This window comes from Delphinus delphis, chromosome 8 (assembly GCF_949987515.2).
Source record: "Delphinus delphis chromosome 8, mDelDel1.2, whole genome shotgun sequence".
Taxonomy (NCBI): domain Eukaryota; kingdom Metazoa; phylum Chordata; class Mammalia; order Artiodactyla; family Delphinidae; genus Delphinus; species Delphinus delphis.
In genome coordinates this window covers 77109329-77181417 of record NC_082690.1, presented here as the reverse complement: position 1 = coordinate 77181417, position 72089 = coordinate 77109329, and positions in this window count along the sequence as shown.

The following is a 72089-nucleotide window of genomic DNA, read 5'->3' as shown; positions in this document are numbered from 1 at the left end:
TACATTTAAACTCACAACTCTTCTTTAAGTTGACAACTATATAAACAAACCAGTATTATCCTCAGCACAAATTGTTTAGATTTTTCACTAACTGGGCAACAAAGTTTCTTTGTCCTTCCTTCCAGTTCCTCTAAAATTTATTGTTTCTTTGTCTAAAACTTAGACCACTTCTAACATCCCATTTCTATGAGATGCCATGTGCATGAATTAAAATCTGTTTCTTTTTCTCCTGTTCATCTATCTTGTGTCAATTTTATTATTAGTCCAGCCCCAAGAACTCAGGAGGAGTAGAGGGGGAAAATTCTCTCTCCCCAAGTGTTTCTTAGTATAAGAGGAAGTTTGAGAGAGATGTTTTGAAAGTCTGGATTATGGCATTTCTGGGCTACATTAATGATGAATGGGAACAAAAGGATAGAATAGAAAAGGTGGTGGGATAATAGAAATTGGAACCATATAACTGTAGTAACTCTAAGAAAAATGTCAAGAAGTGAAATGGCAACATTCCATCTTATAAGTTGAGAGTTATTCTATAGAATTTTGAAGAAAAAATATTGATTGTAATTTTAAAAAACACATGGGGATTTAGTTATCAATAAACACAAAATATTGTTTCAATACCAACATCACCAATTTTTTTTTTTTTCTTTTTTTTTTTTGCAGTATGCAGGCCTCTCACTGTTGTGGGCTCTCCCGTTGTGGAGCACAGACTCCGGACACACAGGCTTAGCGGCCATGGCTCACAGGCCCAGCCGCTCCGCGGCACGCGGGATCTTCCCGGACCAGGGCACGAACCCGTGTCTCCTGCATCGGCAGGTGGACTCTCAACCACTGCACCACCAGGGAAGCCCTCACCAACTAATTTTTGAGGATTGCCTTATCAGTGTCTGGAGGGATACTACCGTATACTGTATGGGATGGAGAGAGGGACATGGGCTCTGTCTGGTCACAATGAGAAGCCATTGAACCTTCATGAGTAGAACAAAACAGCACAGATGTGGTCTCCTGACTTTTATCTCCCATCAAAGTTTAGACCTAAAGGCTTTATCTCCTTTGGAATAACTTTGGGACAGAAGGGGCTCCAAAAAAATTTCATCAGTGTGCTCTACACACTTAGGTGTAATTAAACTTAATTGTTAGAAATTTACATTTCTAACATTTGCATTTGCATTTCAAGATGTATCAGGCACATTTGCATTTCAAGATGTATCAGAATCTCTGGTCAATAATTTTTAGAGAGGCAAACAAGCGCACACACGTGCACGCGTGTGCACACACACACACACACCAAGGAATGTTCAGAGTGTGTTTTCAGAGAGGAAATTCTTTAAAAACTGTAAACTAGCAGGTTACCCTGAATGCATGATGCCCCTCTTCATTCACTTCGTTGCCTTACCCCTCCCTGTCCGATCCAGTGTTGCCACAACTAAATGGGTGAAAAGAAATACCTAATTCAGATAGGAAAATTAGGCAAAAAGAGGGAATGAGAGAGAGAGGGAGGAAGGAAGAGAGAAGAAGAGTGAGCGTGGCATGAGGATCAAATACTGGGAATAGCAGAGCTCATATCAAAAGTCAGCCCAAAGAAACATAATGGTTGGTGTGAGGCTGAGGTCCCCTCAAAAACGACTTAGTGTGGCACAATGTGATTTGCAAATTCACATATATATATATATATATACACACACACACACACACACACACTATATATATACACACATATATATATATTCTGTGTATCACTACTAGATTTTACATCTCTTTGTTGACTGGATTCTTGAAAGCCTGATGCAGCTGAATTTTCACAATCTTAATATTTTGAATCTGATGTGGTGAATCTGATATTTTGAAATTGTCATGTCTCCCTTCCTTCCATGCCCCCTGCCCCCTGTAGGTGTTGATATCTTTAAGGGAAAATCAGCCATTCTTTTACGTTGGCTCCTTTTAACCTTTTTAAAGGTGGCTTATGGCCTTAACTGTCTACTTCACTTGATCATTTTGTCCACCAAACTGAGCTTTGGGTTGTAATTTGCAGGCTGGCAAATATCTTGAGAGGAGGCTGCTTTCTCCTGAGTTTAGTGAGAATGACTGGCAGGAAGTAGGGCTCCTGTATAACTCTGCTCCTTAAAATCAGGGCAGAAAGAGCAGTTGGGAATTTTATCACCACCTTCAACAACTAATTTGAAAAAAAAAAAAAAAGCTGCTACTTATCAAGTGTACCACTACAAAGAATCAAAAGGAAAAAAATCAATAAAAGATACACTCTTAAAATAACATCCATCATCTTCATATGATGAAAACTCTGTGACTGTGAATTAGACAGTACTTTAAGATGCCTTTGTAAACAAGAATAACTACTTTTTTCCCTAAGTCAAGAAATAATAACATACCATTATCAGTAGCAAGTAACACAATAGAAATTTGCAAGTGCACAGATAAGACAGACTTTAGATTTAGTTAGATTCAACATGCATCTTACATCAGCAAGGACCCAGTTTGTTTCTTTCTGCTCTGTATTCATCAGTGTCAAATTACACTAAGCTTTGCTCTTTAGGTTCCATGATGATTACCTTTAGCTTCTGAAACAACACACTTCATTGTCCATATCCCAAGAGACTGCAAGATTCCCTTCTATATCCATTGAACAGAAATCTCTGGCTTTACCTTGTTGGGCCCCAGTACCTCAATGGCATATTGATTATTTTGAATTAAAGTTACTTAAGAAATGGAGGATGCAAGAGGGACACTTTGACCCTCCTCTCTCCCTCCCTTAAAGCAAGAAATAAATCTTCCTGTGAAAGGTGCCCTCTCTGTACCAGGAGGTACAAGGACATTCTTATCTCCAGAGACAGGGAATTCAGAGCCAAGAAGCCTATGTAAACAAATTTTGCTACTTCTTTACTAATTTATTATCCAAGCTCAAACTCTGCTTCAATTCCTTACTAATTAACCACCCAAACTTAAGTTTCTTTGTCCTGTCAATTCCTCTCAAATATATTGTTTCTTTTTCTGAAAATATGTAAAAACTGACTTCTTTGGCCACTTCTTAGCCCCTGTTTCTATGAGACCTCTGTGTTCACAAATTAAAATGTTTCTTTGCCTCCCATTAATCTGTTTTGTGCTATTTTTATGATTAGTCCAGCCACAGAACTCAAGAGATGCAGGGGGGCAATTTACCCCCCTCCCTGACAACCTGATTGGTAGACTTAAGTGGCCATTCCTGAGCCTCCATCATTGTGGCTGGTGATTGCCAGGCACTGATTTACATAAGCCTAGGTTGTTAAGATTCCCTGAAACACTAGCACGGGCAAGGCAGAAGGGACCTTACTAATTGGATAGGCTCATCAGGGCCCAATACCCGGATATACAGGCAGAATCAGTCCTATCTACTATTAGATTGCTACAAAATACAAGAGAGTAAGGTGGGTACGCTTATCACATATTAGGAATGTGCAGACATGCCCTGATTTTTATCAGGTGACTACATTGATTACTTAAATTGAAAGCAGTTTCATTTCCGCCACTATGTAGCATTATCAGCAAAAAATTTCATAAATGAACTTTTATTTTCTTATCTCTGAAGTGAAATATTGCCTTCCTTAAAGCATTTTGGTGAGTATCACAGGAGACAATATATCCAAGAAACCTTCATCAATGGAAAAAGAGATGTTTTTAGGAGCCTGCTTTTTAAAAGTATACAGGCACCATTTTGTAAGGTTTTCAATATATTGTATCTTTAAATTTTATTAAAATAGAAACATTTCCATAACAAATAATCTCACTTTTAATGACAAAATTTTAAAATCGTAACGACTGGAAACTACTGCAATGTAACAGGACATAATATTTAAATTAGATTTGAAAGGACATTTTCTTCCTAAGTGCTGTGTGAAAAAAAATTTAAGAAATAGCAATAAAATTTTCTTCTCAGTTAGAAATGGATACTTCTGGAGAAGCACAGGATGATTAAATAAATGACTGCATTAGAAACACATCTGGAAAAACTTGTAGATTATGGGTTCCATCTATTTTTTACAAGTGTCCTATTATATTTTTGGATATTGATTAAAGATTGGACAATCCAGGCTCTTTGGTGTGGCTAATGGCGGACTCCGGTAGGGCTCACGCCAAGGAGTATTTCCCAGAACATCTGCTGCCAGTGTCCTTGTTCCTTGGTGAGCCACAGGTGCCCCCCGCCTCGGCAGGAGACCCTCCAACACTAGCACATACACCAGAAATACATCTACACATGGAACAACTCCTACAGAACACCTACTGAACGCTGGCAGAAGACCTCAGACCTCCCAAAAGGCAAGAAACTCCCCACGTACCTGGGTAGGGCAAAAGAAAAAAGAATAAACAGAGACAAAAGAATAGGGACGGGACCTGCACCAGTGGGAGGGAGCTGTGAAGGAGGAATGGTTTCCACACACTAGAAGCCCCTTCACGGGCGGAGACTGCGGGTGGTAGATGGGGTAAGCTTCGGAGCTGCGGAGGAGAGCGCGGCAACAGGGGTGGGGAGGGCAAAGAGGAGAGATCCCCACACAGACGATCGGTACTGACTGGCACTCATCAGCCCGAGAGGCTTCTCTGCTCACCCGCCGGGGCCGGCGGGGCTGGGAGCTGAGGCCTGGGCTTCGGTCGGAGCACAGGGAGAGGACTGGGGTTGGCGGCGTGAACACAGCCTGCAGGGGGTTGGTGCACCACGGCTAGTTGGGAGGGAGTCCGGGAAAAAGTCTGGACCTGCCGAAGAGGCAAGAGACATTTTCTTCCCTCTGTGTTTCCTGGTGCGCGAGGAGAGGGGATTAAGAACGCTGCTTACAGGAGCTCCAGAGACAGGCGCGAGCTGTGGCTAACAGCGCGGACCCCAGAGACGGGCATGAGACGCTAAGGCTGCTGCAGCTGCCACCAAGAAGCCTGTGTGCGAGCACAGGTCACTATCCACACCCCCTTCCGGAGAGCCTGTGCAGCCCGCCACTGCCAGGGTCCCGGGATCCAGGGACAACTTCCCCGGGAGAACGCACGGTGCACCTCAGGCTGGTGCAACGTCATGGTGGCCTCTGCCGCCGCAGGCTCGCCCCACACTCCGTACCCGTCCCTACCCCTGGCCTGAGTGAGCCAGAGCCCCCGAATCAGCGGCTCCTTTAACCCCGTCCTGTCTGAGTGAAGAACAGACGCCCTCTGGCGACCTACACGCAGAGGTGGGGCCAAATCCAAAGCTGAACCCCGGGAGCTGTGCGAACAAAGAAGACAAAAGGAAATCTCTCCCAGCAGCCTCAGGAACAGCGGACTAAATCTCCACAATTAACTTGATGTACCCTGCCTCTGTGGAATACCTGAATAGACAATGAATCATCCCAAATTCAGGAGGTGGACTTTGACAGCAAGATTTATGATTTTTTCCCCTTTTCCTCTTTTTGTGAGTGTGTATGTGTATGCTTCTGTGTGAGATTTTGTCTGTATAGCTTTGCTTTCACCATTTGTCCTAGGGTTCTTTCCGTCCACTTTTGGTTTTTTCTTTAAAAAATTTTTTTTCCTTAATAATGTTTTATTTTAATAACTTTATTTTATCTTACTTTATTTTCTTTCTTTCTCTCTTTCTTTCTCTTTCTTTCTTCCTTTCTTTCTTTGTTTCTTTCTTTCTACTTTTTCTCCCTTTTATTCTGAGCCGTGTGGATGAAAGGCTCTTGGTGCTGCAGCCAGGAGTCAGTGCTGTGCCTCTGAGGTGGGAGAGCCAACTTCAGGACACTGGCCCACAAGAGACCTCCCAGCTCCACATAATATCAAACAGCGAAAATCTCCCAGAGATCTCCATCTCAACACCACCACCCAGCTTCACTCAATGACCAGCAAGCCACAGTGCTGGACAGCCTATGACAAACAACTAGCAAGACAGGAACACAACACCACCCATTAGCAGAGAGGCTGCCTAAAATCATAATAAGTCCACAGACACCCCAAAACACACCACAAGACGTGGACCTGCCCACCAGAAAGACAAGATCCAGCCTCATCCACCAGAACACAGGCACTAGTCCCCTCTACCAAGAAGCCTACACAACCCACTGAACCAACTTTAGCCATTGGGGACAGACACCAAAAACAATGGGAACTACAAACTGCAGCCTGCAAAAAGGAGACCCCAAACACAGTAAGATAAGCAAAATGAGAAGACAGAAAAACACACAGCAGATGAAGGAGCAAGATAAAAACCCACCAGACCTAACAAATGAAGAGGAAATAGGCAGTCTACTTGAAAAAGAATTCAGAATAATGATAGTAAAGATGATCCAAAATCTTGGAAACAGAATGGAGAAAATACAAAAAACGTTTAACAAGGACCTAGAAGAACTAAAGATGAAACAACCAATGATGAACAACACAATAAATGCAATTAAAAATACTCTAGATGGGATCAATAGCAGAATAACTGAGGCAGAAGAACGGATAAGTGACCTGGAGGATAAAATAGTGGAAATAACTACAGCAGAGCAGAATAAAGAAAAAAGAATGAAAAGAACTGAGGACAGTCTCAGAGACCTCTGGGACAACATTAAACGCACCAACATTCGAACTATAGGGGTTCCAGAAGAAGAAGAGAAAAAGAAAGGGACTGAGAAAATATTTGAAGAGATTATAGTTGAAAACTTCCCTAATATGGGAAAGGAAATAGTTAATCAAGTCCAGGAAGCACAGAGAGTCCCATACAGGATAAATCCAAGGAGAAATACGCCAAGACACATACTAATCAAACTGTCAAAAATTAAATACAAAGAAAACATATTAAAAGCAGCAAGGGAAAAACAACAAATAACACACAAGGGAATCTCCATAAGGTTAACAGCTGATGTTTCAGCAGAAACTCTGCAAGCCAGAAGGGACAGGTAGGACATACTTAAAGTGATGAAGGAGAAAAACCTACAACCAAGATTACTCTACCCAGCAAGGATCTCATTCAGATTTGATGGAGAAATTAAAACCTTTACAGACAAGCAAAAGCTGAGAGAATTCAGCACCACCAAACCAGCTTTACAACAAATGCTAAAGGAACTTCTCTAGGCAAGAAGCACAAGAGAGGGCTTCCCTGGTGGCGCAGTGGTTGAGAGTGCACCTGCCGATGCAGGGGACACAGGTTTGTGCCCCGGTCCGGGAAGATCCCACAGGCCGCGGAGCAGCTGGGCCTGTGAGCCATGGCCGCCAAGCCTGCGTGTCCGGAGCCTGCGCTCCACAACGAGAGAGGCCACAACAGTGAGACGCCTGCGTACCACAAAAAAAAAAAAAAAAAAAAGAAACACAAAAGAAGGAAAAGACCTACAATAACAAACCAAAAACAATTAAGAAAATGGGAATTGGAACATACATATCCATCATTACCTTAAATGTAAATGGATTAAATGCTCCCACCAAATACACAGACTGGCTGAATGGATACAAAAATAAGACCCATATAGATGCTGTCTACAAGAGACCCACTTCAGACCTAGAGACACATACAGACTGAAAGTAAGGTGATGGAAAAAGATATTCCATGCAAATGGAAACCAAAAGAAAGCTGAAGTAGCAATTCTCATATCAGACAAAATAGACTTTAAAATAAAGACTATTAGAAGAGACAAAGAAGGACACTACATAATCATCAAGCGATCAAACCAAGAAGAAGATATAACAATTGTAAATATTTATGCACCCAACATAGGAGCACCTCAATACATAAGGCAAATACTAACAGCCATAAAAGGGGAAATCGACAGTAATACATTCATAGTAGGGGACTTTAACACCCCACTTTCACCAATGGACAGATCATCCAAAATGAAAATATATAAGGAAAAACAAGCTTTAAATGATACATTAAACAAGATGGACTTAATTGATATTTATAGGTCATTCCATCCAAAAACAACAGAATACACATTTTTCTCAAGTGCTCATGGAACATTCTTCAGGATAGATCGTATCTTGGGTCACAAATCAAGCCTTGGTAAATTTAAGAAAACTGAAATTGTATCAAGTATCTTTTCCGACCACAACGCTATGAGACTAGATATCAATTACAGGAAAAGATCTGTAAAAAATACAAACACACGGAGGCTAAACAATACACTACTTAATAATGAAGTGATCACGGAAGAAATCAAAGAGGAAATAAAAAAATACCTAGAAACAAATGACAATGGAGACACGACGACCCAAAACCTATGGGATGCAGCAGCAAAAGCAGTTCTAAGAGGAAAGTTTATAGCAATACAATCCTACCTTAAGAAACAGGAAACAACTCGAATAAACAACCTAACCTTGCACCTAAAGTAATTAGAGAAAGAAGAAAAAAAAAAAAAACCCAAAGGTAGCAGAAGGAAAGAAATCATAAAGATCAGATCAGAAATAAATGAAAAAGAAATAAAGGAAACTATAGCAAAGATCAATAAAACTAAAAGCTGTTTCTTTAAGAAGATCAACGAAATTGATAAAACATTAGCCAGACTCATCAAGAAAAAAAGGGAGAAGACTCAAATCAATAGAATTAGAAATGAAAAAGGAGAAGTAACAACTGACACTGCAGAAATACAAAAGATCATGAGAGATTACTACAAGCAACTCAATGCCAATAAAATGGACAACCTGGAAGAAATGGACAAATTCTTAGAAAAGCACAACCTGCCAAGACTGAATCAGGAAGAAATAGAAAATACGAACAGACCAATCACAAGCACTGAAATTGAAACTGTGATTAAAAATCTTCCAACAAACAAAAGCCCAGGACCAGATGGCTTCACAGGTGAATTCTATCAAACATTTAGAGAAGACCTAACACCTATCCTTCTCAAACTCTTCCAAAATATAGCAGAGGGAGGAACACTCCCAAACTCATTCTACAAGGCCACCATCACCCTGATACCAAAACCAGACAAGGATGTCACAAAGAAAGAAAACTATAGGCCAATATCACTGATGAACATAGATGCAAAAATCCTCAACAAAATACTAGCAAACATAATCCAACAGCACATTCAAAGGATCATACACCATGAATAAGTGGGGTTTATTCCAGGAATGCAAGGATTCTTCAATAGATGCAAATCAATCAACGTGATACACCATATTAACAAACTGAAGGAGAAAAACCATATGATCATCTCAATAGATGCAGAGAAAGCTTTCGACAAAATTCAACATCCATTTACGATAAAAACCCTGCAGAAAGTAGGCATAGAGGGAACTTTCCTCAACAAAATAAAGGCCATATATGACAAACCCACAGCCAACATTGTCCTCAATGGTGAAAAACTGAAAGCATTTCCACTAAGATCAGGAACAAGACAAGGTTGCCCACTCTCACCACTCTTATTCAACATAGATTTGGAAGGTTTAGCCACAGCAATCAGAGAAGAAAAGGAAATAAAAGGAATCCAAATCAGAAAAGAAGAAGTAAAGCTGAAACTGTTTGCAGATGACATGATACTATACATAGAGAATCCTGAAGATGCTACCAGAAATCTACTAGAGCTAATCAATGAATCTGGTAAAGTAGCAGGATACAAAATTAATGCACAGAAATCTCTGGCATTCCTATACACTAATGATGAAAAATCTGAAAGCGAAATCAAGAAAACATTCCCATTTACCATTGCAACAAAAAGAATAAAATATCTAGGAATAAACCTACCTAAGGAGACAAAAGACCTGTATGTAGAAAATTATAAGACACTGATGAAAGAAATTAAAGATGATACAAATCAATGGAGAGATATACCATGTTCTTGGACTGGAAGAATCAACATTGTGAAAATGACTATACTACCCAAAGCAATCTACAGATTCAATGCATTCCCTATCAAATTACCACTGGCATTTTTCACAGAACTAGAACAAAAAATTTCACAATTTGTATGGAAACACAGAAGACCCCGAATACCCAAAGCAATGTTGAGAAGGAAAAACGGAGCTGGAGGAATCAGGCTCCCTGACTTCAGACTATACTACAAAGCTACAGTATTCAAGACAGTATGGTATTGGCACAAAAACAGAAAGACAGATCAATGTAATAGGATAGAAAGCCCAGAGATAAACCCACCCACATATGGTCACCTTATCTTTGATAAAGGAGGCAGGAATGTACAGTAGAGAAAGGACAGCCTCTTCAATAAGTGGTGCTGGGAAAACTGGACAGCTACATGTAAAAGTATGAGTTAGAACACTCCATAACACCATACACAAAAATAAGCTCAAAATGGATTAAAGACCTAAATGTAAAGCCCGAAACTATCAAACTCTTAGAGGAAAACATAGGCAGAACACTCTATGACATAAATCACAGCAAGATCCTTTTTGACCCACCTCCTAGAGAAATGGAAATAAAAACAAAAATAAACAAATGGGACCTAATGAAACTTCAAAGCTTTTGCACAGCAAAGGAAACCATAAACAAGACCAAAAGACAACCTTCAGAATGGGAGAAAATATTTACAAATGAAGCAACTGACAAAGGATTAATCTCCAAAATTTATAAGCAGCTCATGCAGCTCAATAACAAAAAAACAAACAACCCAATCCAAAAATGGCCAGAAGACCTAAATAGACATTTCTCCAAAGAAGATATACAGACTGCCAACAAACGCATGAAAGAATGCTCAACATCATTAATCATTAGAGAAATGCAAATCAAAACTACAATGAGATATCACCTCACACCAGTCAGAATGGCCATCATCAAAAAATCTAGAAACAATAAATGCTGGAGAGGGTGTGGAGAAAAGGGAACCCTCTTGCACTGCTGGTGGGAATGTGAATTGGTACAGCCACTATGGAGAACAGTATGGAGGTTCCTTAAAAAACTACAAATAGAACTACCATATGACCCAGCAATCCCACTACTGGGCATGTACCCTGAGAAAACCATCATTCAAAAAGAGTCATGTACCAAAATGTTCATTGCAGCTCTATTTACAATAGCCCGGAGACGGAAAGAACCTAAGTGTCTATCATCGGATGAATGGATAAAGAAGATGTGGCACATATATACAATGGAATTACTCTGCCATAAAAAAAATGAAATTGAGTTATTTGTAGTGAGGTAGATGGACCTAGAGTCTGTCATACAGAGTGAAGTCAGAAAGAGAAAGACAAATACCGTATGCTAACACATATATATGGAATCTAAGAAAAAAAAAATGTCATGAAGAACCTAGGGGTAAGATGGGAATAAAGACACAGACCTACTAGAGAATGGACTTAAGGATATGGGGAGGGGGAAGGGTAAGCTGTGACAAAGTAAGAGAGTGGCATGGACATATAAACACTGCCAAACATAAAATAGATAGCTTGTGGGAAGCAGCCACATAGCACAGGGAGATCAGCTCGGTGCTTTGTGACCACATGGATGGGTGGGATAGGGAGGGTGGGAGGGAGGGAGACACAAGAGGGAGGAGATATGGGAACATATGTATATGTATAACTGATTCACTTTGTTATAAAGCAGAAACTAACACACCATTTTAAAGCAATTATACTCCAATAAAGATGTAAAAAAAAAAAAAAAAAAAAGATTGGAAAATCCAGAACAAAAGAAAAAGTTGTCTTAGAGGATAGATGTATCACCATTGTAATTGTAAGTTTATATCTATTAGTTCCAAAAACGAGTCATATCTTTAAAAAGAAAAAGTGAGAAGGTATTAACTTCCAAATCCCTCCACACACACTACAGTCTTGTTAAACTACGTGTGTGTGTACATATATATGTATATATAAATAAAACTATGTGTGTGTATATATGTATGCAGACACATGCCTATATATAAATTTTAGCTAAATAGTTCATTTATACTTAATCTTTATAGAGTAAATAATCCTTTAATATTACTATTTATTAATGACACAGTTGCCATATTTGCCCCTTTAAAAAATACCAGCATTATTCTGGTCTTCCAATCAATAAGAATGAAATTGTAATACTTATTATTCATGATATGCCAGAACAATCTGAAACTTTATTAGGATGTTTAACCATAAAAAATCTAAACAGATTACTTTTTATGGAGCAAAATATTTATACCCTGTGTTGAATATGTAATTGGTAAATGCATGCACACTTCCATATTTCATAATTAGACTTCCATCTTAATTTCACAGCAACTGATTGCTAATGATTCTGGGAATTAACTTAGTAAGAGCAGGCAGTTCTAGGGACAGAGGGCTTGATTAATTTGAGGACGTAGAAAAGTTTTATGTTTGAGATGTTTGTGATTGATATAATAGCCTTGGATATAGCAAGAAAACATGCTTTAAAAGTCTAGAAAACAGCAACTCATTAAGCTTCCTATAATTATATGGCAAATGTACAATGGTTCATAATCTGGGAAGCTAATATTGGCCTTATCAGAATTGAAAGTACTTTAAAATGGCATAGATAGGGCTTCCCTGGTGGCGCAGTGGTTGGGAGTCCGCCTGCCGATGCAGGGGACCCGGGTTCGTGCCCCGGTCTGGGGGGATCCCACGTGCCGCGGAGCGGCTGGGCCCGTGGGCCATGGCCGCTGAGCCTGCGCGTCCGGGGCCTGTACTCCGCAGTGGGAGAGGCGACGACAATGAGAGGCCCACGTACCGCAAAAAAAAATTTAAAAAGTCTATGTAGTGTAATTGTATTTACTTTATCTATGCCATTTTTTTTTTTTTTAATGAAAAATTAGAATAAACTCTTGTCAGGTTTTTTTGCTTTTTGTTTTTTTTGCAGTACGCGGGCCTCTCACTGTTGTGGCCTCTCCCGTTGCGGAGTACAGGCCCCGGACGCGCAGGCTCAGCGGCCATGGCCCACGGGCCCAGCCGCTCCGCGGCACGTGGGATCCCCCCAGACCGGGGCACGAACCCGCGTCCCCTGCATCGGCAGGCGGACTCCCAACCACTGCGCCACCAGGGAAGCCCTACATAGACTTTTTTAGGCATGTTGGCTAAAATTTTTAATCATAAAGAATAGGTTTGAATCCCAGCAGTAATTCTTATTAGCTATATGAATTTCAGAACCTCCCTGAGCTTCTATTTCCTCCACTACAAACAGAAGATAATGAGATCTATTTTATAGCAGTGTAGTGAGAATAAAATAATGTAATGTATATCAGCCTCTCAGTGCTTACCCGGAATGTCATAAATGCACAAAGAAATGGCAGTTTCTGTTTTAATTTATTAAATAAATACACGTACTAAGGAAGACATTTGTGATACAGTCAGAAATAAGACAAAATAGTCATGTGAAATCTGTACTCCAAACTACTTTCTAATATTACAAATCATTTAAGTTATACGCATACATAAATATGTGTATATAATTATCATATATAACCTTACTTTTCTACTATTCTTTAGGACCATATTACCTATGGGAGATTTGAAAAATGATAATAAAAAGTGCTTTCCACCAAGGAGTTCACACTCTCACATTCTCATTTGGAAGCTACATTTTTACATAAAAACACAAATACAAAATAGAACTACAATATAGGTCCAGAGTTGAGAGAGATCCATTCTAACTGAACAGTCTGAATACGGTACATTTTTTTAACAACACAAAATTAGACAGTTGAAAGATTTCAGTGATTGATCCACTCTTGTACTGAAGACTGTTCTATTTATGAAGGGAATCAATATGTGGGGTCGGGGGCAGCAGTGTTTTCTTCTAAATAAGAGCTTCAGGGAAACTTATCCTTTAAGTACATTTATTTCAGGACATTTGACTGCATTTGCCGTTCAAAAGTGAAAATAAAAAGCTTTTAAACTAAAAGCTTATATACATAAAGTTTCACCATATAAAAGAGATCATACAGTATTTAGAAATCAAAACTGCCATGAGGTATCATGTCACTCTGGTCAGAATGGCCATAATCAACACTACAAATAAATGCTGGAGAGGGTGTAAAGAAAAAGGAACCCTCCTACACTGTTGGTGGGAATGTAAATTGTATAGCCTCTATGCAGAACAGTATGAAGGCTCCTTAAAACACTAAAAATACAGGTACTATATGATCTTGCAATCCCACTGTTGGACATATATCTGGGAAAAACCATGATTCAAAAAGGTACACACACCTCAATGTTCATTGCAGCACTATTTACAACAGCCAAGACATGAAAGCAACCTAAATGTCTAAACAGATGTCTAAACCTAAATGTCTAAACCTAAATGTCTATCAACAGATGAATGGATAAAGAAGATGTTGTATATGTATACAATGGAATATTACTCAGCCGTAAAAAAAGAATGAAATAATGCCATTTGCAGCAACATGGATGGACCCAGAGATTCTCACACTGAGTGAAGTAAGCCAGACAGAGAAAGACAAATATCATATGATATAGCTTATATGTGGAATCTAGAAAAAATAATGCAAATGAACTTATATACAAAACAGAAATAGAGCCACAGGCATAGAAAACAAACTTTTGGTTATCAAAGGGGAAAGAAGGGGAGGAGAAATAAATTAGGAGATTGGGATTAACATATACAGACTACTATATATAAAATAGGTAACTGAAAAGGACCTACTGTACAGCACAGGGAACTATACTTCATATTTAGTAATAAGCTATAAGGAACAAGAATCTGAAAAAAAATATACGTATGGATAACTGAAACATTTTGTTGTATACCTGAGAATAACACAACATTGTAAATCAGCTGTATTTAAAAAAAAAAAGAAAAAGAAATTGAGGTCTTTAGAAGCTGGGCTTTCCTGCATGTGAGGGCAGGTCTATTTCTAGCTAAACATTCTGGCCATCCTTGGTGGGTCCCAGACTCCCATATTTGTCTTCCTCGTTTCTTGAACCTTAAAAGCAGAAATGACTTTTTAGTTGATGTACAATGCTGTGTTACTTTCTGCTGTACAACAAAGTGAATCAGTTATACATGTAAGTACAATCCACTGTCTTCTAGACTCCATTCCCGTATTGGTCATTACACCGCACTGAATAGAGTTCCCTGTGCTATACAGTAGGTTCTTATTAGTTATCTTTTATATATAGTAGTGTGTATATGTCAACCCCAATCTCCCAATTTAACCCCCCACCTTTCCCTCCTGGTAACCATAAGTTTGTTTTCTACATCTGTGACTCAGTTTCTGTTTTGTAAATAGGTTCATTTGCACCATTTTTTTAGATTCCACATATAAGTGATATATGAAGAAATGAGTCAATTTTAACATAGTAAAATTCAGTAGTGCTTTCCTAGGTTGTTTGCTTTATTCATGCCTTTTTTAAAGAAATTTATCTTCATCATGAAATAATAAAAATTCTTTATTCTTACAGAGTTTTGTGTTGTTGTTGTTATTTTGGTGGGGAGGAGGGACACATTTATATCTCTAATCCATTTAGATATTCTGTCTTTAGATTTCAGTAATTTCTCTTTAAGTATATTCATCTTTCTCCACTGAGTGGAGACCACCTTAATCCAATCAGGAAATGAGTCCAACGTGAGTGGGCTTCTGTGTGGGATTCTACCTGTGGTTTGTCCCTCTTCTTAGAGTATAGCCTTCTGGGACTTTTAGCAGAGGGACTCATCCATCCACCAGGACGCCTCCCCTGAAGTCCTGAACTCAAGTATCTGTCTCTACAATGCACTGAAGTTCTCTTTTCTGGGGTTTTTCCAAATTTGCACTGCAGTCTTCCACCCAAAGCAGGTTGAGAATGCAGAAAATGTCTTGAAGGCATAATTGGCTGTGTATTTAAGTCCATGTAAGCCTCCAATTTTGTTACTCCCACCCAGCAAAACTGCTAAAAGTTCTGTTACTTTTCTTGCCCTTTACCAGACTTCTGCTTCCATAAAGCTTGGATTCTCAGACTCTTGCCCCAGCCCAGAATCAATAAATGCCCCTAGAAAGAAGCAACCTCATAAGGATGGTTAACATCTCAAGGTTCTCTTCTCTGGAAACTTAGCCTCTCTTGTATTCTTCACATCAACATTAAACAAACTATTTTTTAATTTATCTTGGCTTTCTAGTTGTTCTCCACCAGATATATGGTCTACCACAACCAGTTTTGTTCTACACAGAAATGGATATCCTGTGTTGAATGTTATCAGATTACTTCTCTAAGTTTACTGAAAAAAACAGCATGTATTTTCTTACTTAATCTGGAGGATTGGATTTTTTTAATTGTCAATTACCTTTACATTTCCTAGATAAATCCATGTTTGTTATTAATTTTAATGTATCTATCTTTATTATTTTTTTTCTAAATGTACTGAGTTTAGTTATTCTTACATCTTAAGTTGGAAGCTTAACTCATGAAGCTTTGCCCTTTCCTCTTTTTAGTATAAATACTCAAATCTAAAATTATATCATAAACAATTTTTAATAAATTTTCTTATGCTTTAGGAAGAAAATGAGTTCATTTGTATTGGGTCTAATTGGTGACAGTCAAAACCATAAAAACCATAAACTCACCTGGAGAAAGAAAAATGTAGAATATTCAAAGATAAGCCAAGGATCAAGTCCCAGGGGATACCAGAGTACTAGATGAAGAGAGAAAGAAAATCTTGAAAGTAGACCAGAGCATTACATTGAGAGAGAGAGAACAGTACAACAATTATCACCCTGTGTAACTGATTTTCCAAGCCTGATTTTCCTTTTGTATCCCTGGAAGCTAAAATGTGACTGAGTTTTTTTTTTTGAGGGCATATAAACCATGTTTTTATTTTAAAAACCTCAGCATTAAGGATGAATTAGACCTTCCTTGAATCCAGTACTTAGTACAATGCTTGGTATGTAATATAAACTTAATAATTATTACATAAATGAATAAATATTCTGTATAAATTAGACATACTCAAAAGTATAGATTTAGGACAATAATAACTAGAGCCAATCTCAATTATAATGTGGATTCAGCTATGACTTAAGTCAAAGTTCACAGTGTAGATTATTTTCAGTAAATGCCTGCTTATTCCCACTAGTCTCTATTGCTCTGAATCACAGCATTTTATGGAAGATGGACTCAGGGGAAATGAATGATTTTCTGATATTCTTTATCCAGGTGGGGATATGCGTGCTACAAACATTTCTCCCTCAGCTCAAAAATGGGACTCAGTACTGTCCCCTAAGCGAGGCTGCTGTCTATACTGCTTGAGTGTTACAATTTATGTACCAACACTCTAAAGCCATAAAATCAATTCAGTATTTGAGTTGCCTCGTGACTGTGAAGACAGAATATCATGGGCAATGAAGGCTTAAGGTCCTATAACTTCACAAGAAAACTCCTGAGAGGCAGATCTGTACTATAATTAAGGATGTAACACTTCACTTCTCTAAATTGGTAGTGGTTTCCAAAATCTCACTTAGTTTCATTTTCCAAGAAGTGATTCTCTGATGCACTCAGAAAGTTAGACACCTTTTTCTGCTTGCAGAAAAAGGCCAATCATCAATGGGGTTATTTATGGGAACTTGATACTCCAGTACAACTGAATTGTTAAAACAGCCTAAGCAAAGTTTATTCTGATGATTCATTTCCTTGGGTGAAAAACTATGGTAGTCTGATTGTTATTTTATTCTAGTACATCTAAGAGGAGTAATAAAAAATTTAGCTGGTATACAGGTTTATACAGGTATTTTTTAAAGAAAGAAAAAGTCTTTTCTTACATAGAAAAGGATCTTTCTTTGCACAGCTTTCCTCAAGAACGCATAAGTTTTGGAATGATAGAGACTGAATATGAATGCCATCTCCACTATATCAGTTACTAAGCAACGCTGAGCAAGTTACTAGGCCTCTCTGAGCCCAATTCCTCCACTTTAAAACAAGAGAATAGTAAAAATGACTAGCACACTTGGTTTCTTGATGGGGATATGAGATAATGAATGCAATTTGTTATGCAAATAAAAATGCATTCTACAAATTATTAATGTAATTTCCTAGTAAGCTCTTTTGCTTATAACCAAGTAGCCATGTGTCCCTGTTCTATATACAGCTTAAATCACAGTCTTCCAAACTAAGCAAGATAGCAATTGTTAGAAACCTCCACCCCTACCCCCCACTGGAGTAAGAGTTCTGTTTTAAAGCATGGTATCATTTTTGCCCCAAATGACATATCCTTCCTAAGTGAGTTGATTTGTATGTATCTAGTAATATTTGGTGTGAATTTTACTGTTGCCCACGGGGCTGATATCCAGTTTACATATGTTCCTGTGCATTTATTTTAGAAGGAGGGAATGTTAAGGCAGTATTTCCTGTATGAATATTTCAAATATCAATCCCGTTCAAAATAGAAACTTAAAGGACTGATGTTTAAACTTGTATCCTCTTTTTAATAAAGTTCACAAAAGATGTATTTTCCTACAAATATTTTTTTAAAAATTGGACTACAAGGAACTCAGCACTAAAAATTGCTTTGTAAATTTCTTGACTTTAAGAAGAGGAATATGAGCTGAACTTTCTAGACAGAAATTTCCAGAGACCAGTCTGTCTTTGACTTTTGGGTTCTTTTATTCACCTCAAATTTTACTGAACCACAATTTTGTGCCAAGCACTGGAACAAGAGTGTCCAGTGGCAGGAGGGCTTGTTTATGATTTAGGATAGCCAGAAATGTGACATGGCTCAGGTTCCTTGTCTCTACAACAGGTGATATCATTTCTTATTCACTAGGCTAATTTTTGTGAGGAACAAATGAACTACTGTGTAACGGGGTGTTTTATAAGCATTAATTTAACCAGGATAGTTTGCCAGAATCTCAAAAACATACCATACCTTAAAGAATATTGGTTTGCACATTTTCCCAGCTATATGGAGATATAATAGACACACAACTTTGTGTAAGTGTACAGTGTACAACGTGTGGACTTGACACATTTATATACTGTTACACCTCCATCTCATCACTTAATTACCTTTATTTTTTAGAACACTTAAGATCTACTCTCTTAGCAACATTCAAGCATATAATAAAGTACTATTAGCTATAATCACCATTGTTATACTTTAGATCCCCAGAATTTGTTAATTTTGACTTATTTCAGTAGGTAAAGGTGGTTCTGTTTTTGAGAACTGCATATGCAAAACATTATTGTGTAGGAGAGATTTGTCATTTCATTTGTCTAAGTTATTTTTCAAATAACAACTGAGTTCTCCATTCTCATGAGCAATTTGGAAAACACAACGAAAAATAAAATCCTCTTTTTGCCAATCCCACCATTCTTCGAAACACTGTTTAACCAGGTTAGAGGCACCTGCCTGTGACTCTAAGCATCTTTCCCAGTGAATTCGGTCTCACCTCCTGCTGAGTAAACAAGCAGATTCAATTACTGGCAGATTAGATGTCACTCCTTGCCCCTGCCCTGCCCTTCCCCTTCCTTTGGCAAAGGGAGGAAAAAAATGATCAGCTTCTGGCTGCTGTAAGGGAGGGTCATCAGACCGCGGCCAGTTTACCAGAGCGCACGGGGTCATCGCTGGGCATCCACTCCATCTCCACCTCCAGCACCAGTGACAACAAGCCCCCTGGGCTCCTCCGGAGCGGAGGCGCCCAGCAATCTCTGACAGGCTCACCTCGCGGGTGGCGTCACTTCTGGAGCTCACTGCCAGCTCCCAGAGCCTGCCCTTGCGAAGCATCCTTCCGTTTGTCCATCTCTATCTGTCCGCTGCTGGAGGCGCTCATGGCCAGCCAGGGACAAAACCCGGCACCAAGAAGTGACAGGATCCAGAGGAGGAGAGAGAGTGAGGCAAGGAGGGAAGGAGGACCCCAGCAGGCAACAAGCATGAAATTCAGCCCAGCGCACTACTTGCTGCCTTCTGCCGGCGCTGGTCCTCAGCGCTGATCCTCAGCACCAGGTGAGTCCAAGACCATGAATGACCTGAGCCAAAGGACGCTGCTGGTAGGTTGGTCCTACCGTAGGTCCCCTGTGGGGCCCAAGGACAGACACTTCAGCTGTTTGCATCTTCCACCTCAAATCTGGGCCCTTGGGGGAACGGAGCCCATTTTATCTGCCCCAGCCCGTTATGAGAAAAGTCAGTACTCTTTCCAGTAAGAGATCCAAACTTTCCCTTCCAAAGACGTGTTTCTGAATTATGGGTTGTTTTTTTTTTTCAAATTACGGTTTTCCCTGGATATATGCCCATAATTCAAAAACATACATGCACCCCAATGTTCACTGCAGCACTATTTACAATAGCCAAGACATAGAAGCAACCTATGGAATGGATAAAGAAGATGTGGTACATATATACAATGGAATATTACTCAGCCATTAAAAAGAACAAAATAATGCCATTTGCAGCAACATGGATGGACCTAGAGATTCTCAAACTGAGAGAAGTAAGTCAGACAGAGAAAGACAAACATCATATGATATCACTTATATGTTGAATCTAAAAAAAGGCTACAAATGAACTTATCTACAAAACAAAAATAGAGTTACAGACGTAGAAAATAAACTTACGGTTACCAGGGGGTAAGTGACGGAGGGATAAACTGGAAGATTCGGATTGACATATACACACTGCTACACATAAAATAGATAACTAATAAGGACCTACTGTATAGCACAGGGAACTCTACTCAACACTATAATGGCCTATATGGGAAAAGAATCTTAAAAAAGAGTGGATATATGTATATGTATAACTGATTCATTTTCCTGTACACCTGAAACTAATACAACATTGTAAATCAAGTATACCCCCAAAGAATAACTTAAAAAAGAAAAATTTTTTTATCTCTTTTTTTAAATTTTTTATCAGTTTTTTTTTTTACATCTTTATTGGAGTATAATTGCTTTACAATGGTGTGTTAGTTTCTTCTTTATAACAAATTGAATCAGTTATACATATACATATGTTCTCATATCTCCTCCCTCTTGCGTCTCCCTCCCACCCTCCCTATCCCACCCCTCTAGGTGGTCACAAAGCACCGAACTGATATCCCTGTGCTATGCGCCTGCTTCCCACTAGCTATCTATTTTACGTTTGGTAGTGTATATGTGTCCACGCCACTCTCGCTTTGTCACAGCTTACCCTTCCCCCTCCCCATTTCCTTAAGTCCATTCTCTAGTAAGTCTGTGTCTTTATTCCTGTCTTACCCCTAGGTTCTTCATGACATTTTTTTTTCTTAAATTCCATATATATGTGTTAGCATACAATCTTTGTTTTTCTCTTTCTGACTTACTTCACTCTGTATGACAGACTCTAGGTCCATCCACCTCATTACAAATAGCTCAATTTCGTTTCTTTTTATGGCTGAGTAATATTCCATTGTATATATGTGCCACATCTTCTTTATCCATTCATCCGATGATGGACACTTAGGTTGTTTCCATCGCTGGGCTATTGTAGATAGAGCTGCAATGAACATTTTGGTACATGACTCTTTTTGAATTATGGTTTTCTCAGGGTATATGCCCAGTAGTGGGATTGCTGGGTCATATGGTAGTTCTATTTGTAGTTTTTTAAGGAACCTCCATATTGTTCTCCATAGTGGCTGTACCAATTCACATTCCCACCAGCAGTGCAAGAGGGTTCCCTTTTCTTCACACCCTCTCCAGCATTTATTGTTTGCAGATTTTTTGATGATGGCCATTCTGACTGGTGTGAGGTGATACCTCATTGTAATTTTAATTTGCATTTCTCTAATGATTAATGATGTTGAGCATTCTTTCATGTGATTGTTGGCAGTCTGTATATCTTCTTTGGAGAAATGTCTATTTAGGTCTTCTGCCCATTTTTGGATTGGGTTGTTTGTCTTTTTATTATTGAGCTGCATGAGCTGCTTATAAATTTTGGAGATTAATCCTTTGCCAGTTGCTTCATTTGTAAATACTTTCTCCCATTCTGAGGGTTGTCTTTTGGTCTTGTTTATGGTTTCCTTTGCTATGCAAAAGCTTTGAAGTTTCATTAGGTCCCATTTGTTTATTTTTGTTTTTATTTCCATTTCTCTAGGAGGTGGGTCAAAAAGGATCTTGCTGTGATTTATGTCATAGAGTGTTCTGCCTATGTTTTCCTCTAAGAGTTTGATAGTTTCTGGCCTTACATTTAGGTCTTTAATCCATTTTGAGCTTATTTTTGTGTATGGTGTTAGGGAGTGATCTAATCTCACACTTTTATATGTACCTGTCCAGTTTTGCCAGCACCACTTATTGAAGAGGCTGTCCTTTCTCCACTGTACATTCCTGCCTCCTTTATCAAAGATAAGGTGACCATATGTGCGTGGGTTTATCTCTGGGCTTTCTACCCTGTTCCATTGATCTATCTTTCTGTTTTTGTGCCAGTACCATACTGTCTTGATTACTGTAGCTTTGTAGTATAGTCTGAAGTCAGGGAGCCTGATTCCTCCAGCTCCGTTTGGAAACAACCTAAGTGTCCATCATCAGATGAATGGATAAAGAAGATGTGGCACATATATACAATGGAATATTACTCAGCCATAAAAAGAAATGAAATTGAGCTATTTGTAATGAGGTGGATGGACCTAGAGTCTGTCATACAGAGTAAAGTAAGTCAGAAAGAGAAAGACAAATACCGTATGCTAACAAGAGTAAAGTAAGTCAGAAAGAGAAAGACAAATACTGTATGCTAACACATATATATGGAATTTAAGAAAAAAATTTAAAACGTCATGAAGAAACTAGGGGTAAGACAGGAATAAAGACACAGACCTACTAGAGAATGGACTTAAGGAAATGGGGAGGGGGAAGGGTAAGCTGTGACAAAGCGAGAGAGTGGCATGGACATATATACACTACCAAACGTAAAATAGATAGCTAGTGGGAAGCAGCCGCATAGCACAGGGAAATCAGTTCGGTGCTTTGTGACCACCTAGAGGGGTGGGATAGGGAGGGTGGGAGGGAGGGAGACACAAGAGGGAAGAGATATGGGAACATATGTATATGTATAACTGATTCAGTTTGTTATAAAGCAGAAACTAACACACCATTGTAAGCCAATTATACTCCAATAAAGATGAAAAAGAAAAAAGTGTCGTCCTAACCCTGTCATCTACAATTTAGATAGGCTATAGATAAGAGCATTGACTTCTAGGCTCAAATACTGTCTATGCAACTTACTAGTTTTTTGACCTTGAGCAAGTCATTTTAACCTCTATGTGCTTTACCTTCTTCATCAACAAAATGGAGAAAATACTATTATTGCTTTCTGTATAGAGTTGTTGTATGGATTATGTATGGAACGACCTTAAAACAATGAAAGCTATTTTTTTCTCCCTTAAAGTCCTCCCCCCTTTCTAACTGATGTTGTCCTCAACTTAACAAGGTACAATTCAACACCTGGTGCTTTAACTGACTTGAGATATTCAGAGAAGTTTTCATGCTAAGACAGGAGGTTGACTTGGTCCCAGCCCACAAGGGCTCTTGTTTCATGATAAAGAAAGACACAAAGACACTTATATTTTGTTAGATTAATCCATATCTCTATCTCAGTGCCTAATATAGTGCTTGGGACACGGTAAATACTCAACAAATATTTGTTCAATCAATAAATAGATAAACAATATATAATGGTTAGTTATTATGATGTTGCAGGCAACAATTGCGAGGATAGGTCTGTGTCCTTTGCATTGACCTCAAATACCTCCCGTTTTCTCAAAGCTACTCAATCTTTGGGAACATGAGCCCTGTAACCCCTTCCTAGCAGTCTGAGATACCCTTAGGAATACTAAGTCAGGGTAATAGAGGAATAAAGAATAAATGGCCAAAACATTTTATACCATGTAGTTCCTCATATGAAGTTCCTCTATTTCTATTTTGATAATTACCCTGTTCATGGATGCCTTATTGAATGTCATAACCTTTAGGAAGTAGGCACAACATAATTTATGAATGAACATTCAAGAAGAGCAATAGCAAGACTATAGGGTCAGGAGTCAAAAAGACACATATCAAAACTTTGCCTGTCACTTGCTGTGTGACATTGGGGTGTGTTATCGACCTGGGTTTTTGGACTCTTTAATCAATAGAAATTGAGAAGAGGTCAGATGAGAAATTCAGGCAAGATTCTACTGGGACTTGTGCTGCAGCAGGAGGGAATGAAAACAAGTAACAGGTTCCCTTGCTCACTCTCTGGGGAAGCAGGGGGTGGGCGAGGGGGGCAAAGCGAGCAGGTCCCTTAAATGGGGTGAGGGTAGGGGGGGACCCATGGGTTGGGCCACAGGGGTGACTTAGGTGGTCTGCCCAATCCCTTGGTGGTGGTGTGTGCAGGGATCATGCACAGGACCCTGCTTTTGTTCCCAAAGTGGCAGCTGGGTTTTTTGTCTTTTTTGCTCATAATTTGCCCCAACTGCGCATGCATGCAGGTATGTTTAGTCCCTTATAGTTTCTTTGTATCTGTTGTCCAGGTACAAGCACTGCAGCCAAGAGTCCCAGGTCCCAGGTCCCAGCCTGTCTCAGTAACTGTTTAAGGCCTATGAGCTCCAGGTTCCTAAAATCAGAATAATGTAATAGGTGATATCTAATATCCTATTCAATTTTAACAGCCTTTAACCTAGATTAAAAAGGAAAAAGTTTTCTGTTTTTTCACAGCAACCTAGTAGTTCCTCTTCTCACAACTCACTACACAGGCGCTTCCCTCTCCCTTCTCTTCTTTCCTCCAACCCTCATCTTCCCCCATTCCTTCAAGGGAAGACAAAAATAGCAGTGTCTTTTACTGCATGGCCAGGGATTGGCCCTCTGTGAAAGAAACCTGTAATAATTGTTTGTCTTTGGACGTCCTTTAATAGCTTTTGGGGTCAGTGAGGAGTTGGATCACAACTGCTATCTGGTCAAATAGCACTCTATATTTTCCTAACAACCTTAAAGGCCTTTAGGAGAATCTATTTCTATTTGTTTAAGCTATTTCAACAAAGGCCCTTTTAAACTTTTCACAACTCTGTCACAACAACAGGAAAATATGTTGTATCTAAACGTTGGGAAATAACAGGTACCAACTTAGGGAACCGTGAATGAGATTTATTGTTAGTAGTATCCAGGGTAGTTTTATTTCTCCACACACATCAGACTCACCTATCAGAAAAAGAAAAATTGAAAATGAGTCTTATCATTACAATCTGTTAAGATAAAGTTGAAAGTTACATCATTCCTTTATTTCAGATTTATTAATTCAATAAAAGTCACTGAAATAAAAAATGTTCAGACATCATGCTATGTGATAGAGCCTGCCTAGAAATGAAGCCAACATCTTGCAGAGCAAAGCTAATAATGGAGAGAGACTGAGCGTTGCTTTTTCATTTGAAGACTTGGGTAAGATTTGAAGATTTGCTTTGTCTTTCTTAAAGCCCAAAATATGCCTGGACTCTTCAGTCGTGTATATCAAACAATTAGGATTTTCGGTTAAGCCAATTTGAATTATTCGTATTATCTGCAACTAAAAAGTACTAAAATAAATCAAGGGTGTAACGTGATCAGGTGTATATTTTATGTACGGTTCACTGTCACTCTGATGCCAGAATAGAGATTAGATTGCAGTGGAGAGATTGGGGACAAGAAGATTAATAAAAAGCTATTGTACAGAAGAATTATAATGAAAGTCTAATGTAAAGCAACTACTCTGAGAATGGAGAAATTTTAATGAAAGAAGGAGAAATTTCCAGTTTTAATTCTTCTTCTATGCATAGCTTCCTACGCAGAGCATGGCACACAAATTATGCTCAATATGTGTTTAATGAGTGAATACACGTGGGGAAGTATTTAAAAGAAGTTTATGGTGGGGGAGTACAGGTGGTGGAGGCTGGTGAGGGAATGCTTATGAAGTAGTGAAGGAAACTGGCCAGATGGTATTAGTATTGCTGAAGCTTGAATATGAGAAGTAGCTGTTGGTTAGGAGGTAGGGCTGAAAACTAGCAAAGAAAGAATGCAGTTCTGCACACTCTGAAGACCTTGATTTTTGGCTTTTAATTTCTTTCATTACTCTTCTATGTCTTGCCCTTAAAGAATAATGAGGCAGAATCCCATATCCACCTATTTAAAACCTTACTCAATCTTTCAGGACTCTTAAGAAAAGTCTTGATATGGGTAAAATTTTAATTGGTAGACATAAAGCCGCCTACAAGTGCCCAGCTTGAGCACACACCCTCTTATCCTAATTCCAATAAAGGCTCTTCAATTTGTTTTAAGGAATTCCCTGATCACTCATATTCCCACATTTCTTGAATTGCATGCTTTGGTATCTTTTCTCCCCTGCCTAACTGGAGACCTAGATCTCTTTTTCTCTTGATCATCTTAAGACAATGCCTGGAACTTTATAAGATTCTCAGCTAATATTTATTGAGAAAATAAAACTTAGAAATATAAAGTTCTCCTGAATTCCTTTGTGCTGAGCAAACATGAATATCTCACTTCTATTTATATGAGTACATTCTAGCTTTAAAAATATATCTAGAGTCTCAATACTTCGTTGCCCTTGACTGCTACCCTCCACTGTCCGTGCAAGACACCATCACCTCTTTCTTGGATTGTTGGATTAGTTTCCTAATTTCCCTTCCTCTTGTACCCTTGCCATCCTACAGGCCATAGTCAGCACACAGCCCAAAATGACCCTTAGAACGTGAGTTGATTATGCCACAACTTTCTCAAAACACTGCAATATCTATTTCATTCAGTATAAATCCGCAATCTTTGTGACAGCTTACAAGGCACTATATGATTTGACCCACAATTATCTCTCTGACTTTTATCTCCTATCAGTCTCTTCCATGCTTACTCTACTCCAGACACATTCGGATCCAAAAACCTCTTCCAAACTCTAAACTTATACACCTAACTTGCTACTCAATCTCTCCCCTTTGATATTTAACATCTATTACTGATGCTGAACTCCTCATCTTCCATCAAAATGCGTACACTTTCACAGTTGTCATTCAGTTGATGGCAACATTTCTGAAAAATTATTTGGGCCAAAACTTTGAAGCCATCCCTTATTTTTCTCTATTGTCCATACCATTCATGAAATTCTATAGGAAATTCTGTTGAATTCATTAAAAATCTATTCAGAATCTTACCATTTGGTTCCTCCACTGTTACCAACCTGGCCCAAGCCTACAACAAGGAATACTGACTAGGGTTGTTCGATTTCCTTCTTACTAGTATATATTTAATACTAAAATATTTTTAAATGCCATTGAATATTGTATTTGTCTTGGAAAACAGATGTTTCTTTATGGAAGTAGTGCATGCAAATATCCAATATCTACTTCCCCAAACAATAGGATGCAAAAACTGAAAACTCAAGAGAACTGGAAGAGATACGTAAAATGGTTGCTAACATCTGTAAAGAAGGGAAACAAGTATTGGCCATGAACACTAAGCAGGCAAAAGAGAACCACTCCTGCCTTTAAGAAGGACATGTGGATTCCTAGGAATAAGCTCTATTTTGGGAGGTAGGTAGAAGGAAAGAATTATTGACTCCTACCTCTGACACAAAAATGCTTGAGATCTGGAAAAATAAACTTTGGAGACTTTAATTAATCCACTTTGGTTGACAAAGATATAAGCAATATAGCAAAATGGCTAAACCAAGGGCCTTAAAAACAGGTAAAATTGATTCTGTGTGCAATCCCATCTCTTATTAGCTGAGTGCTCTGGGGTAAATTATAAAAGGTTTCTAAGTCTCAGTTTTTGTGCTTATAAAATAAAATAAAAATGACTGTATCAGCTCCATAGAATTGTGAGCATGAAATTAAATCCAACATATCCAACATGTTATGTAAAGAGCTTGGCACGGCACAGTTCTGGCGTAGAGAGAGTGTTCAATAAATTGTAGGCATTGTTACTGCTATTAATTACCGCTCCTCGGAGAGCATGAGATGCTTCTATATCCTTCCCCCAAGCAGGATAATCCAGTCTTATGTCTGTTCCTATTACCTCCAAAGTAAAGGAAATGAGAAGATAAAAAGACAGTTCGAGTTGTTAAATAATCTCCTTCAGCAATTCTCAATTCATTAATAATGAACACATGAACAGAATTCCACGACTCCCCTGTACTTTCTCTCTCTCAAGGCCACACCAAAAGAAAGAACAAAAGAAGAAAAGAGAGAAAGGAGAGAGAACACAGCGTTCCTTGTCTTCCATGTATTTTATTTGTATTTTCCCTTCCTAAAACCTAATTATTTTTTTAGTCTAATTAACCCCTGTAGAGGGTTTTGGAGGCAGCTGACCAAAGAGAAGCATCTCTTTTTAAAGAAGCAATTTTTGTTCTCCTTTTCAGAGCACTAAAGCACCTTTCTAAATTCAGGGCTTATGACAACGACTACCTGTCACTGCAGAAACAAAATCAAGCAATGTGTCCATGCCCGGGACTAATCCTGAATAAATCTCTCACTTCTAAATAGATTTAAACTTCAAGTAGAGTACGCTTCAGACACACAGACTGCTGGACAACTTTTTATTGTCAACTAATCCAGCACCTGCTTGATCCTACGTTAAGTCCTTTTTTTGTCTAAGGTTTGTCACTCACCTGAGCAATTAAGAACCCCTTACTATTGAAATACTTGTATTGGTACATTCTTACAACAATTCTCTGAGTAACAGTTTAATGATTATTAAAATTTTAATGAAAATGAGAATGAATGTAATGATTATTAACTTTTTGCACTTTACTTCCAACTGGGTGGTCATGAAAGTTCTTACTAGAGACGGTGACATTTAACCTGAAAACTTGATGACAAGAAAGGCACTAGTAATGCAAAGTTCAGGCTTGAAAGTAGATATGAGCTGTGTTTCAAGAACCTTAAAAAAGCTAGTGTGGATAAAATATAGAGGGGAACAGGAAGAGTGATAGGAAATGGTGCCGAGGTAGGCAGGGCTAAATCACTAGGGACAATCTAAGGAGAATGAATTTTGACAAGGAGACCAGTTGGGAAGATGTTACATTTGTGAGCATGAAAGATGACTGTGCCTGGGTCTAAGGTGGTCATATTGGAGATTAAACAAAAATGATTTGGGATGCGTTTCCAGGTAGAATCATTAGGATTAATAGACTGGAACGGGAAGGGTGAGACAAAGTGAGGGATTAAGGATGACACCCAGATTTAGGACTTAACAACTACATGGACAGTGATGCAGTCTGCTGAGATACAGAAGACTGAGTGAGAAGCAGATTTAGGATACTGCATTGTGGCCATACTCACTATGCTACCTCCCAGCATTTTGTAGGATAACTGAAATATGGATACATTAGCTACATCATGAATTCATATATTTAAGCTAACTTAAAACAACATTAATTCAATGGTTTGAGTGTAAAACTATGAAATACATTTATCTCCATATCAACACAGTGAGAGGCAGGATTTCAAGCTGATTAAGGTATACACTCTCTAATGAGGTTTCCTTCTTTCCACATTTTGCTCTGCTTTCCTTAGTGACCTTGAGCTTTATCTCTTTATTCACCAGATTTATCATCCATAAAATAAGAATATTAATTGAATATGTCCCTTTGGGTAGGATTAAATATGTCAATAGCTGAAATCTCAGAACAGTGCCTGACATAAAGAAGGTGCTCAAAAATATTATTTTTAATGACAAATTTCTTACCATGCGAGCATCTCTGCACTGTCATATAAAGAGTGAAGAGGATAATGTTCTTTCTTTGGGTTTATTCTCTATTTTCTCAGGTGGCAGTACCTAAGGGCTTTACGCCCTGCTCATCTTCTGACAGTTTTCCTATGATCACCTTTTCTAGACAACATCTTCATTGAATGATAAAAAACCTAGAACTAAATGATTAATTCCCACATGCTAGTAAGGCATGTTAATACATCATTTAAATTAATTTATCTCATTAATCCTATGAAATAGGTTTTACAAGCCCCATTTCCCTCTCTCTCTCTCTCTCTCTCTCTCTCTCTCTCTCTCTCTCACACACACACACACACACACACACACACACACACACACACGCTAGAAGTTTAGAGAAGAGGATACAGAACTGACTCAAGCAGTAAGTGACTGGAGCTGGGACTAAACTCAGAATTATATGACTGCAAAACTGTGCTTTTATCATGTGGCCACCTCCAGTGAATTCTGAAATCTCACATAGCAATGGAGAAGCAGATGCTCTCCAGGGGACAGGAATATTTGCCTCTTCTCTCTATCCATCACAACAGCCACATCCCCCTTCATGAGATGTTTCCCCAAGCATACCTGTCACTTCCAAACCTATGCTAAGGCCTTTTCTCTCAGCCACCTCACTCTGTCTTCTTCCCTGTGTCAGAATTTCCCACAATGGCTCCCACATCTCATATATTGACTTCTTAGTTACCTGTTACCTTTTTCTTCTCTCCTGACAGGAGCATGTTGTTTCACCTCATTCTGGGTGTTTTTCATGCATCTCAGCTATGAGACTAATATCAGGGACCAAGCCTTAGAGTTGCTTTGCAGACGATCCTCCTGGCATCCATGAGCCCACGTTCACTGAACACCGATGGAATCTCTTAAGCACAAAGCCACAGTCACTAATGTTTATTTGTACAGAATAGTGCTTGCAAAACTGAGGTTTAGAAAAGCTATTTTCTGCAAAGGCAGACAGAGGAAATGAGTTTTCTTTTCTTGCTTGCTTGCTTTTTTTTTCTCTGCAGCTTCCTGAAAACAGATGTGATTGAGGTTCAATAGAACCTCAGTGAATAAACCTAATTACTAATTTTCTTGGAGAAAGAAGAGCAAATTGGATAGCGTTTTAATTCTTGAGCTTTGTTGTCTTTCCTTGCCCCCTCACCCCAGTACTTCTAATGAATAAGATAACTTTTTTCAAGGCTACTTATCAGAGGACAGAATGAAGTTATGGAAATATAAGCTCTATTTTTATGAGCAAAATTTTTAAATACTGGAGGACTTTAAAAAGATTCATCACAGGCTTCCGTGGTGGCGCAGGGGTTGACAGTCCACCTGCCGATGCAGGGGACGCAGGTTCGTGCCCAGGCCCGGGAGGATCCCACATGCCGCGGAGCGGCTGGGCCCGTGAGCCATGGCCGCTGAGCCTGCGCGTCCGGCGCCTGTGCTCCGCGGCAGGAGAGGCCCTCGTACAGCAGAAAAAAAAAAAAAAAAAAAAAAAAGATTCATCACACGGAGAGCAGATGTAAGAGGGCAGAGTTGAGGGAGGTGGAAAAGGAGTTTTGGGGAACAATGTGACTGTTAACAGGAGTACTGGTGTTAGAATAAGGATTCTAAAAGACAGAGGGAGAGGAGAGAAAAGTAGGATAATGGAAATTCGGAAGTGGAGTAGGGTAGAGTGACATACATGTAACTTTAAAGATCATATGCAATACTACAATATCATTTTATATCTGGAAAAATTATTGTGATTCTCATTGTGCAAATGACAGAATGAAGAACTCAGAGAAAGCTTGACTGATGGTGCATAATTTAAATAAAAATTGAGAAACACTGCTTTAGATGATCTATGTGCTTAGTTAATTAAATGAATATATAAATAAATCATTTGATTAAAAGTTGCTGTAGAGTACCTTAAAACAATAAACTTGCAAACAAAACAGATAATAGATCAGAACAAATTCCACATCTTCTGTAGTTATGAACAGTTTTCACACTTGGATTTTATTTTGGTGTTAGAATGGCACTCAGAGGGATTTAAAAGAATGTTGATAAGGTTAAAGATATTTCAGGCATAAGCAAAATGACATGGAATTAGAATGATAAAGAGAAAATCTAAAAAATATAAAAACACCACCAAATACACTAGGAGAAAAAGCAGCAGGCTCAGTAGAATCTCATTTGCTCATGTCACACACATCCTATTACTACGCATTGAAGCAGCAAGAGGTAGATTATTTTATTTCTGAAGAAAATTGTAATTCTCCTTAGGGAAGTCTCCGGAAACATCTAGTATGCATAGCCATAACACACTCTGCATGACAGAATACGGTGGCACGGTTTAATGATTTTATCACTAGGTGTTTTTATCATTTAATAAGACAACTTGTTCATAATGTATTATAATATAGCATGGATGCTGGGGGGAGGTCAAAGGGTAGAAGTATAATCTGTTGTGTTTTCTGAAGCTGACTCTGGCTGGTTTGTGTGTCTTTGTTTCTGCGTGGAGGTATAGAAGCTTGTTTTCCATTCTGCCAAAACAAATTACTTAGGAGATGGAAATATATCAATTGCCTTATCTCTCCTCAAGTAGCTCATGGTTGCCCAAAGGAATCCATGTAGTTACACAAATACAAACAAAAGGGAGAATAAGAAAGGAAAACACCATATGGGCCAGATCACTTCCAAAAATGCTGGGAAATGAATGTGGAATGCTTGTACGGAGGAAATATTTGAACTAAGCCTTAAAGAGTTCTTGACAGACTTGGGGACATAGAGAGCAGAATATCCCAAGTAGATGAAAGAAACTGCCTTAAAGTACATGGGCAAGCAAACTCAGACTGGATGAGGAACATTAAGTAAATGAGGTTACTAGAATTGAGTGTCTAATGCCTTTAATACTTGAAATCTTTGCCTTGAAATATTTCTATCCACAGATTTTTTTGTAATATCAAGTATAAACTTCTACACTGAAAAATCAATTTTTTCTGCAAAAAAATATGGTAAATTTTATTTTTAAAATAAATTTTTTTATTTTAAAAATAAAAATCTATTTTATTGCCAATTAATATTGTTTATATCAGGCTATATTTAAATAGAAAATCCTAGAGTTGTTTTTATTATTTTTAAAGATCCTACTCTTAAAATATTGGACACACACATATTTTATTATGCGACTATACAATAAGTTTTAATAAAAGAAGAGTCCTCAAACATAAAATCTATAAAAAATTCCTAAATGAATTCAGTGATTCTCCAAAGAGTTATATATATTGAAATTATTCAACATTGACCTTACTTTATAATGAATATTTATGAATAAAGTGAAGTATTGACTATGAATAAAGCAAGTGAAGTCAATAATAGAATAATTTTTATTTATTTCTCACGAAGAATTGGGTGATTTGACTCCCCTTTTCAAAGAAGCAATCTGGTGCTCAATATTTCTCATAAAGCAAGACAGAAAGGAAATCTATATAGAAAAATTTTTAAACCCACTTAGAAACAAATTACTGTGATTTTAACCAAATTATGTCTTTCATAAAAAAAATGCATTCTCTTTTTTTTTTTTTTTTTTTGCGTTACGCGGGCCTCTCACTGCTGTGGCCTCTCCCATTGCGGAGCACAGGCTCCGGACGTGCAGGCTCAGCGGCCATGGCTCACGGGCCCAGCTGCTCCGCGGCATGTGGGATCTTCCCGGGCCTGGGCACGAACCCGCGTCCGCTGCATCGGCAGGCGGACTCTCAACCACTACGCCACCAGGGAAGCCCAAAAAATACATTCTCTTGACTGATGTCTTTAATTACTTCAAAAAAAAAATTAAACTTCAAGAAACCTGTATGAAGGAGACAGTGAGCTTTGGATATAATTAATGAAGAAAATAATCATACATTACATTGAGTTCACATGCTGCCAATCCTAACTTGTAATTACGTTGCCTTAAACAAAATGAGCAAAAGTACCAAAAATAAACCACCAGAGTAGAGAGTTAATCAACTGGCTTCTCCCAAGAATAAAAAGCAACTCAGTGGATCTAGAGGTCTGAGTATTTTTTCTTGAGGTAAGTTCTTAACTAAATGCAGCAAATGTGGCTGCTTGACAAGGAGAACAGATTTCAGCACATTTTAATATTGGGCAATACTGATAGGCACAAGTAACTAACTTGCTAATCAAACTAAAGTCAACCTTACTGTATTCTAGAGCCCTTATTAAGCACTACAGAGGCAGAGATGAAAGAAAGAGTCGTTGGTCAGAGCTAAGAGGCATACGGTGTTTCCAATTGCACCTATAGTTACCAGCATACATGTAATATTTAACAAACTTTGGTTGAGTATCTACTTTGAACCAGGAACTTTGTTGGGCATTATAAATTTTAAAAAAAAGTAGAAGATAACCCCTATCCTCCAGGAGCTAGAAAATCTACAAGTTGTGGATTTATAACCTGAAGTGTTTTGGGGGCTAGCCTAGACTGGGTAGCACTCTGGCTTCTTTCCAGGGCCCAGTCAAGTCTAGAGCAGGCTCACCCATATGTAAGTAAATCACAGCTGGGGCTCCGACCTTCACGTTGTTCCTGTGAAATGCCTTGTGTAAAGTAGGGCTCTATATTGACTGTATTCAAAACTATTCAAAAAAAAAAAAAAGTAAACCTTCTAAAATGGTTCCATCCATCAAAGGGTTGCCATGAGTATCTTGCTCTAGACTGGTAAAGCCAATAAATGCTTTGGGGGCACTTTGACCCCCCTTTCTATACAACTCTTTTTTTTGCCTGATATATTTATATCATATGTTATGCCAGGCTGCTCTACTAGGATGAAATCTCCAAAAAAATATTTTTTATTCTTCAATTTCTAATAGTTCCTACCATACCATAGGTGTCTAATAATTGCTCAGTGAGTACCAGAGTAAATGCATGAATGAATGACTTAGACTTCATCTAATACATTGAATGGTAAGATCTCATTTGCCTCTTCAAGCATCCTCCAAAAGCAGTATGTTATAAATCCATTGGGGCTCCACTTTGCAGGAGGGATGGAAGGAATATGCTTTTGGTTATGTAGTTCCTGTAACTATCATGTAGAAAGCACAGATCCAGAAGGTGAATGGAGATTATGATTCTCTGGGCAAACAGGGATCTCTTCAGGTACCAGAAACCTACAGGATTCCTGGCTCCTGGAGCTAAAGGGGCCTGGATTAGGGAGCAGAGTGGGGAAGGAGAAGAAACCAGAACCAAGATAAAGGATGACGTGTAGTAATTTATAAAAGCCACAGAAAGTGAGGGTAAATGGGCTGAATGTGAATGAACACAGTTGCATTGACAGGAAAAAGGGTTTAAGCAGGGAAGTTAGCATAATTAGCAGTGTTATGGATTGAATTGCACCCCTGAAACGTATATATTGAAGTCCTAATTTCCAATACCAGAAAACATGACCTGATTTGGAAATAGGATGTTTGCAGGTATAATCAAATTAAGAAAAATCATTAAGATGGCCCTCATCCAAGTTGACTGGTGTCCTTATAAGAAGAGAGAAACACCATGTGAAGACTAACACACAGGGAAAAGGCATACAGTGACAGAGGCATACACTGGAGTGATGCAGCTGCAGGCTGAGAAACACCCAGGATGGACAGACACCCCTAGGAGCTAGGAAAATGGAAGGAAGGATTGTCCTCTACAGGTTTCAGAGAGAGCATGGCCCTGTTAATACCATGATATTGGGCTTTTAACCTCTAGAACTGAAAAAATAAATGTCTGGTTTTTATTTTTTTTAATTTATTTTTGGCTGTGTCGGGTTTTTGCTGCGGGCGAGTGGGGGCTACTCTTCATTGTGGTGTGTGGGCTTCTCATTGCGGTGGCTTCTCTTGTTGCAGAGCACCGGCTCTAGGTGCACGGGCTTCAGTAGTTGTGGCACGTGGGCTCAGTAGTTGTGGCTCGTGGGCTCTAGAGTGCAGGCTCAGTAGTTGTGGCACACAGGCTTAGTTGCTCCGTGGCATGTGGGATCTTCCTGGACCAAGGCCCGAACCCGTGTCCTCTGCATTGGCAGGTGGACTCCCAACCACTGTGTCACCAGGGAAGCCCCTGTCTGTTGTTTTAAGCCAACGAGTTTGTGGCACTTTGCACAGTGACCTTAAGAAACTAATGCAAGTAGCAGTAACAGCAGGGAAACAAGTGGAGGAAACAATGGCATGTCTCCTTAGATTGCTTATGCAAACTAAGTCAGCCATGTGAACTGCCCCAAGCTCTTGTCAGAAGGGTGTTATCAGGCCCTACACAAAATAATTGCTTGTACTTTCTAGTTAAACTTGGCTGTACTGCAACCTGTTGACATGAGGAAGAAGGGATAGCTGTTTTAAGCTCTCATATGCATTAATTAGTGGTCCATCATTTATTAGTATTTATATTTGAAAGCCTTTAAACATGCTAGGCTCTGGAGTTTTAAAGATTAGCTCAGAAAGACCATCTGCAAAGTTGTAATGCATTTTATTAATTGCTATATGAAAAGATACAAGATAGATGGTGGAGGCAGATACACACTGTGGGAAAGAGCTTTTGTTTGGAATCACACAGACCTTGGCTCCAATCTTTGTTCTGAAACTTACTAGTTCTGTGTTGCAAGAGTGAGTTATTTACTTAATTCTTTAATTCTCCATGTCCTCATTTACAAAAGAGTGATAATATTTATCTTGTAGAATTCTGGGTGGAATTAAATGAATTAAATGTGCATATATATAGAATTATATATATATATAATAATTCTCTCTCTATATATATATGTATACATATATATATATAGTTCTAGAATGCCATGAAGTGTTCAATAAACAGGAGCTCTTATCATTGATATTCATAATATAAAATATAAAATAAATGTTTAAAATATAGGGAAAGGAGCAATTACATTTGACTGAAAGTATATTTGGATAGGTTTCAAGAAGAAAGTAGCTTCCAAATCTCTATCTCTTAGCAAAAGAGCTACAGAAGAACTCCTCAGAAAAGCAAGAAGTCCAGGTATTCCAGGAAGAAAAAGCTTGATGTGCAGTTTTGTCTCCCGATGCCCATTCCCACGTGCTATAGACATAGCAGACATAGTAAGCATCCACCTAATATGTGAATGTGCTCTCTGAGCTTGTGTTGCAATTAGATTAAGTCAATGATATCAGGTGCTGATCAGTAAATCTGGCAGAGGTGATGTAAGCTACTTCCGGTTCTGCTCCTTGAAAACAGCCTATGTGAAACTCCAGCTCTCTTTTCACTTGCCAGGATGATCTGGAAGTCTACATGCTGAGATGGATGGATTACAAGTTTGATGGAGCCTGTATCCGTGTGTCTCAGAATGGAGGAGACACTTCACTAGCATGCATTAGGGCGCACATGAACCATTAAAAAACAACTTGTGTGTGTGCTAAGCCACTGAGATCTCAAGAGTGTGTTGCAGCAGTTAACATTACTTCTTCTGACGAACGAAAACAGCCTCGCTATAATCCCTCTTCCTTACCCTCAATGCTGAACATGTAACTTTCCCATTCAACAGCTGCACAGAGTTGGACAAAACTCTCTCCAAGTTAAGAGTGATTATACACCCAGCCATTATACTCTGGGATAAGATGAAACTAAATAATCATCTATGTAAATACCTACACTCTATCTTTTCATGAGTGGCAAATAATTCAGTCCTTCAATGGCCAACATCAGAGGATTTTTCCCCCTAGTAATTCATTAACTCCTAAGCGTTAATTGCAAGGTTTTCAATAACACAGATGGATCATGAATAGAAAACAGGCACACATCACAATATATTCAAAATAATTAAACTGTTATAATGGCTTTTGAGGGCACTGAAGCTATTAAAATATAATTTTTTTAAAAATTAGAATGAAATGAGAATGTGATTTCCATGGACATAATTTGAAACAGTCCAAGTATTTATTCACTATGTGCAATTACTTGTAAATACAAATTAGAGGGAGATGTGGCACAGCTAAAGAATAGTAAAATTAGATTTATGAAACTTTTCCTAATGTGCAGACAAAAAAATTAAAGTGTCTAATCACTTTGTTCATTACAATTCTTACAAATCTATACTAACCAGGGAAATGTGAATAACTCAGGATAGCCATGATTAACTCAGAAAGTAAAACCAAGTAAAAATAAAAGTTTGTGCTAATAATGCTTCACGAGAAGATTAAATGATTGAACTAGACATCATCCATCTGGGAAAATAGAAGCCATCATTCACACAGAGATAATTTAACACTGGTACCAGTTAGCAGGAGCAGGTCATGGGTGATGATAAATCTGAGAATAAACAAGCAATTGACCAACACAACTTTTATGAACTGTTGAGGGGAGTGGAATCCAATGTTGCTGACCACTATGTAGATGTGTACCTTTTAAAAAACTTTCAGCAGTTCTGAGAATTATATATACATTTTAACATCTTTCAGATGAATAAACTATGAACCAAAGAACTAAGTGATATGCCCAAGTGACAGCTGGGTTTGAACTGTCTGACTCCACATAGAAAATCCCATCTACTTTTTTGCAATAAGTAGGGTAGTGGGAGGGGCTAGAACAAATTTGGAGATTCTCCCTAACTCTTGAGTTTCCATGATAGTATCAACAATAGCCTTCATTAAATAATCAATTAGTAGCACCATCCCAGGCTGTAATATTATATCCTTAGCAACACAAAGTCTGTAGTAAAATGAATTTCTGCTACGGGTTATAGAGTGCATTCTGTAAATGGAGGAGGCAACTTGCTTAAATAACAAAGGAAAACCCCATGTCCTTTTTTATGATAAGTCTGCGCTGTCAGTCCCAGAAAGTACAAAATGTTGTGTTCTCTCAATTAAGTTTTTGACATTTTATACTCTGCTTGTCTCTTTTCTCAACTCAAAGTTGTAAATAAATATCTTCTATAAGAAGATCTGAAGACAGATTATATTAATTGTCTGAAATTAAATTTATTGTTAAGGGATTTTTAAGAAAGATTATTTGCTCAGCATTCCTGACAAGAGGTCTGTGTCGAAGAGATCAGTAGATCTGCAAACTAGGGCTTACCCATAAGACACTGAATTAATACTAGGGTTCAATAACCTCCTAAATCCACAGAAATTCTAAAAGCGTCTCTGAGTAATGGTCAACTTCCAAGGAGTAATGATAGGCTTCAGTGAAATTTTACAGAATTGGACTCTAAGTCAAAATCTCTTTTATTCCTGAAACATTTTTCTACAATAGAGGGTATAGACTGCTCTTTCTTTTGAGTTACCTGGTGGGATTTTTTCCTGCACAAAAAGAAAGCTAGTTTTATAGTTTAACATATCTCTGACTCCATGCCCCTTTTTCTTTCTTAATTTGCTACTTCTATCAGTTGACTGGAGCTCTCAGGCATCAGGTTCCATATGTACATAAGTTATTCGAGAATAGTGGGGCCAATGACCTGTAAGGAACCAGCTCCCTCATTACAGAAATGAAAAATGGGTTAACAATAGTTAACCTTCTTTGTACACAATTTTTTTTGTACAACTTTGTACAACTTTCTTTGTACACAATTGTACACAATAGTTAACTTTCTTTGTACACAATAACTGGATATTTAGGGATATGCTTCCCAACATCTACTTCTGGGTGTTCTATTAACTATACCACAATCCCCTCTTTAAGCATTTTGGTCAAAAATAAATTCTAATTAAATGTAATATTAGAAAAAATAAATTTTGTTGTCAGGTAAACTTCTCTATTGATCTATAATCATTCTTTAACCTAAGTTTCTGTTGTGTCTTTCTGTAACATCTCTACTGTTGGGTTTTCTTCTTTCATTTTTATTATCCTCTCTTTTACACTTCCTTAATCTCTTTGGCTGTGTTATAATTAGTTCTATAAATTGTTTTTAAAGGGTTTTCTTTAGTGGCTATAACACAAAACATATCCTATACTAATTCACAGTGCATCCTTCAATGTCTGCAATGGAGATGCTTATTAGTATAAGTAAACATATTTTAAACTGCTGTGTTTTGGATTTGGGGGGTACTGGCCAAAAAATTTTTTTTTTTACTTTTTAATATATTTATTGTTACATGTCTCACTAAAGAAATTAGTTTAAATTTGAAGACAGAAACATATTTACAAAAGCTATAAAATTACATACAACTGCAACTTGTATCTTTTCAAAATAAGTAACTTTATTTTAAGGAGCTTTAAGGAGTTCAAAAATAGTGTGGCTATGTTTTATTCATTTTTAAAATGGCTGCTTTGATAAATTATAGATGCCAGTTTTCCCAAATACACTGAAATATTTTCTTACAAGCATCTTTCAGCCACGACATATGCACACACACCCTCGCCAGCGAACCTGCTCAGAAATCTAGTGGAATGATACCTTTACCTCATGCCTTTGAAGTCAACTCCACTTGGGCAGAATAATAAGTTAAGACTACAATTTTGGATCCCCAAAGAACAAAACATTATATATTGGATAATTTAAAGTCTGACCTTTTAACAAAATGGGTTTTAAGGCAACCAAGCTGTAAAGGACTCAAATGACATGTCTCACTACTCTCCAACTGCTAAGTAATCCCCGAGTAAGTGGTACTCCTGGGACACACTCATATACAAGACTTTAACTTACTTTAACTTACTTACCCATCCAATGAAAGTGAGAAAAATGCTCCTTCTTGAACTTTTCAACACTCCTTATTCTAATGAACTATTAATGCAATGTTGTAGAAACTGGTTTAATTAACAGGCAAGAGCAGCAACAACTAGTAGTTCTCCAGCTTGCTTACGGTGACTGAAAAAGTTCCATAGCAAACAGATTTCTTCCCCGAGTCTGAGAGACGCTCATGAATGCAGTGCCAATACATTCGGAACAACTGCTCACAAGGACTTGCACTGAAATGTAAGGTTTATGAGCCTAGGCTGGACTAAATGAAGTAGTTACCACTGGCAGCTAAATTACAATGTTTGATCATTGCTGAGGTAGGAAATGAAAGACTAAGCTAGAGAATGAGGGTTGAGTATAAAGCCTGAAGGATAAGACAATAAATGGTAAGAAAAGCCAAGAAGGTCACAAGTCAAGAACTTGAAGAACTGAGTGGGGAGGAATAGAAGTGGGGTTTCGGCATGACTTTGGAGGCTATATATATGGGGTTTTGTGGTATGAGTGAGTCTGCATGCCTAAAGAGTTCAGGACCAAGGCAGACGATCGCTTAGAATCACTAAATTACTCAAGGGTTCTTCCCGTTAGCAAGTCCCCGTGGTCTCTGACACAGTCCTTCTTAGTGCCATCTCTCCTAGCTGCTGTCAAACCTTGTCATTGCATATGAAACTAATGACACTAGAAATGTTCCCAGAAAACCAGAGAGAAGAACAATATCCTATTAAGAGAATGTTCTACTACTGCTATTACTCTTTAGTTCTGGATGCTCCATTTATCCAGGTGAAACTCCTTCATCATTATCTAGCTGCAGGACATGCTCCATAACTTCTCTTGAGTCTCCTCATTTGAAAAATGGAAATGATACAATCTACTACCAAAAAAAAAAAAGCTCAGTGTAAGGAGTGGTGTATAAAAGATTCTAAAAACATGAATTATTTTTTCCTCTGTCCATGAGGCTAATTCATATGGAACTAAAAATTAGACAGAGGGTGAAAATAAATTGTAAAGGAAAATACAGAGAAAGGAATACTGAAGATGCTAAATGATGATGCATGATTAAAAAGAAACAGAATGGAAGAATAAAGGAATGTGACATTATAACAAAGAAAACATAGAAATACATAGGAAAACAGAATGATAAAGAAATAATTAAATGGAAAAACGAGAAGCAGACACGACAGAGTAAAGGAAATGCAAAATTAAAGGCTCTCTCTTGTATAAGGGGCCTCTGTAGGGATGATTTGATTTATTGTATACCTTAATTTGTTGGATAAAATTCATCTAAAAATGCATACTTCTAGAACACAGAAATGAGGTATCTGAAACGTGGAATTAGAAGGGAAAAGGAGCAAGAAAACGGAGCAAAAAATTGACCAAAAAGTTACTTAGAAACTAACTCCATGATGAAAGTAAATTCTAAAGTGCATGAGGTTTGCAGCTGCAGGGAATTCCAAGGTGACTCAGAAAATGCACTGTAGATTTGTTCAAGTTATAGAATCTTTGTAACAATTCTCAAATAGTTACAAGTATCCAGAGGGAAGATACACCATAGAGTTTTCAGATGTTCAATTTTAGGATCTTATCCCCAGGACAGTGCTCCATTCTATTCCATTTTTAATTGAAAATCAACAACCCAGAGCTGTATCAAAATCTTTCCATCATTGATGTTTCCACTTTCCTTCAGTAGTGCATGAAAAATGAACTTGAAATAGGTACTGCTTACTTCAGCACAGCTCAGCAACTTGCAAACTACCAAAGTATTTCAGAAAGAGCAAACTTCTAGAAACAAAATTGTAAGGTATTTAGATAGGGAATATTTATATGTGAGATGGTGAATATAGAGAAAATGATTGTTCAGGACATTCAATAAAATAATAGTAGCTCTCACTAAATAAGCTATTATTATGTGCCAAGTTTTTTTTTTTCAAAAGAACTTTATATTCATTTCTTAATTTCATACAGTAATTCCACAAGAAGCCACAACAATATGAACAAGGGAGGATTAACTCACTTTGGAGAATTAAGAATAAAGAACAGACTATTATGGTTAGGAAAAATATGCTGCAAAGCAAAATGCCATGAGAGAGGACGCTAATCTTACATGTTGTAAGCAGTTTTGAATGCTATGTGGACTTAGAGCTCTGCTGCTAAAAAATTAGATCCAATCTTTAATATTTCAATACAACAGATGTCTATTTTTTACTCATACAGTTCAAACAAGTGTGACTCAGATGAATAAGGTTGTTCTTCACGTGGTTATTCAATGATTTATGACTCCATCAATACTCAGCCTTGTCACTCCCACTCAATTCTATCAGTCAGAACTAAGGCATATGGTCCACCTAATTAAAAGGAAAGTTGGAAATGCAATCTAGCTGTGCACCAGAGTGCTAGGGAGAATGCATTTATTATGTTAAAGTGCATGTATGTGACTCAATAAGCAACATGGAACTCTTGAAGTTTGTTTTCAAACTGGAAGTGACAGGAGCAATGTAAAGTCAGAGACGACATCTGTGTTCTGTAGAGTGAACCAAGAGCTGATTGTGTTCTATGAAGATCTTTTTCTCTGTCGATCTCAGTGTAGAAAATATTGACCAAATGCCAGTTGGGTTCTCCCTCTTTTCCCTGAACCAATTAGCCTATAGTGACTATCATAAAACTGGCATCAAATAATTAAATATTTTTGTAAAACTTCCACTGTCACTGCTCCTGAGAAGCTAATTTTGAGTCCTTTTTCAACACAAGCACAACTGCTCTGGCTTTATTTTAGATTCTAAGTTTCATGTTGAAATGGAAAGCAAAGGAATTAGCTCTTCCCTGTGACATGCTAAAGGATACAAGAGCAGAAAAGAATTCAATCCTACTGATTAGTGATTGGATTTTTTAACCTGTATGACATTTTGACAATTGCTTTTTCTGTAACTTCTTTTAAAAAATGGGTTAAACTTACTATGTTTTTCAAGATATGATTTACCCATCTGTAAATATTTGTATACATCTCCAATCTGGCTCTTAAAAAGCCTTCAGTATCCTTCAAAGATATTCAAGAAATGAATGTATTTGTCCATAAGAATATAGATAAATTGTAGGGGATCATAGAATAATAAACCTAATTATATAATAAACTTCAGCTCTCCCCTCAATGCAAAATGAGAAACTTTGGTACCATTGCTGACAAGCAGATGTGTCAGAAGGCTTAATGTGAGGGAATCTAGTGATCCTTGAACTCAAAATGTCAAGGATGGTTAGGTTACAATACTATTCATGATATAAGGTATAATTCTAAAGTAGCAGCAGTAGTGAAAGAGGAACAGGTAGAATTTAAAAATGGGCACCCCCTCCTCCATTCTGTTCACTGTTTGAGCCATCATAAAGCCTGGATGGATCAAATGAAAATACATGTTTAATTGCTTCCTTTGTTTTAAATAATTGAAAATATATTTAGCAGGTATATCCTCAGACCTTGATGTACTCTATTAATGGAGGACAGCCATGGGAAACAAAAAGAATTACAGTTCCTCTAACTGGTATTTAACACTGTAGAACTGATGGTTTTTGAAGGAGGCAATACACATGGGGCACCATGATTTCCGGTAAAGTCCAGCTTCTCAGTTAATGGTGACTCCATTCTTTCAGTTAGTCAAGCAAAAAATGTTGAAATCATACTTGACTCCTCTTGTTTTCTGACACCTCAAATCTAATCCACAGGTGCACAATAAATGTGTTAACTGAATGACATGAATCTCAGTTACATAATGTATTAGCTTTGTAACACTGGAGAAAATTAATTAGAACTGCTTTCCTTATATAATGGAAGGAATAAAAATGATGATAATAGTAATAATAAGCACACAGGGCTGTTGGGATCATAAACTAAGCTAATTATACAAGATCATATCGAGCTGGCAAATAGTGGCTATTATTTTTTTAATTAGTTTTAAGTTTTGTCATTTTCTTTAAGCTTTTCTCTTGGAAAAGTTCCACCTCCAACATGATCAGTTTAAATTTTAATAAACTTCAGTTACTGAAAAACCTTACCTTGCCCATTCTTGAGTGCTACAATATATCTTAGGCCAAATCCCACCATCAAAACATTTGACCATAAGAGCATAATTCAAACCAGATTATTTTTTGCATTAATTATCCTTCCAGGGCCTTTTATTTTTCCTTCTAAAATATGTTCTTCAGCTGAACTAAGAAAAAACTACTTAATTAGCTCAAATGTATTTGTCTGCTGTCCCAACTTCAGATGCTTTATGAGTTCCTTTAGATATGACCATCTCAGTTTCTAAGAATGAGTAGAAACAGGACACAGCAAGCTGAGAAATCTCAGGAGACTCTTCATCCTACTCTGGTTGCTTTGCCCTCCCACTTAAGTGAATAAATGGGGAAGTATATTAGTTTATTTACTCAAGCTTCATATTAATTTAACCTTTAAGAGACAAAGTAACTGTGGCGGTTGATTATGATTGATGATTTGTTTAAATGCTAAAATGCTTCAGAAAATTCACAACTATCAGGTATACTAGTCTGGATAGCCTAAGATATTCTATAGTAATAAAAGAATGTCCCCCCAAAACTTAATAACTTAATAAAATAAGGCTTATTTCTTACTCAGTCTATATGCCCATTTCAAGTCATTCCCCTATCATTGTTACTCGGGGACCCAGGCTGATGAAGGGTCAGGGATTGGGATTCAACCAGAATCCCAGAAGGGTAAGATCTAGAAATATTTTACCAAAATAACAAGCAGACATAAAAAACAAACAAACAAATGAAAAACCACACACATAAAATATTAGATTGATTGGTTTTCTAAGTAATCATTTTATAATGTAGAAAGTTGTTTATATCAACCCATTTGTAAATAGAAAGCATGAAAATAATTCAGGCCAAAAAAGAAATGTTTGCCTCTGGTGTCTGGATATTTATAATAAAACTAAGATTTAGCCCCTACTAGAAAATCTCTTTTATATAGGTAAAAAGAAAGTGAGTTTGTCTTCTATGTACCTTAGCGTACCTAAGCAGGTTCTTTTTAGCTATGTTATGTGTATGGTTCAGTAAATATTTATACATTTATTTATAGAAGAGAGAAATATGAAAATATTATAAAGGTAACAATTAAAATATTATTAAATTTTATAGAAGATCAAGGTAGATTAAAAGAGAAGTCATCACGGTTTTTCTGTAAAGGGCTAAAATATTTCAGGCTTTGTGGACTATGAAGCAAAATAGAGAATAATATACGGGCAGGGACACATAAAAAGAGAGAAAATAACAATTTGTACTGATGAAATTCAAAACATGTTAATAAATGAATACAATTTTTAATGCAGATCTACTAATTAGAAGAATGGGATTCTGTCTGGGGGATGATATTTTGCTTAAAGGTGGTTTACTCAGTGTTTCCTTTAATCAAAATCAATTACAGGTTGATTTTCATCTATTAATGGCGATCTTTAATGAAACTGTATATCTCTCATATTAAAGACATCTTTTTACATATACAGATACTACAAATACTGATATCAATCCACACATATGATTTTAATTGCGCATATTCATTACTTTGAAGACATTTATAGAATTATTATAGATCCTTCTTTTGATATGTAACTTTTAGTGTACCATTACTTTGATATAATTACTTCTAACTGAAGATTTGGTTAGAAGTTATCTCAATTTCCATGTTAAACAGATTTTAAAACATGAAATTTCCTTGACATTTGCTCTGAAGAAAAAAAAAATTCCTGGAACTGTAGTTTGCGCTTAGAAAAATATATCTAATGTAAATCTGAATGAGAATGAAGACCTCTCTTTTCGTTTTAACTTTTGACAACATGGCAAGTACACAAAGCAACTTGAGGTTACTTGTGATTCAAATACCAGTTCTTGGTATTTTTCACAGAAGACACAATTTTCTTTGTAATTGTAAATTTGCAAAATTAGCACTATTTTATGTTGTAATCTTAGTTTGAAATTAAGAAACTTTATCAAGTCTGCAGCAAAAGCTAATTTCCAAAGCTACTTAGTGTTCAATAACAGTGTTAGAAGGTAATTCTTCTCATGCAGAAAAATTTCAGCCTGGCCCTTGAGCTGAAAATATCACAATAAAACTTTACCACTGTAAAGCTGTTGCACACTGTGTTGTAGTTCAACTCAGGACACTCAGACTCTATTTCGGACAAAAATTCATGTTTCACAATGAATGAGAGCATGAGAAGATGCATGAGAGCAAATGCAATTCACTAGTGATACTATTAGTTCAATAGCACATGGTTATAACATGATTCAGTGTTTTCCACAAAATGCTTGCAGAAGATTTGTACAGTGAGTAACCAGAGGCTTTTATACTTTCCAAAAACATTGTTAATCTGCTTGACTGAACATTTTTCTGCTCAGACATATTTTTACCAGGGCAATTTTAGTATGTCTTACAAGATTCCATGTGAGGTTACGCTCAGTGTTTTTTCTCAACTTCTATGAAAATATTCTCTCCCATAGGTTTTCCATGCAGACTACTCACAAAGGCTAATTCTCAAGGACTTCTTGGTGCCAACTCCTCGAATAAACAGTTAAGCAGCATCAGTAATCTGTTGACTAATTATAAAACAAAGAAAGCCACCAAAAATCCTTGCTCTTTTTTAATTGATTATGGATGTCAAACTCTTCAGTCCACTGCTCTCGTCAAAGGCCTACCTTTTAAAAATCTGTTTTCTGTGGTGACATTTCTTTAGCTGCTGCTATCCAACACGATGTTATTAACTCGCTATCAGTAAAGTTTTTTTCTTGCTCAGCTTACAAATGAGCTACACAGAAACTTACTTTGCTGGCAGGCACTTTTTAATTTTTCTATTTTTATGAAGAAATTCTACTGCAATGAAATATTTTAAATTTCCTAAATGTTTCTGACCATTGCTTTCTTGTGAATTAGGAAGATCTGATGAGTGTTTGGTAATATCAACGTATGTTGCACTCTTTTAATACATCTTTAGTATCATATAGCAAACTCAATGCTTTGTTATCAAACTCAATATCAAAATAAGCTGCAGTCAACTAAGATTTATAAGCACATCATACAAAGTCCACTTCTCTCTTCTACTCTTATTTTGTCATGGTTGGTATGCACTGATAAAATAAGATAAACTAAACTGAAATAAAGTAAAATAAAAACTGAAAAGTTACAGTAAGGCAATACTGGAAATGCTGTTATCACCACATCATTGTGATTTGCAGTGCATGGAGTGACATGCAAAGCCCCATATATTGTTTCTGTTGCAACTATTCAACTCCACCATTGAAGTGTGAAAGCAAATATAGACAATTCATAAATGAATTGTAGCATTTTCCAGTAAAATTTACTTATTGACACTGAAATTGAATTTCATATAATCATTATAAAAGATTATTCTTTTAATATTTTCAACCACTTAAACCTGTCAAAACAACACTTAACTCACAAGGCCATTATGAAACCAGGCAGATGGCCTGATTTGGCCTGCAGGCCATATTATGCCAACCTCTGGATTAAAGGAAAGACTTATATTCAAGAAATTAATAAGAGAATTTAGGATATGAAAGTGGTTGGATGGTTCTTCCACTTTACAAAAGATAGCAGAAAATGCAATTCAACATTCTGAGGAACCAGACTACTTCAAATTCCAAGAATGATAAAAGATGAGAAGTCCAAAGCAGTTCTGGTTCTTGAATCTTTTTTCTTTCACTCTGTGGAAAGATTTGATTTTTCTCATTATCCTCAAAGTTTCAGACTTTCACAGTGATATTCCTTGATTGGAATATATAATATACAATCTCATTTTTTTCTTGTCATTTTGTGGGCCCTTTAAATCTAGAAAGTTAAGTTCCTTAGCATGAAATTGTTTCTTGAATCATTTTGTTAATGATTTTTTGTTTGCTTTATTTCAGGAACACATAGTTTCTGTCTTATTTTCTGTATCTTTGTTCTCCAAAATTTTGTTTCTGTTTTTCCTTTTGCATTCTCTATGTCCTGGAACATGCCCTTGCTGTAAATTAATGGATATGAAGAAACATGTTCAAGTTGGAAGAATTCTTAGAATTCAAGAAATTCAACTTTCTTTTTCAATGTCTGTTCCTTTCACTCAAGCCCAGGTAAATGGCTTCCCAACCACTTAAAGCACACCTCCAAATCTACAATTGATGAACAATTATTAAACCAAACATAACCCCCAAAACAGTCACCATTTGATTGATTCCCTCTGGCTGATTGATTGTCAAAGTTTCAATGAAAGACAGATGTTCTAAGTTGTGCCAGATAAAATCTAAACATCCATATTTCCTTTGACTCTTTTCACATGTCATGCCCTCACTATTCTCTAAACAAGCACCTGACTGGCAACTTCCACTTATTGCTTGTTGACAAGTATCATTATCAGTCCTCCAGATGTGTGCTGGCCTTGGTGTAGGAGCACAGGACTTTGCATTAGACATATTTAAAAGGATTCAACCCAAGTGATATTAGATATTGATATAAATTCATTGCATTGTGGACTCATTTTGAAAATTGTTTTCATATATACTCCTCCCATCATCCCAGCAACTCTTGACAAAATGGTATATCACCCACTTTATAAGTGAGACAACTAACTGTTGATGATGTTAAACACTTTCCCCCCATGTGCCATAACTACTAAGATCCAAGATTTGAAACCAGTTTCTATCTGTGTACTGGAAACTATTTTTTACAATTATTTCCTTACTCTCTCCCTTCTTTATTCTTTCATTCATCTAGAAGAAATGTGAGCATAAATTCGATGATGACTAGAGTTCAGTCAAGTAAAACATAAAGTGCCTGTCCAAGGTTCTGAAACAACAATTAGGCCATTTTCTTCTACATATATCTCTATAGATATGAGAATTGGTGTCGATAGTTCAAAAATAGTTTAACAAATTACATGACATTAAGTTATGTCTGTTTCTTTAATTATAATATCCTTATTGGATAAACAGTTTAATTATAAGCAGTGTAGAAAATGCTACTTATGTTTAATTCCCCAATTTTAAGCATGAATTACTTCATATTTTCAAATATTGTCTGATAATAACATAATTTGTTCTCATTAAGTAGAATGTTGCTTTGCATCCTCAAATTTCAGAAGGGATTCAAAGTCTTTAAATGATACAAAAGGTTTCTGCATTTTACAGTCAACATAAAGTGATCAACTGTTATATATATATTTTTATGGATAATATATAATGTATATTATATATATATTTTATGAATAATGTCATAAAAGAATGAACTGCATTTGAAAGGCATTGGATAATCTTTTGCATTAAAAAGATTTTTTAATGGACTATTCCTGGTTAATACACTTCCTTTGCTGGAGTTCTGCTCTCATACTGGATATCCAAAGAGAAAAGAATAGCCATATAAATTACTTCCAAATAAAATAGATTCCAATCTTGCATAAATCTATGTAAATTTCAGTCACTTTCTATGAAACACTCATTAATCTCAAGGTAGTGCTATGGAACTGATTTATAATCTGACAAAGAAGCCCACCATGACTGCTATCCATGGCCACAAAATAAACTTGTGCTGTATGTCATTCTTGATGCTTATGTTGGCTCACAGGTGCACCAAATAAGATGTTCAGAGACTGATTATGCTTATTTATCAGTGACATTATTCTTCAGGCAATATCCTGTACCTTCCTATTTATCTATATTATCTTGACTGGTCATCTAGGTACTCTTGCAAAATCTAGTGAATGTTTATTCACTGGCAAAAGTCATAAATAACTGAATATCATGAAATCCAGTTGTTTACCTTCTTAACAGAGAAACAGCTCAGTTTTGCTCTTTATTGGCATTACCTGATTGTCACTGAATTTCTGTATATGTAACTCTCCCACTTCCCTATTTCTTGTTTTTCTTAAAATCCCCTATTCTGTTTGGAATCTATCTGCTGCTGAGAACAATAATGAGCTAGGAAAATATATTGGACTTGCAATTTCACCTCCATATCTGATCACTCTTTAAAATACCTCTGGACATACTTGAACTGTCCCTACCCTGTGAGCAGGGGCCACATGAAGCTGTAGGGAATGAGTAGGGTGATCACATATTTCATCTTCCAAACCAGGACACTTTGGAAGGTAACAGGACATTCTATTCGAAACTACAACAGAGCAGTAAATGTAAACTGCAAGCTTGGTTACATGGTCACAGTTACAATGAGGGAAAGAGTTCAGATGTTGGGTTCAGACATAGATTTGAATCCTAGTTCTTTCTCTTATTGGCAAAGTGACCTCGTGCAATTTACTTGAACTCTCTGGACCTCAGATTATTTACCTAAAATGAGAATAGTAGTCAGGTTTATCATAATATATGAGAATTAAATTAGAGAAAAGTTTTAAAATAATGTCTAAAACAAAAAATATACATTTATTAAATGTACTTATGGTAGTTTCTGTTATCATTTATAACAGTAACCATCATTTTTGTGATTAATAGCTCAGTTTATTAGCTGATTTAATAAAGTAAATCCTTATATAGAAAACAACATACTATATGGACACCGAAGAGGGGAAAGCCGGGGAGTGGGGAGGATGAATTGGGAGACTAGGATTGACATATATACACTAATATGTATAAAATAGATAACTAATAAGAATCTGCTGTATAAAAATAAATAAAATTAAAAGAAAGAAAATAACATACTAGAAGTAGCTTTTTAAAAGCTTTTTTTATGCTATGCTTACAAAATGTCATACATAAGTGAAAACATCCACCACTGTGGTAATACAATAAACAAATTTCCTGTGAGTAAAGCAGAACACTGCACAGATAGGTGGACTGATTAAAGCCAGATTAGCTTCCTGACACCATGAAGATCATATTTTGAATTTGTATGAGGGTAGCTTCTAAATATCACTGCTCTTAATTTAATAATGCAAAAATTCCATTTTCTCAGCTATTTTGAAGAATTTAGTACTTACAACAGTGTCTGACACATGGAAGGTTTTCCATTAAGGTATGTTAAATACATTAACAAAAAAATAAATGAATGAACAAATACATTAAGAACTGAATTTCAGTTAGAATTAAATGAAACTGTGGTTGCCTTTTATGACAATCCTAGAAGTCACCGAAGGGCTAGTAAAAAGAGAACGTGTGAGGGAGCAATCACGAAATTGCCTGCTGCTTGGCATGAGCAAGTTGATTACTAGTTTGTGTGGTTTTTGAGATGCCACGTGTACTGTTTTGTCTCAGGAACATCTGTCCATGCAGTGAAAGAGATAATTTATCCACCAGCTTCCACCTTCCATCAGGCAAGGTTTACTACTTACAGGAGAGCAAGCAAGTCTCGGAGTGTGGACAGGCAGATCCCAGAGATACCGTGAGTTCGGTGCCAGACTACCACAGTAAAGTGAATATTGCAATAAATCAAGTCACATGAACTTTTGGTTTCCCAGTACATATAAAAGTTATATTTATACTATACTTCAGTCTTAAGTGTGCAATAGCATTATGTCTTATAAAACAATATACAAACCTTAATTTAAAAACAATGCTGTTAGCTCAAAAAAAAAAATAATAATAATTTAAAAATGGGCAGAAGACCTAAATAGACATTTCTCCAAAGAAGACATACAGATGGGCAGCAGGCACATGAAAAGATGCTCAATATCACTAATTATTAGAGAAATGCAAATCAAAACTACAATGACATATAACCTCACACCAGTCAGAAAGGCCATCCCCAAAAATCCCACAAATAATAAATGCTGCAGAGGGTGTGGAGAAAAGAGAACGCTCCTACACTGATGATGGGAGTGTAAATTGGTGCAGCCACTGTGGAAAACAGTACGGAGGTTCCTTACAAAACTAAAAATAGAACTACCATATGATCCAGCAATCCCACTCCTGGGCATACACTGAAAAAGATGAAAACTCTAATTCAAAAAGATACATGCACCCCTATGTTCATAGCAGCACTATTTACAACAGCCAAGACATGGAAGCAACCTAAATGCTAAATGTCCCTCAACAGGTGAATGGATAAGGAGATATTCAGCCAATATTTTTAATGGCTGAAATATTACTCAGCCATATAAAAGAATGAAATATTGCCATTTGCAGCAACATGGATGGACCCAGAGATTGTCATACTAAGTGAAGTCTGTCAGACAAATATATCATAAGGCATCACTTATATGTGGAATCTAAAAAACAAAAAGATACAAATGAACTTGTTTACAAAACAGAAATAGATTCACAGACACGGAAAACAAACTTATGATTACCAAAGGGGAAAGGGGGAGGGAGAGATAAATTAGGAATTTGGGTTTAACGGATAACACACTACTATGTAACAGATAGATAAATAACAAAGATCTACTGTATAGCACAGGGAACTGTATTCAATATTTTGTTATAATCTATAATGGGAAAAATCTGAAAAAGAATATATATATATATACATATATATATATGTATGTATTCTGAACCACTGAACCACTTTGCTGTATACCTGAAACACTGTAAATCAACTATACTTCAATAAATAAATAAATAAATAAATAAAAACAATGCTGTTAGAAAAATGGTGCCAATAAACTTACTAGACACAGGCTTGCCACAAACTTTTAATTTGTACACAACGTAATTATCTGTGAAGCACAATAAATTGAAGAGCAATTAGACGAGGTATGCCTGTCATGATTCCGTGGCAAAGGTAAAGGGCAGAAGGGAAGGGGCACAGGACAAAAGCAAACTGTGAGTTGCTGTAGGCTTGTGTGTCCATGGAGTTGGTCACTAATGTGGCCGAGGCAAAACAAGTGGACCAGGGCCTCAAATATCGGTGCAACTTAGAGGATCAGAGTTGGCACGTAATAGAAGACTGACACAAATACCCGCCCTAGTTGACAAATAAATGCTATTTCTGGCTAATGTCTCTTTCTTCTCCCCTCACCCTCTCATTCTCTCTCTATCCCCACATAGTCTTATAGACTATTGGATTTGTATATAGACATACGATTAACTGCAATTTAAAAAAAATTCTCAGATCATCACAATGTCAGTCAGCGAGGATGGCTTCAAGCCGGATCTGGTGTCATTTTTGACACCACCTCACAAAGTTTTTGAAAATTTTCTTTCACCAAAAAATATCGCAGGCATCTTTCTACTGTTTTTGCCTAAGACTTGAAATCAGTTGTTCTTCTAAGGAATTTTAGTTCCTTTTAGTGCAGAATGACATCAGGGGGGCAAACCCTAAGGTTAGAGATTCTCACTATTGGAATAATACTGCTTTCAGCCTATTTGGAGAGACAAAGAAGATGTTTAGAAGATACTGGGTTGGCCAAAAAGTTCATTTGGGTTTTTCTGTAACTTCATCTTATGGAAACACCCAAAAGAACTTTTTGGCCAACCCAAAACATTTTATTTTTATTTATTTATTTATTTGATGTGGACCATCTTTAAAGTCTTTACTAAATTTGTTACAATATTGTTTCTGTTTTATGTTTTGGTTTTTTGGTCCCAGGCCAAATGTGGGATCTTAGCTCCCCGACCAGGAATCAAACCCACACCCCCTGCATTGGAAGGCGAAATCCCAACCACTGGACTGCAAGGCAAGTCCCAACCCAATACGTTAAAAAAAAAATGAATTAACATTACTAAATCCAGTTCAATTTTAACATAACAGTGGACTTACTTAAATTCTTTGAGTTGTATCCATCTTCAAATTATATCTACCTTCTGTAGCACTAATAATCTTAACTCAAAATAATTAATGTACTTACTTGCTTTATCTCTTTATATAATAGAAATAGTTTCAAAATATTATTATTAGCGTTGCTATTGTTAATTAAGTTTCTGAATGGAATAAAATAATTATTTCCATTTGGTTCTGTGCTTATTGTACATTTTGCTAAGGTTACACAGTCAAATTATATGCTATGAAGTCCCATTCTTTGTGTGGCTACTGTTAAGATTAATATACAGTTGGGTTTACTTGTTTCAGTTTGTTTTTAATCTCAAGGAATTATCTTGCTTGTTTTTGAGTAGTAATTCATTTATAGGATTCAAGAGTAAACTATATAGATAGGTATACAGAGATTTTTTTGTTCTTGTTTACATCCCTGCAGTAGCCACCCTGTTCTCCGAGTCCCTCCTTCATTAGTAAATTTCCCTATGGACCAGCTATTAACAGGTGACAAGTGACAGGTAAGAGTTATTTGCAGGTGAGAGGAAGCGTTTAGAGTAGCTGTCTGGGTTTCTCAGCTCAAGGGTTCCCTCTTCTGTTAAGTGTCAAACAGTTTATTTAATAAAGGCTTGTACTTTGTTCTTCAAATTTCAAAAGCTTTTTTTTAATGCTTTCCCTGTTTTCCTGTCTTGATCATTTCATTCTCAGACTTTTTCATAGCAGTTATCCTAAGGACGGTGCTCTCCCCTCCCTGGGGATGGGGGGAGCATTGTATCTGCAGGGTTTTACTGGGCTCTGCCACTGCTCTTCCCGATACTGTAGCTCTCCCACCAACCAAACCAGCCATTCTGATGCCCACTGGCCTGCCTCACTGTTGTTAGCTTCCCCTCTGACTCTGCTGCCTCAAGCAGACTTCTGTCCCTCTGCATGCACACTTTTTTAGTGTGAGGGAAGATGAATCTATAGTTTTTCTCTACCTAAAGGTACTGATTGGTCTGTTATTATTAGTACTAGTCCTATAGGACTGCTTAAAGAATTTTCTTGTTCTGTAGGATTTTTAAAGAGAAAAAGTGAGGGAATTGGAGTCAAGGCTGTAGCCATACTCCTACAGGAATACAAAACCTTTGAGGCTTTCTCAAGGCATCTGCCATTAGAACAATCTTTATCCTACCCCTCAGTGTAAACTTTGCCAGAAAACGGAGAAGCCACCTGAAGGAGGACTTGAGGATCAACAACTAGAGTAAAATCACACACAGAGTCAAGACAAGACACTGAAAGCACTCTGCTTTTGTTTCAGATATTTCCTACAGAGAGACCCATCTAAAGCAAAGTGCCCTCAACTCTGTTAAGTATCCTTAAATGCCTACATAGTAGAAAAAAAATGCTGGCCGTCAAAGCAGTCTCCAAGAGCAACAGATATTTCTAACATCTGGAACAAGGTTTTAAACTCGGTCCCTTAATTCAGTGATCTAAATTAACACATACAATTCTCAGAAAATGTTTTCATATTTTTAAAGAAAACGTACATACTAAGAAACTATGGAAACCTGTTTGATCTTGGAATGATTCCATCACAATTAAAAAAAGGATTCTAGTCCTTACACATACTTTTTAAAATGTTTGTTTCTGGTGCTGATTTCCTAAATTATTAAAAGTAGTAGAGGGGAGGAAAAATAATTTCCCTTCTACTCTTGGCTAAGACACCCCCATAACAAAAGACAGATTAACAGTAGAAAAATAGAAGTTTAATAACATGTAAACCTGCTGTATACATGAGAAATACCCAGGAAAACTAAGTAACTCCTCCAAATGGTCCAAGTCACCGCCTTAAATATTATATCCAGCTAAAGACAAAGAAAGATGTCGGGTGGAGAAGTCCAGTCACAGGAAGTTATCAGAAAAAGTACAGTAAACACCGGTAGAGTTATTATGCCTTCTCTGTTGACAAGAGATTCTGGAGATTTGATCATCTTTCTCTGCCTGGTGCAGAGAGGGAAACAGCCTTACAAGTGGAGGTTTATCTTATAAACGTAAATGTCTCTTATAAAAGGTGACTTTTACTTTTATTCAGTTTTCAGACCTTCTCCTTTGTCTGCAGTTTCTTAAAAAAAATAAATAAAAAAAAATAAAAACTCTAAAATAATTCTTATGCCAAAGAGGCATGTTTTGGGGTGGCAAATTCTGCTTGCCTAGAGTAGCAATGGTCCAGCTCTAGCTCAGAAAAGCAAAACATGTTGATATGCGTAGCACATCAAGACAATTACTGTACCAAGTAGTTTTGTTTTGGTTTTGGTTTTTTGGTTTTATTCATTTCTTATTTTAATTTCAAAAGCTTAATGTGGTTTTACCTGGTCATAGTCTGATAATTTGCAATCCAGTAGGGGAAGTGAAAGAAAGAAAAATTCGACAAAAGTTAGGAAGTGGTAGAAAGAAAAAATAACAACAAAAAGAAATCAGAAAATGTAAAATGGGATTAATAAATCAGTCAGTTTGGTCAATTTGTTAGACAATGAATAATTTATTGAGTAGCTACTATCAGCTCCAAGCATGACATAGCACCGTACAATTTCCCAAGCACTGATAAGAGCCATGAAAAAAAATAAGGGGGTTAATGGAGACTAGGCAACTGATTTCATTAGGATGAGCAGAAAAGCCTCAAAGAACCTGATTTTTTTTTTTTTTTTTTTTTTTTGTGGTACACTGGCCTCTCACTGTTGTGGCCTCTCCCGTTGCGGAGCACAGGCTCCAGACACGCAGGCTCAGCGGCCATGGCTCACGGGCCTAGTCGCTCCGCGGCATGTGGGATCCTCCCAGACCGGGGCATGAACCCGTGTCCCCCACATCGGCAAGAGGACTCTCAACCACTGAGCCACCAGGGAAGCCCAGAACCTGATATTTGATTTGAAATTTGAATAAAGAAAATTGTTCCAGGCTGGTGGATATTCACCTCACATTTCAATGTCTCAGGACATTACAATTGATTCCACTTTTATTCTACTTCTCTTCTTCTAGAGAGAGCACATTTTGTCATGTGTATTTCCCAAAAATGAATTAGGTTAAATTGCCTGTAGTAGTTTATTAGAATTGTTTCAATCTTCTTGGTGTCTATATTTATTTCATTTTTTTTCTAGAGAAAGAGCATTTCTTTTTTATGACTTTTTTTTTTTAATTTTTATTTATTTATTTATTTATTTGTCTGCGTCGGGTCTTCATCTCAGCACTCGGGATCTTCGTTGCAGCATGTGGGATCTTTTGCTGCGGTGCGCGGGCTTCTCTCCAGTTGTGATGTGCAGGTTTTCTCTTTTCTAGTTGTGGCGTGGGCTCTGTAGTTTGCAGCACATGGGTTCTAGCTGAGGTGCATGAGCTCAGTAGTTGTGGCGTGTGGGCTTAGTTGCCCCACAGCATGTGGAATCTTAGTTCCCCAACCAGGAATCGAACCCGTGTCCCCTGCATTGGAAGGTGGATTCTTTACCTCTGAACCACCAGGGAAGTCCTCATACTTTGATTTCTAAAATTATTTGTTCCTTATCTCTTTTTTCATACTTCCAAAGTTTGTATACGTTATTATCATTTTTAAAGTTTCTGTTTTTATTAACTCTATTCCTTCATTTTTATTACATAAATTTCTACTTTTCCTCTTTTAATTCCTTCTTATACTTTGCATGAGCTTATTCTGGTTGTTTCCTAACTTAATATGAAAGTATAGTTCACTAATGTTTAATCTTTTAGTTTTTAGTACATTAATTTAAGGCTGTCGATTTTCTCCCTTCTTGTCTCAGGGCCTTTGCAGTCCTTCTGCTTGAAGATGTTCTGTTGCCATCTTGCCTCCAGTGGCCCTATCTACATATTTTTCTGGAAACTTAATATTATATTTCTAATGTAATTACTCTTTGTCACTATGCCTAAATGTTCTAGTTTATTGTTTTTAAATTTATCCTTCTCAATACAGGGCAGATTCTTTTCATCAAAGAACTCTTTCTTCAATTCTACAGATTATCTCTTTTATTGTCTATTTATGTATTACCTGTACTCCTTCTGGACCTCCAGTTAGATGTTGGAACTATTGGATGTATCCTCCATGTTTCACAACTTTTCTCTCATATTTCCCAGCTCTCTCTCCATCTGTGGTGATTTCTTGTTTAATTCTTTAACAAGATCTTCCAGAAACTAATTAATCTTCTTTTCAGTCCATTCTCATCTTTTATTTTTAATTTCAACAACAGTTTTTATTTTTGAGATCTCTAGCTTTTATTCCCTTACTTAATAGTTCTTATTTTATGACTACGGTTTACTCTTCTACATACTCCAGATGAAGTTAAAACATATAAAGTCTTAGAAAGGTGCTGGTCACATGGAAATAATCAATGCTAGTTATTGTGATTAATGTTATTATCCTTATTTGAAGGTACACTTCTGCCTCCTCTGTTACCATTTTCCTCATGTTTCAGTTCTTCCATATGTTAAACTTTTTTTTCTGTCTTGGATATTTTGCTCTGTTAGATGTGTTGATTGCGTGCTCATCTTTGGGGCTAAGTTTTCATTTAGACTATCTTCTGTATCTATTTGTGCAGACAGTTTAAAGAGAGTAAAACATATGTTGGATTCTAGCACAGTTGCCAAAAATGGTAGTCTTTTAATGGTATTCTCAGTGCTAGGCTTCTACATATTTCCAGGGGGACGCTAATACGGTTTCATGTATTTATCAGATCTGTTAAGAATGAGTAGAAGTTCAGTATTCAGGAATGTTTTGAAAAGTCTGGATTAATAGAATTAATTTTACTATCAAGTTAAGTGGAGCTGTAGAATTAGAAAAATAAGTGTAATGAGAAAATTTATCATACAAACTGAAGTCAAACGTGATTTACAGTTGAAATATTTTAGTTTCAACTCTTTATTACTGGATATTCCTTTGGTGACTGCATTTAACTTCAGTAAACTAAGATGAGAGAAAGTTGCTAGGTGCATTATTATCATTTGCTCTTTTGTTTTGCCTCAGTTTTGATATTTCTTAATGTCACTCTCTTGTTATATGTGTTTCTTTTCTCCCAATCTTTATTTTTAGAATATTCTTACTTAGTAATAAATTTTAGAGCTCCATTTTTATAATCCATGAGGAATTGCATATAAAGTTAGTAAGAATACTACTATTGAATCCCTCTTAATTGTAGTGTCTTCAATGTACAACAGATGGAAGATGTCTTGATATGCATCCAAAAGAACTACATACATATCTACTACTGTTCAAGGAAGTAAGGCTCATTTTCTTTAAAAAATAATTTTAAGTTTAAGCGACTACAAATTAAATTGTTATTCATTTCCTAAATATTCTGGTTATCTTTATAAATTCTTTAATCTGGATGTAGTCAAAAAGAAATTTAGAAGAGTAGGTTTGATGATTGCATTAAATATGTGACATCACTGACTCAATACCTAATGCATGACCCAGTACTTTGCAGTTGAATCCATATATGATATATTTGGAAGTGCAGATAACTGCAAAATGATTGTCATTTTGAAAAGATTACTATCTTAAAGAGGTTATATAACTCTAATAAAGAATCAGATGATTACTCTCATTCCTTGGCTATGTTATGATAGTCTTGCAAACTGAAAGAGAACATAATTTTCAATGAATGAACGAACAAACATTAGAATCTAAATCTGAGTCTTAGTCTCTCAAATTTTTAATTAGTACAACTATTAAATTGTTGCCCGTTTAGGCACATGACAAAAGATAAATTTCTAAAACATACAAAGGCATGTTCTCTGATGTAAAATATTCTTTGATACATAAACATGACTTCTGTACACTGTCACAATGCCATATATAATTGTATTTTTCATTTTCTTCTTTCATAAAATGTGGCATTATAATTATCTTCTGGGCCTTTACCCTGTATTTTAACATGATTTTATCAGAATTGTATATCTCCCATATAACAACAGCACCACTGACAAGTGGACAGAGTTCATATATTGCCCAAGAATTTCAAATTAAAATATTCATGAATTCATTGTGCTATATAAGATAATAAGTGCAATAGCAGACCATTTATTGGCCGACTGTCCATCTGTTCCCACTGTAATTCAAATCTGGAAGGGAATATAATCTTGAGCTGGAAGAGACAACTGCTGTCAGTTGCCAAACCCATATTTTTCCTTTGGTGCATTAATCTGCTCAGTAACAGCACTGTTACCCAGGGGGACGTATTTAGAGAGGAGAAAATAAATCAAAATGTTGAAAAAGTTTTGTAATAAGAATGAACAGAGTCAGAATAGAATTCTGCAGACCTATTTGTTCTTCACAATAAAAGACCAATTATGAACGGAAACAGAGCCTAAACTTTCAGAAGCATTTAAAGGTTAAGGTAAGTTTTGAAATTAGAAACAATTTTAAAACAGTAGAATTAATGAGTCATAGAATATTTATAAAATATTTTTGAAAATGGTGAGAGAAGGCTTATGGTTTTTTAATGAAATGAAGTAATTGGCTTTGTCAATTCTAGTTAAAATGTATTTGCCACAGCTGTGCAAGTGTCATATTTGGCTGAATAATGACAATATTCAAAGTATTTTGTTGCCTTAAAGATTGGTAAAATATAGTGGGTAGGGAATAACCACATAGTGTGTGAGAATAATGTTGATATACACATATAGACATTTAACTTCAGTTTTCCAAGATTGCAAAAGAACAATATGCTAAAAACAAGAAAGTGTTCTCCTACTGGCTCTAAACTTTCTCACTAATTTTATCAGTCAGAGTTCAACCACAGAAGCAGAACTACTGTAATACACACATACAACAGGTTACTGGGATTCGACCTTACAGAATTTAGGAAGCTGGTTAAACAGACTTTGGGAGGTTGTTTATTCTCTGTCTGGTGCTACAGCCTAAAGTCAGCTAGGCAGGCAATAAGGAAGGGAAGATGGACATCCAATGGGGACAGCAAGACTAAGAAAATTTCAAGGGTAAGTGAAATCTATGTGGACTGAAACCTGCAGATAAGTGAACCAGCAGATAAGTGATAATACATGTAAACCTGCCTTGTGCCTGGTGACCTGCTTTTACCTCACGAGTGTAAAAAGAATACAGCTGCTATTTCACTACTCTCTTCCAATTTTCACAAAGAAATCTGGCTCAAACTAACCAAGAATGACATGGGGAGAAATTTCTGCAAAATGTTATTTCTAGCTTTGACAAGATGACACAATACAACTCCACTACAATTTACCCCTTGTCAACTTGACATTTCTATACACCTTTATTAACTATAGTTATCATAATTTCTAAATAAAATAATAGCAAAATTCTGTTTCCATACAACATAATACAACTGTCTTGTGTACAACCTTCTCCTCAAAATAAGATACAAAACCCCTTTATCTGTCCTTAATATTCATTTCTTTTCTATATAAGTCACATTTCCTCTTTGATATCTTATAAATCAAATAGTATGACTACTACTAATACTTCTTACATTACATGTTAGGCAAATTTAAGAGGAAAAGATTTTAAAAGTTAAGACATACACAAGTATGTACATATCAAAGTAAGGAAAACTATCCATAACAATTACAGTTCTCAGTTTTGCCGTTGGTCATGTGATCATAATTGATATCTATAACTACGTTGTTCTACCACCTTCTGCCTTCAGCAAGAACCCTGGCTAGTTATGATTTTAGTTGAGGTCATGAGACTCCTTCCTCTGTTCAACTGTTTTCATTTTTCCAGTGACTTAAATCACTGGGTAGGGAATACTAAGAGGTATCCCAGAGGATCTTCTGCAATTTTTACCCCATTGTGTCTTAACAACCCAACTGCTTTTTGTCTGACAATCAAGATCAATCGCCTCAGCCAGAACACCAATGATCTCTGTCTATTGATTCACTAATATGAGGAGCCCAAAGAAACTAAGTTCTGGTTTAAACTTTGAGCTTAATGGAACTATTGATGTAGGCCTTAATTAAAATATTTCTCCCTTGGTAACTAAGACAAGCAGAGCCCAGAGGTGTTGAGAACAGGCAGAAATAATGATGTCAGTGGATCTCTCAGGGAAATAGTGAGAAAAGTGACTTCTTTTTCTTCCCTTGTTTCCTGAAGGTAAGGGATTCATGAATCCCGGTTATGAAGGAAATAGAACCATATGTTAGTTGCTCATATAGACCATATTTCACATCCTGGAGGACATTACCCCAGCCCCAAAAGATTTAGGCATCCAGCTGGCATTTCAGAAGGCCACAGCTCCATCATATCAGGCCAGTTGCTCCGAGTGGTAGGTATCACAAGAACAATAAATTTCTTGAGCAGTTCTGCACTTTATGATCTATAAAACAAATTTCTTGGTCCCGAGCTATGCTGTATGGAATTTCAGGATGGGGAATGAAACATTCCTTAATATCGCAGATGATGGGCTTGGCAGAAGCACTGCAGGCAAGGAAGACAAATCCACATCTAGAGTAAGTATCTGTTCCTTTGAGAACAAAGTCCTGCTCCTCTCTTGATGGAAGAATGTAGATGGGTGTCCTGGAGAAACCCTGCTGGAGAGTAGTTTCTTGGAGATGTATTTCATAGACACCACACCACCCTCACTCCTCATGAAAAGGCATTTGCAATAAAATTGGCTTCTTATCTGCTGCAGGCATTGATGCTTTTGTAAAGTCCTGATTGTTTTTGTTTATGACATCTCGGTTGGGAGCTGCAGAAATGATTATGACAGCAGACACAATGAGAGGGGAAAGCTGTAAAAAATTAAATTTTCATGTCCTTATCTTCAGCAGCACATTTTTACTATTTTAAGCAAATATTATTATTTGCTTAAAAATTAAATATCTGTCCATTCTAGGTTGGAGAGTCTGAAAGTCTGAGACATCTGTCCCATTTAGGTGGGCCATATCCTATATCCTACCTATTGTTGAGAGAGGCCTCAAGGGAAATCAAACTTGCCAACACCTTAATCTTGGACATATAGGCTCCAGAATTGTGAAAATATACATTTCTGTTATAAAAGCCACCCACTCTGTTGTATTTTGTTATGGAAGCCCTAGGCAACTAATATGCCACCTAACTGGTATCGAAAAGTTTATGTACATGTTTTTCTCTTTGCAAGGTTATAAACACTTGAGAATAGTAACTATGCCTTTTCACTTTGCATCATCATCACAGCAACATGTGGGACAAACTAATTTGTCAATAAATATTTGTTAAATTAATAACCAAAGAAAAAGAACATTTAGATTTTGATGTGATTAAGTGGTAAGAAGATATTTTAAGTTTGGAATGGCACAGCCATTAAATCTTGGAAGTTATTATATTTTTGGAGCAAATTTCTTTTATTTAAAAATAATGACAAAAATGTCTTATGAAAATAATTTTTTTAAAAAACTGTAAAACCTTTACCAGTGACACTTGGGAAAAATAATGAGACTCAAGCATATGGCACTTCTTTACACATGTTTGTGCTAGAATCACAAAGCACTTACACGTCCTTCCTTCTTCACTCTTCATTCAACTTTCTATTTGCCTTTCAACCATTCATTCATTCAGCAAACATTTATTAATGGATTGCTTACTGTGTGCCAGTTACTAGGACTAGAGAGATAAAGGGATGGTCATTCTTTCAAGAATAATTTACTTTTATAAAAAATAATTTGGTGAGTTACATACATTAATAAAAAGGTCTACTGAGACTATTTCAAGGCAAAACTCTCTATAGAGTAATGGCATCTTAATTACTCCATAAATTGATAATAAAGACAGTTGAATTCACCTGAAAGCACTAGTGTCAAACTGAATTTTCCTCACCACTTTTCCCCAAAAGATAGGATCCAGATGTTGGAGAGTGGTGACTGGTGGTGGAGGACAATTACTACAGTTTTTCTCTTGATAATGTGCTGTCCAGCCAGGCACATAGCCCTGTCCAACAATAGAATCTCATTATTGGACTGAAAATTGTAGTAGACATTGCTCAGTATAGGACAACATGCCATCTGACTACATACTACATTAAGAAGACTGCATTGAAAATAATTTCTAAGCAACATATCCTCTTCAGATCTTGTGAATTCCACCTTCAAAGCATCTGCTTAATTAATTTGCTCCTCTTCAACAAAAATACCACTTTGAATCAGCCTTTCTAATTCCGTTGTCTTATAGATAAAAGTTCATCATCATACCACCAACCAATTCTCTCTTCAAAACACTGACCTGATCATCTCATTTTCTGGCTTAAGTCTTTCCAGGTCTCCTCTTTGTCTACAAGAAGCCACCAAACTCTCTGGCAAAGTAAATAAGGCCCTTCACAATCTAGAGCCCCATCTTCCCTTTTAAGCCTCTGCCCTTCTGTATTCTTGTTCCATACACATTGGATAAGTCACCATTGCAAAGATTCATGTGCTCTCTTGAGTTCCTTTGCCAATGCAGACACTACTCCCATGCCTGGAACTCTGCATGCCCTGCATCATCTGCCTTGTACTCAACTACTTATCCTCACTTCATTCTGCAAGCATGTATTGAACACCAACTAAGTTTTAATTACCTCACTAGAAATGAAGGATAAAAAGATGATTAGAATGTGTTTCCTTTATTCCAAGGTAGCACTGGGGAAAATGTGCATGTAAATAAATGTCACGATTTTACAGAAAAAGTTATATTATAACAAACGAGATAAAATGATATATGAGAAGAGGAAAAATAACGAAAAGTCTAAAGGAAGTGATTTTTGAGCTAAAATTTAAAACAATGTAAGAGGCACAAGTGTGAGGAAAAGCAGAGATTGAAAAGGGCACTCCAGGCAAAGTGAGCAGAATATACAAAAGCACAGAGATGAAGAAGAGCAGGAAGTGGGTAATTTGGCATTGATTGTTCTGCAGGATAAATGTGCAGAAACAGAGGTAGAAAGAAAAGTATACAGATTCATTTCTGTGGTTTAAATGTGTCAAGACCTGCCTTCAAAACCACATTTCTGTGAACATTTCATTAAACTAACTTATATGTCAGAGCCTTCCCATCTCAAATCACATACCAAGACATTTGTTCTTTTCATATCTGATATTTATTTAAACCTTTATTTACAACATGTCTGTATGTATATAAACAGGTATGTACTTTTAATATAGAATTTTCTTCTCATTATAGATTGTTCTAAAATACTATTCAAACATGAACACAAAAGCTTCGGAAAATATTGGGTACATTACTATTTTGTAAATATTTTAGCACATCTCTATTTTTTGTTTAATCACACTTACTTGCATGTGCTTCAAAAATAAAGAAAATATAATTATTGTATAATGGCTCATCTGAATTTCTATTTATAAACTATTTTATTCCCAGAGGGGCTTATTTTTAAGAGAATTTTATAAAGGCAAATGAGCAAGTAGTTTCACTCATTAATTAGAGTTCTTGTGAGATTTGTCCAAAAAAAGATAATTGATGTTCTTTTAGAAGGACAAAATGAGTGTTCTATAATATAGAAACTATAATTATCCCTAAACAGGTTGACAGGTCATAAAATAATACATTCAAGGGCTTCCCTGGTGGCACATTGGTTGAGAGTCCGCCTGCCAATACAGGGGACACGGGTTCGTGCCCCGGTTCGGGAAGATCCCACATGCCGCGGAGCGGCTGGGCCCGTGAGCCATGGCCGCTGAGCCTGCGCATCCGGAGCCTGTGCTCCGCAACGGGAGAGGCCACAACAGTGAGAGGCACGCGTACCGCAAAAAATAATAATAATACTTTCATTGCATAAAGTTACAATAAAATATCAATTTCAAGTTCAGCAATCTGTCTTTATGTGTAATATATTTGCTTACTTATCAAGTGTTCCTGTCAGATGAACACACCTCTTTTTTTTTTTCCAGTTCACTAATTAACATTGGTTAAAGTCTTTCACTGAAACCTCTAAACACACCAATATAGCTTCCTTACAGTTACTGAGTAGAAATAGTAGATGTCTCCTTTACCAGTTTCCTAACTTTTCTCACACTTAAAGTTGAAAGAGAATCTCAAAAATTATGAAAAATAAGAAGTGAAGTTAAAAGAATTACTAGAAAAATACAACAGTGGTTAGAAATTAGAAACTGAGGTATGACCTTGATCTGACTCTTTAAAACTGATGATTAACTTTCCCCTGTGTGTGTTTGTGTGTGTGTGTGTTTGTGTGTGTGTGTGTGCATGTTTTAAATCTTTAATCATTTTTCTTCTTCCCCCATCTATTAAGTACCACTACACGGCTCACCTACCTCAACCGCAGTGTCCCTTCCTGATAAACACTTTCTCTTTATACTTCTCATGGCACCAAAACTGCTCGTTCTGTTTCTTGTTCACATGTTGACAGCATGGCAGAGTGGTTCAGAGTATAGGTTCTGAAGTCAGAACACAGGGGTTTGAATTCTAGCCATGTTGCTTATAAATTGTGTAAGGATGGTGGGAACAATTAACTTAGAAGTTGTGGGCATATTAAGCTTCTAGAGGCAATATATCTAGGATCAAAACTTTATTCTTCAATTTACTTTCTCTGTAAAATCTTGTGTAAGTTGCAAATGTCCATGGGCTTTGGTTTCAGCAACCGTAAAACACATGTATCAATAGTACCTACTGTTTTAAGTATTAAAGTAGTGACTGTCAGATAAATGTCAGCTATCATTTAAGATGCTGTATAAGATTCTTACATAGGTAAGAATGTATCTTGGTACCTGGCATATGTTAAGCAGTCAATAACTTATTTGATGCATTGATTTTATTAGTAATAATAGATACCATGATGTAAATATATTGTCAGTTATATGATTGTTTAATGTTTTTCCCCCCATTATACGGAAAGATCTGTGAAGATAACAATGGTATCCATCTGTTGGATATTGTATCCCCAAGACCTAATTCAATGTCTGGCATATAGAAAACGCTCAATAAATATAGCCAGCAATGAATGAATTGATCTTTCCCCCTTCAAGTAAAAATTATGCAATCAACTAACTTGCAGTAACTTCTTGGAGCTTTTGTGAGATTTCAATTAAATACATACATTAAAATTACCTAGCACACTGCCAGAAACATGGTGATTACTCAGTAAAAGTACAGTGTTTCCTCTTCTTCCGGATCACTAAGAAAACCCGTATGTCTCTTCAATGCGTCACATTTGTGATCTGTGTCTATAATATGCATCTCTATTCTCCTATTAGGATAATTTCCAGGACATTAAATGGTTGTTCTTTTATAATTTTTATCCATTATTGTAGTTTCACTGAGAAAATCATTTATGGAGCTTCTTACACCACAATTCCAGAAGTTTTCCTTAAACTGATTTTTAACATTTGTTCCTCCTGTAGTTTTTTGTGCCATTTTGAAAAATCACACTGAAAATGAGGTTAGACCAGGTGATCTCTAAATGGTATTCCAACACATATTTGTTTGTACTCTCTGTTAAGAGAATAGTGAATTCTGAGCAACCATAGGAAGAACATGCGTGTCCCTGAACAGCACTGTGCAAGCATGCAATCACTCACACACACACACACACACACACACACACACACACACACACAGTCCTAACTGAACTGAAATTTATCTAATCTTCTGTCCTTCATTCCACTGAGGTTTTCCAGTAGCTGGTGCTCTAACCAAGACTTCTAACATTTTAAGCCATAGACACTAAATGTGGACAGCTACATTTGTCTCCTCTCACAATTGAAATTCAAAGACTATAGAGCTTTGCTAAGAAGCACAGGGAAAGCTTTTATCTCTAGCATGTTTAAGGGACAGGTCAGAAGAGGCACTTGCATCATTAGGAATCTATAGGAGGCCCTGAGTGGCTGTCTCATCTTTCACCTCTGCTGTGGAATAATTCTGGTATTGAGCCCCTTTGTCCATGGGTATGCTGCCAATTTAGCTAGCTCCTTAGATTTCATGTTTTACTGAACATTATTTGAGGCAGGTCAACAACTCTGCTCCAGGTTTAATGACTGTGATAGTCAGAGGTTCAGATAACTGTCAGGACAGTTCACAGACTTTCTCTCTGTCACATAATTTACTTGAATAACAATGTGTGGCTGACATTTATGAAGCAATATTTAATAGGAGACAGATGCTTTATTGAGTGATTTGTATAGCTGCTGTTTAATTATAATCTTGAGACATTGGTTATGACTAAATAACGTAAGAATTGTTTGTGGTGTAGGTTACACAATTATGTGAATATACTGAAACTGCTGAACTGTACAATTTAATTGAATGAATTGTATGCATGTGAATTATATCTTAATAAAACTGCTATAAAATCAGTTTGAGTTGTTTTTCCTTTTCTACTTCTGCTGGACAGAGAATCCATAAACATTCCAGTGCAATGCGGTTCTCTCTGGATCTTCATTCTTACCATACTCCAAACCCTTCACTCTCCTACTTGACACAGAGAGACAATTCTCCCCCCTCCCTGCCCCATTTGTTTCTGCTTCTGAGATTGTTTTTACTTATTTCTCTCTGAATGAATACTCTTTTTGCATATATCCATATCCCTAAATCATTCAGTCATGTCATAAAAATTGAGAATCTATTGATTCTATGTGCTCAGCACTGAGCAAGGCACTGGAGACTTTAAAACAATATATGAGTAATAAAATATATTAAAAATTCCTTTTGTACTTCCCTGATGGCGCAGTGGTTAAGAATCTGCCTGCCAATGCAGGGGACACAGGTTAGATCCCTGGTCTGGGAAGATCCCACATACCGTGGAGCAACTAAGCCCGTGTGCCACAACTACTGAGCCCATGTGCCGCAACTACTGAAGCCCGCATGCCTGGAGCTGCAGCTTCGCAACAAAGAAGGCATCATGATGAGAAGCCTGTGCACCGCAACAAAGAGTAGCTCCCGCTCGCCGCAACTAGAGAAAGCCTGTGCGCAGCAAGGAAGACCCAACGCAGCCAAAAATAAATTAATAAAATAAAATAAATAAAATAATTTTTTAAAAAAATTCCTTTTATGCTGAAAGGAAACTCTCTTTCCTTAAAATTCTCTAATGCTTCATTAGAGCATCTCTTGGTATCCTCTAGTGCTTCATTAGAGCATCTCATGGTATCCTCTACCATGCCTTATGATGTTTGCATTCCTTATGAAACTTCCTAGCTATTCTGTGGACTTCTGGTACAGAGACTCACAGTTAATTGTCCATCTCCCGAACCACATGATTCTTTAAGTTGAGCATTACAAAGCCTTCATAAGTAATTTGTTTAAAGATCGAAAAATATGTAAATGGTAGAATAAACATCTTTCAGCATCAATTCAAGAATGTTTACACCCCCCAAAATCTCAAATCTTTATGGATTTATGTTATAAATTCTTGGCATTTTCATTCATTCACCTTTTTTGTTCATTCATGTAATGTGTTACTTTTGAGTAAACACCATGTGCCTGACGCTGAATTAAGAAATGGTATCATGGAGACATATAAAAAGACCTAATCTTTAATTAATATCAATTTGGAGAAATTGATATATGAACAAATAATTCCATGCTTAGTGAAAATATCGCCAAAAATTATGTAAAGGGAAAAATTATCTGTAAAGGAAGGATTGATTCTACTTGTGAGGGAAAAGATTAATGAAAGAGGTGCTTTTGGTGTGAAGGTGGGGAGAAGTGATTCAACTCAAAAGAAATAAACAGAATCAGGGTCAGGAAGAAAGCCTGGTTTAATTGGAAATTTTCAGATATGTGAGAGTACTGGAATACAACTGCAGATGGGAGATGTTTAAAGAAATGATGAATGGTGAGGACAGACAGTGGCTATATTATGGACAGCCTAGTATATCATGCTGAGGATATTTAAACCTGGAAATCCACAGAAATCTGTCCTCTAAATCACATGACACTCTACTTTGATCATTATAAATGTTTCCATATAGAATTTACTGAAAGCATTCTGGTGACATTACCATTTTGTCCTATAGTGTATTGAAGGTTTTTTAAATATTGTGTTGATTTTCTATTTTGTATTAACTTTCATGCTAGACTACTAGGTTTGGATTTAGGCTCTGCCATCTACTAGGTGAGCTGCTTTGGGCAAGTTATCTAAATTCTCTGATTTCAATTTTGACATTTGTAAACTTACAATAAAGATAATGCTCACCAAGTGGGCTTTTTTAATGGAGAATGAATTAGTATATATATATGTTAAGCACATAGAACAGTGCCAAACATGTAGGAAGCATTTCCTGACTACAAGGAAAGTGATTCTTCACCTCTGCACGTTGCAAAACGGGTAAGATACATTTTTTATACCATGCTATAGTAATGCATCATTTAAGCACTATTATATGTGATAGTTGTCACAGTGGTTTCTTTTTTGAAATATGGTGTAGAGAGCTTGAAACTCTGCAAAGCAAATATACCACATTTATTGTTAATTTAAATAGATACATACAGTCATGGGTGAGGATCAGACCCTAGACAAGACTGTATTATATTACTTTCTGTTTGAAATCTGATCAGATTTTGATTTATATCATTTTGATTTTATTTTACATCACTTTGATTTTAATCCCCATTTTGAAAACTAGTACCTATTTAAATGAGGAGACTAGTCTGTTCCCTTAACTTATCTCTCTCTACTCACCGTCATGAATTCCTATCAGAGCCAACTTGAATTACTCCTGGCCCTTCATATGTAATATGCCTGCTTCCATCTAAAATAAAATAGTAACAATAAAATAACTCAGAATATAGAATTTATTGGAAGATTACTTTGTGCAAGTCACTTTATATACTTGTCCAGTTTTAATCCTTCTAACATTCCTACTGAGAAACTACTACTATAATTCCAAAATATTAGATAAGGAACGTGAAGTACAGAGAGACTAAACCACTTTCCCAAAGTTACATTGTTCTTCTCATTAGAAAAACATTTCATCATCTGTCTTTACGCTTCCCATGTACACACCAGCTGATGTGGTCAGGGAGTTCTCCTGGAAGGTAGGACATGAATTGGTGCCCAAAGAAGATTCAGTTAGTTACAGAGGCAAAGTAGGTACTAGCTTTAGAAATAGAGATAGTAAGCCAAAACAATGTCAATACAGGTGTTAAAATGTACTGTAAAATTATAGAAACCATTAAAAATTATACCGCTAGAATAGAAAATCCTGAAATAGGTTCACACATACATAGCTTTCTTACATGTACAGCTTATAGCAACAAAGATGTCCCTGGAATGCAGAGAGAAAAGGATGAATTTTTGATTAAAAAAAATGCTGAGAAAATTGGATAATGTTATATCCTTCACCTCATATTATACATAAAAATATAATGTATCAAGTACTTTAAATTTAAACATGAAAGATTAAAAATTAATGCTTCATAAGGAAATATAGAAAACATGCTTTAAATGATTTCTTCTGACATAGCAGTAAATGCTTGTCACTAAGTGTTTTTCTTGGATGGAGATCTTGTTTACTGAGAATATAGTAAGCCCTCATATACAACTGCTGGATATGGCATGAAACAGAGGCAGAAACAGTGTTTTGTTTTATTCAAATCAAAAAATTCCCTGTTTTTTAAATGAAAATAAGAACCTTATATACATCAGTCATTCAAAATTGGGATCAGGACAGAGTAGCTGTTCTAGTTTTAACTTTGATTAAAACAAGATTCGAATAAATCAATGATTGACAATCAATTAAAAAGTATGATTTCTATAATTAAATATACTATAGATCTGTTAACTCACCTCCTTTTAATTAACTACTCTAATATCTGGTAATCAGTTCCTGTAGGCTTTTTCTTTTCCTTCATGTTTTTTAATCTATTCTTGAGTCTTCGTATTTCTAAATATATTTTTAAATCAATTTATTAGTTTACATATAAAATGTTTAAAATATGCTAAAATGTGGAGTGATAGTGTATTAAAAATAAAAATAATATGGTGGAGAATTAACACTTTTACAATATTGACTCTTTCAGTCCATTAACATGATGTATGACTGTATTCATTTAAATCTTGAGGTTCTCTCAATAATCTTTTGCAGTTTTCAGGGTTGAGTTCCTGCGAAATTTTCAGTATTTATTCCTTGTTAATGTTTCATTTTATTTTTCATTTTTGTGTTGATATATTAAATATAAACTTTTTTAATCCAGAAAAAGAAAAATTCACGTATTAATTCTAACAGTTTCTCTGCATATTCATTCAGAGATTTTAGGTACACAATCCTGTCATCAATGAATTATGGTAACTTATTTTTCCTTTCTAAAACTTATATAT